At 43.7% G+C, this 70,529-nt stretch overlaps 2 protein-coding genes and 1 long non-coding RNA gene across 6 annotated transcripts; 1 reads left to right on the top strand and 2 right to left on the bottom strand.

The window, feature by feature from the left end:
- Window positions 1–11,141: 11,141 nt before the first annotated feature.
- On the top strand, window positions 11,142–48,290 carry STK26 (serine/threonine kinase 26). Its single transcript, XM_048318418.1, has 12 exons — window positions 11,142–11,402; window positions 11,508–11,632; window positions 26,296–26,526; window positions 38,948–39,004; window positions 40,676–40,784; window positions 40,877–41,034; window positions 43,497–43,682; window positions 44,334–44,482; window positions 45,120–45,213; window positions 45,691–45,753; window positions 45,844–45,980; window positions 46,388–48,290. Exons 2-12 carry the CDS (start codon window positions 11,591–11,593, stop codon window positions 46,410–46,412), a joined length of 1,251 nt encoding a protein of 416 aa, XP_048174375.1. The 5' UTR covers window positions 11,142–11,402; window positions 11,508–11,590; the 3' UTR covers window positions 46,413–48,290.
- Window positions 47,957–49,801, bottom strand: LOC125333002. Its single transcript, XR_007206712.1, has 2 exons — window positions 49,370–49,801; window positions 47,957–49,259 (listed from the first exon to the last, which is right to left on the bottom strand). It is a non-coding gene; the product is annotated as an uncharacterized LOC125333002 (long non-coding RNA).
- A 1,210-nt stretch (window positions 49,802–51,011) lies between these two features.
- Window positions 51,012–63,445, bottom strand: FRMD7 (FERM domain containing 7). Of its 4 annotated transcripts, XM_048319347.1 has the most exons (13): window positions 62,759–63,445; window positions 58,673–58,777; window positions 58,283–58,325; window positions 56,978–57,056; window positions 56,218–56,315; window positions 55,975–56,089; window positions 55,634–55,781; window positions 54,396–54,491; window positions 53,947–54,110; window positions 53,653–53,721; window positions 53,481–53,556; window positions 52,786–53,314; window positions 52,554–52,682 (listed from the first exon to the last, which is right to left on the bottom strand). In XM_048319347.1, the coding sequence occupies exons 1-13, from the start codon at window positions 62,813–62,815 to the stop codon at window positions 52,636–52,638; spliced, it is 1,626 nt and encodes a 541-aa protein (XP_048175304.1). In that variant the 5' UTR covers window positions 62,816–63,445; the 3' UTR covers window positions 52,554–52,635. The 4 variants fall into 4 exon arrangements, with proteins under 4 accessions (XP_048175301.1, XP_048175302.1, XP_048175303.1 ...); XM_048319344.1 differs by having other exon boundaries at window positions 51,012–53,314; XM_048319345.1 differs by having other exon boundaries at window positions 51,012–53,314; window positions 56,978–57,011.
- Window positions 63,446–70,529: the final 7,084 nt, after the last annotated feature.

The raw sequence follows: 70,529 nt of genomic DNA, 5'->3' as shown, positions 1-70,529 counted from the left end.
AATCCACAGGGGCGTAAGGCCCAGTATCTGGTGACTGGGCCTGTTTCTCAGGGCTTGGTGCTGCCTCTGAGCAGCTCATGGGCTCTGGGAATCAGCTCAAGCACAAACCTCTGCAGACTGGTACCATGTTGGGCCAGTCTTGGTGTGTTACTTGCCCTTTCTGACCTTACACTTGCAGATTGGTGACACATCTTGCCTCAAGAGCTGGCAGAGGATGAAGAGCACTTTGCAGGGTTTTCTCTCCTTGATGGCTGGATGTGGGGCAGGGGGGACATTTGAGGATGCTGGCTCACCCTGCCAGGCAGCACCCCATTGTCAGATGCATGGGGGCAGGCAGCATGGGCACACAGCAGTGACGGAGCTGAGACACAACATGCACCTTGTTCCACTCACAGGGCCCTCTAGCCCAGACTAATACCTCCTGCCACTGCAACATTTTTCTTGTTATTTAGCCTGTTTGTGAAAAATCACTTCACTTGTTTATTTGCTTGCTTTTGCTACACATGCCTATATGGCCTAGCCAAACAGTTCATCCTTTTGGCTTGTGCAAACCCTTTCAGGAGGCTGGCTTGTTCCTCTTACCTGAGTTGATGTTTAACCAAATCAAGCATTATTTTACAATCTTTCTGCATTGGCACTGTTGCCCTTGAGCCTTCCTTCTCCTCCCCGATGTTTTTGAAAAGTCTGTCAGCATCCTCCTTAGCTTTCCCTGCCATGAGCACAGGCATTTTATGGTGATGCTGTAGTTTAGGTCCATCCTGTTTGACTTGCACAAACTTCCAGATCACCTCTGGTCTTCTGTCCACGTTGTAGTATGGGTTGAAAGTAGAAAGTTCTGTTAGAGAACACTCCTGTCCATTCTATACATTTCACATATGATCCATAAGTTGTCACTGAAGCTTTAGAAACATAAAGTCTTGCTTTTCTTTGAGTGCAAAGAGGAGAGGACAGGTGCAGGAGAGAGGGAAGGGAAAGAGATTAGACGCCCTGTTGTGCTGCACAGGAACAATCAGACCAGCATAGTGCAAAACTATGGCATGTCAGATTTGCTCTCTCTGAACTGCAAAAAGAACAGCTCTTTCTGCAAGAATACAGATTTGCTGGGTTTTTTTCCTCCCTAGGGTTACAAAATCTGCTCCTGGGCCCCTAGGCAACAGTCTCTGCTGCAAAGGCAAAGCCTTGCTCTGGTGGGATGCTCTCACAGCAGGAGAGCTTTCAGAGAGTGCTGTAACCGTCCAAAGGAGGGGTGAGCCCACCTTTTCACAGCTTGGTTATGCATTTTATCCTGCCTGCTACAAATACAACTTCAGTCCATAAAATCGGTGTGTGAAATAAGGTTAGTCACAGGATTTCCTGGCAGCAGCTCATAAACAAGCTTTCTGCACTTCCCTCTTATGAAAGTTCATCTCTCCTCTGCTGTAGTGACTTCTTTGTTTCCCTCTTCTCCCATTTATCCCCTGACTCCCATTAGTATCTCAGTCAGTGTAGTAAACGTTTTGCCCCGTGGCAGCCCTCGTCAAACACAGCAGGAAGATCAGGCTCTGGAACACACTCTTGACACATCTCCTGGGGATGGATCCTTTCACACTTTCTGGTAGGTTATTTTGCTATCGTTCCTCACTCACACATTGAGCAAGGGGGAACGAATGACCCAAGTATTCAGCAGCTCCTTAGTAGTCAAAGGTAATAGGGTCTGTGAAGCTTCCTCTTCCCTTCATCCCTTTCTCCCTCATATCCTCCCCCTACTTTAACCTTTGTAGTGGCAGTTTCCTGGGCTGAATCTGCTGCTCAATATCTTGTAGTAGAGGGTGGTATTTAACTAGGTCTCACAATTATTTATCTCTGAAAAATGCGCCCACTTTCCTGGATGCAAAGCTGGCCAAGCACTAGCATACATGAAGGATTCACCACCCATTGTGTGTTTTATAGATGCAGCCTTCTAGCACACAGGTCACGCTGTGACCATCATAGCATTTACAGTCTCACCAGTAGCCTTGCTGGCCTTGATCCACATGTTTACATCTGACTTCCTCATCAGCACAAGTTGGACCAGATAGGGGACAGTTTCCAAAGCAGCCAGGGCAGATGTGTACTCATGAATCATCTGCTCTTTGGTTGCTCTTAGTTGGCAGAAAAGTGACTCTAGTGGAAATTTCTCTTCCTTGCTGCAGCCTCTGTCACTGAACACACTGCACTTAGATCCACACACTCACCATGCTGGTGCCTTGGTCTCACCCATTCACCCAGAGAAACCCTGGCCCTTGCTTGAAGTTTTCTTTTACCTATCAGGCTTTGCCTGTACCAGTCTGATTGCAGGTCTGGGACTAAGAACTGTCACCTTATCATCACCCCATTTGCTCCCTGGCTAGTCACAGCTGTGGTGGCAGCTGGGTTGGTTTTCAGCATTGCTTGAGGGCTCATTTCCTGGAAACAAGAATTGTGAAGCCAGGAAATTTTTCAGATCACTCTATTTACATACTCAAACAGAGATGAAGACCTAGCAGGATTTTCTGTTAGCCCTGTGTTTCCTTTTTGTCTCTGTCATCCTTTTACCCTGTCTTGGTGTAAAACTGACAAAGCTCTCAACTCCTCATCTCAGATTGCCCTCCCTCTCCCTCTTACTGTCCTTGCTGAAGTCTTGAGCATCTCCTGATTTTCTTCACTCAACAGGCGCCATCTGTGACATCTAGCAGTTCACACAAAGCTGCATGCTTCCTGTTCTTGAGTGACAGCTCAACCGGGACACAGATGTTGAGTCCCATTTCCCACAACCCGGTGGCTTTTAGACATTTTTCCAAGAGATTTGTTCCAGTCTCTCCTCTTGTTCAGGCTCCCTTTTAACAACCAACTCGACTGAGTATGTCTTTTATGAAAACAGAAATTTCCTTTTGAAGCTCTCAGTGAAGGCCATGTTTGTCCCTTAGTGCTCTGAGGGGAATTTGGGTAAATTGGACTGGAGACAAAGATAATCTCTGTTCCCTCTCCCAGGAAGGTATCAGATTCCTGCATTTCATGTGCATTTCTGCTCTAAGAAGCTGAGTAACAGTGGTATTATCAGACTGTCTCTTCCCATTGATTCCTGGCTCAACCACACCCAATTCACTCATTAAAAAGACCTCTTGCCATCATTACTAAGTTCCAACTGGGGGTTCAGGTGAGTCTCCATGACCCAAGCTGTGGTCTTTCCCCTGCTAAGACACCATCACTAGAGGATATACATGACAAATGCAGCACTTGGATACACTGGCTGTCACTGTCACTGCCTCGTTTGGACTCAGTTCAATGTTGGGTCACAGTGCTGCCTCTGCAGGGATATGGGAATGGAAAGCTAAACAGAGAGGTTTGCATCTAATGTCCCAATTTGTCCAGGTAGAACTTGTAGCTAGAGGCAAAGGCAATGGGTCTCTGCATATTCTGACCACTCCTCATGGAACTGAATGTAAACTGAGAGCCATCAAACACACATCTCCTTGAATGGCTTCCAGGGACAAATGCTTTTCCACAGCCACATCCCACTGCTTTCTTCCTCTGCCTACATTGGGGCAACTGAGAAGAAACTATAGGCTGGGGTAATGAGCACACGTCAGCCACATGCAAGGAACTGTAGCGCCACCACTTCTTCCTAGCTGCCAGCATTGCTGCAGGGACAGTGGATTTCTGAGCTGTGTTCCTCCAAGGGAACCATAAAGTTATTTCTAGCTTTGACCAAAGTTTTTCTCTTCTGAGTGCCCCCATCTGTGCTCCCCACTGTGCTGTGACCACTCCATCAGCCTGTTTTCAGCAGGTACTGATAGCTGTGATGTGCCAGGAGCCTTTGGAAGGCTGCCCGTGCATTTTGTGAGCCCTGTTGCCATGATACTGAACACAGAGCAGATGTTTATTTCAACAGAGATGGCTTTGATTCCTTTTCAACTTTTCTCTCAAGCTGCCATTGTGTGTGAATACTTCTTCCTGGGAGCCAACTGCACTGTCAGAGCCCAACAGGCAGGCTGTTGGGGAGGGGAACAAGGTTGAGAGGCAAGAGCAAAGCAAGCTGATGGCCCTGGCTTTTCAGGAAGGATAGCTGACGCTCTGGGGACAAGGACTGAAGATGTGTGTGCATCTGCATTCACGTGTCTGTGCACACGTGTGTGTGTGTGTGTGTGCACGCATACCTGTTTGTTTAGCTCTGTTTTGGTGCTGAAAGCCTGGCAAGGCTGGGGAAAAGCACTCTCCTTCTCACAGCTGGTGCTCCCTAGTACTTCATTCTCCTCTTTTCCCCTCCCAGTTGCCTCCATCAGATCATCACTGTCTTGCTGCAGATATGGACCAGTTTGGCTGGAGGCTGAGCTGAAGAGACCATCGTCTTGAGAGCAACAGAAACCAGGCACCAAAAAATATTGAAGAAGTGGTAGGAAAGGTAAGGAGGTCCCTTTAGTACAGTAATTCCACGTGAGAATTACCAAGAAGAGATATTACTTCTTTTTGAATTTTTTTTTGCCTTCTCCTTTGCCCTTTCCTTTCCTTCCTTTCTTTTTCTGATGGTATATTTTAAAAATTACCTCTTCTCTTTCCTCTCTCTTTTTTAACCCATTGTTCCGGTTTGGCCAAATTTAGAAATATATCCTCTGAGAGAAGGCACAACCACCCCTCCCCCCACCAGGTTCGGGAAAAAATAAATTTTCCTCGAAGGAAAGTGAAGGAGATAAAACTATTTATTTAACAAACACACAGGAAAAGGAAAATAATGCTAAATAATAAAATCTCTCGCTGTGGAGGAAAAACCGGGGAAAGTGCTAGAGTCCTCCCTTTGGTCTCCTCGGAGCTGGGGCTTGGCCCAGGGCCAGGCCCTCTGTGCCCGGTGGAAAGTCCTCCCGATGTGCTCTGATGTTAAAGCAACCAAGCAGTCCAGTAGAAAAGGGAGAAAATCCGAAATTCCAGGGAAGGAAAAATTCAACTCTCAGTCTCTCTCCGGAGAAAAAGCAGCTGAACCACTGGCCAAAAAAAAACTGTCCCAGGAGCAGCAAGCCGGGTGCTTCCTCCCTCCCCTGCCGCAGCTGGAAACAAATTGCTATCTGTGTGTGACCTTGAACAAGCTGCATACTGCTTTGAAAAAGTTTTGCTCAGTTTTTTCCTTCCCCCTCTTAGGCTCAGTTTAAAGGCATAGAAAGGCACAAAAATTGATTTCTGGGCATAGGCAGCGATATGGGATACACATCATAAGGTCACCCCAAGACACCCATCTTGTCTATCTTTCTCTCCACCCTTTTCTTAGTGCTGGCAGAGCAACCTGCCCTCACAAGTATCCTGCCCAGAGTTCTGCCCAGGGCTATCAGCCTCTTTGGAAGGGATGATTTGCTAGTGTAGGAATTCCACCAGAACCAGCTTCTTGTTGCTGTTCCCTTATATAGAAATGTTTTTAATTCTATAAATACTGTATGCATTTTACTAAAAAAAAAAAATTAGGGGAAAAAAAAGGTTGGACTGGCTATGTAAAGACACTGTGCTGTTGGGGCTGGTGTTCTGTTTGCCCACTGGCAGGGCCTCTCACTTCCTTCACCCTTTCCACTGTTGTGACCAAACTATTTTTGGTATTCCAAGAGCGCAAGCTTTGCTGAAATTCTGGTTTCCTGCTATGGGGGGAAATTAGAGCAGGGAAGAATTATTTAAAATTACAAAATATATTTGCAAACAGGGGGAAGAATGTATGAGAACAATCATTTGAGAACAATGTTCTCTGATATTAAACTAGTGAATTGGATATAATTACGTATAAATACATATATGTGTGTCTCCGTGTGTGTGTATTTAGAGATGTTTGGTTTATTTTAGAGATGGAAGTGTAAATAGAGTATATTTGTAATAAAGAGGTCAGAAACAAAACACTAGCCCCATCTCACTTACCTTGCAATCTTGGAAGCACAGGACTATCCTACAGAAGATCATCTTCTTTAAGCCAAATATTGTATTGAAATAAAAAGTTAACTGGCACAAGGATTTTTTGTGTTGAAGGTGGAAAGGTTGCCCTTGAACTTGTGAACAGTCCATTCAATTTATCATAAACCTTAAGAACATAGTGACTCAACATTCACCAGACTGGTACAATACACATGCACTATCAGCTTAGTACCCTCACAAAGACAACTCACTGATTTTTTTCCTGGTTATGGAAAATTAAAGATTATGTCAATGCAAAATTTGTGTGCTACAAACTCATCTAGTACCATGGGCACCGTGTCTACCGGTCCTGTTAACAAGTAGCTCTGCCTACCATTGCAAGGCAGTTCCTCCCATCTCAGCCGAGTACTTTGACCAAATTTTAACCCTCCAGGCTGAAACTTCCGCATGGAACAGGCCAATCATGCAAGGACAAAGCCCATCCATCACAGTAGCTCATCTCTGGCTGGAGCCAGTGGAAGGGGCTCAGGGAAGTAGCTAAGAATGGAGTGAGCAGGGGCAGTGCTTGCACTTGCCTGAAGGGATTTGCTGCACACCTACTTCCTCAACCAGAGGTGCTGGTTTTATAAACAGTATTTCACAATGTTAGGGTTTTTTTTTTCCTTCCATTAAACTGTCCAGTCATTTTTGGCCTGTAGCAAATAGTCCACCAGCTTAACTATACCCTGTGTGAAGAAGTGCATTCTTTTGTTTGTTTTGAACTTGGCATCTACTTGTTTGATTTAATGATCTTTAGTCCTTACATTGAAGGAGATGGTGAACCAGCATCCTTCACCCACCTTTTCCATCCTAGGCATTTACCTCAGCCTGATTATTTTCCTTAAAAGTACAGGAAGTGTCAATTAAAAAATAGTTCAGCCATTTCTAAGAGGAAGATTGCAAGAAGATGTATAATTTTGCCCTGCTAAGAAATATCATTTTGCTCCCTTGCTTCTGAGGGAGGATGTGGACTGTGGTGAAGGCATCATCCTTGTGTGAAGGATGTGCCATTGTTGTCTCTGGAGAAATTGGATGTTTTTGCTATATTACTTGAAAATCTCCATTTTTTAACACTTAGTTGGCACTGGCAGACTTGGGCAGCTGAATTATCTAAATAATCCATTTGTGCTGGAGGAGCCCTGTGCACCTGGTATCCTACAGAACAACTGAGCTGCCTCCTCTGGGGGAACCCAGAGCTACAGAGGCTGTGGGGAAGGTGGGATACTGAGAATACTAGAGAATGAGGGGAGACAGGATGTATTCTGGGTATGGGAATGAAGGTGGTGAGCAGAAGTGAATGTACTATGGTACTGATTCTAGTCCAGCTGTAAGGCTCTATAACTTTAAATTATTTATTGGATACAGAGATATCAAAGTTGTAATAAGGGATTGACAAAGACTGCATTTATCTCCCATGTTAGTGAGTATCAGCAGCTTCTAGTGGCAGTGCTGGAAATTCTGAAGGTCCTAAATAAGTTGCCTTGAAGACAAAGTGATTTCCCTAATGCCCGTGAAACAGAGACTGATTTATGTCAAAGAATTGAGAAATTATATCCTTACAAAAGCATTTTAATTCTTCCTTTTACATCCCTGATGTTCTCATTAATAAAATAAATGTGGTTCTTTTTTTTCCCCAATCCCAATCAACTTTTAACTTCCACAATATCTTTGGCAAGTTGTTTCAGATTTAAAAGCATGAAAGTCATTGGAAGTTACCATTTTGGGATGCTGTATTCCACTTTTATGGGATAACCCTTTAGCTGTGCTGCTTGTATTGAGAGAAAGGTGCCAGGCAGGACAATTGTGGGTACCTTTAAATGCATTGCATGGGATTGTCACCACAAGCCGAGGTCAGTGCAACACCAGCCAGTGGAACTTTGCAAAGGCACTGAAGGGTTTGGAATACCCAGATCCATCCTGATACATAGAAGCTGGGCATTATATTTTCTAGAGAGATGTGTGAGTTTGCATCAGCTCTGCTAGAACCAGATCAGACACCTGTTCCCTTCCTCCCCCCAGCACATCACTATGAGGAGTCCCTGGAGTCTGTAAAATGCAGTATTTTTCTGCTTAGCACTCTAAGTAATTTCATTTTATTCATTTATGTTTGAAAGTTTGAAAGACATTTCTACCACTTTTTGTGGTAGGTATAAAGCAACTAACGTGGTGCAGGTACTCTCCAAAAGCTCCATGGTTTTGATAGCTCCCTGCAGTCTTCTGATGTAAAAATAGTTTTATTTTCACACCAGCAACGCAAAAATAGTAGTTTAAAAACATGAAACAGTTGAAGGTCTGACTTGGGTCACATTGCCACTGTAAGGCCTTGAGAGCTGTCCTACGTGAATTATAGACACATTCTAGGTCTTGGAAAACAGCAGCACCAGGTATTTAAATGGCAAGCTGAGAGGGAGCAGGGAAGGTCTTTCATAGAGCAGTATCAGCAATTGACCACCTGTCTTTCTTAATGCACAAACTAGAATTTGCTAATTACAGAGGGGCATACAATATTACAGCCCTTTTCTTAGATGTTATGGTGCCAGTCTACCTCACTTCACAGCCTGGCTCAATTATTCAGTCATTGCATGACCAGCTGATTACTTAAGATTCCCTGACAGATTTTCCTCCCTGGCTTTGCTCACTATGTCATTCCTGGGCTTTCTGACCTGCCTTTTCACAGGATGTTTTTCTCTGTGTTTTTGTCACTGCAGTTCCTCTGGCCAACCAGCCGTGGGTGGGAGACAGTTACAGATATAATTACTGGGGAGAATACCTTATCACATGCTTCACAGTTGTCCTGCAAGAGCAGAAGCAGAACTCTCTTAAATAAATCTGTTACAGTCCCTTTCATGTTACATTAAGCTGCATGCAAGTCAGAAATGTATAAAAGGCCAAAAGTCTCAGTATATGGCCCCAAAATAGGAAGAATGCATTGGCAATTCGTATTCTCTGGTACAAAGTAAACAGGGAGAAAATATGTGAGGGAGAGTATAACTTCAAGACAAGGCTGAGACAAACAGCAGGAATCTGGAGAGAAAAATCAAGGTGATAGATGGATAGAAAGAGAAAAGCAAAGCCTCAGAACCAGAAGAGGAGCAGCAGGTCTGCAATGCAGCAGCAGTATGAAATAAAAATCCTCCTATTTTATTTGTCAGGATTTTTTCAGGGCTCATGTTCTAAAGATTATTAAAAGGTAGAAGGAGAAGTGATTTAAATATGTTTGAGCAGAATCAGAAGTACCATGAGTGAATATTCATTCACTTATTTGCTGAACCGCTGTACATAATTAAGAAAGCTTTTTGTCAGTAGAAATCCCCATTTCTTCCCAGAGGTTTATAATAGAAAACATGTTTGAATTTAAGTATATGGTATAAACTTTCAGAAAAGTTCACCTTAAACATTCCACACATTAAAATGAACTCCAGGCATTTTACTTAGATGTAAAACTAGCACACAGAAGCCTTTTAAAGTCATGCTATTTTTTTAAAAAAGGTGCAGAAGAAAGTAAATATTTTAGCAACAGTAAAGGCTTAACAAACTGGCAAGTTGGAAAAAAAATATTCCACCATAATCCACAAGCTCGTCCTTTACAAACATTACCATTTGTTTTTTGGTTTAAACCACAGTGAGTTAAGGATGGAAAGACTGCCTAACTTTGAAATTCTTGGCTTCAGCCTATTTTAACACAACCTTACCTTAAACAGAGGTGTTTTGTGTTCCTTGCCACAGTGCAACATTCTTCTGAGTCCTAAGGGAGGGAGACCGCCTGCTGTCACATCCTTTCTGAAGAGACCCACCCTCTCAGCAGGATAGCTCTGTTATGGCCAGCAATCCAACACCTCCAGCTTACCTTACTTTTTATTGGCTTTTAGACCTAGAAACCTATGAACTTGGGGGAAGTCCTTGCATACCCATGAAGATATTTGTGATGGATCCATGTGATTTCTATAGTCTTGCTCAGAGGGCTGCAGGGAAAACCAGTGCCATAAAAGATGTCAGTTTGAGCTTTGCTTGAGTAACTGGCAAAACTTTCCTGTACAGGAACATGAATCACACATGCGAATAGGTGACTCATGCATGAATGGGAAAAAGTCACTTCAAAACACTGTTATTTTCCCCTCTTCAGGCCCTGGTAGAATGTTGGGGGCAGCCCACCTCATCAGAAAAGCAGGTACTGGTGAGGGACAGAGGTGTCTGTTGGGAGAGCCCTGCAGCAGCCGGTGCAGGGTGGGGAGAGCTGGCCAAGGAGGGGGGAACACTACTGGTGAGCCAACCACCCTGAACTGGGAGCTGAACCTCCAAAGATGAACTGGGCCTGCCCTCAACACCTCCGCCAAAGCTGGCTGCCAGAAGCACCCCTGGAACAAGAAGACATCGCCACTTTTGTCACAAAAGCAAGTAAACCCCATCAAATATCCCCTCAGTTATTTGCACCCTGTTACTACCCTGTGTCTCCAGGGTGCAGGACACAGGGATACAGGGGTGATGGGGTGTTGGGGGCACCGGGGCCAGGGAGAAACTGCTGTGACTGTGCAGGAGGGACCCCATGATAGCGCCCTAGGGGTCGGCATTACCACTGGTGAGGCCACACCTAGAGTGCTGTGTCCAGTTCTGGGCCCTTCAATTCAGAAAGGACATTGAGGTGCTGGAGCAGGTACAGAGAAGAGCAACAGAACTGGTGAACCATCTAGAGCACAAGTCCGATGAGGAGCCCGTGAGGGAACTGGGGGTGTTTGGCCTGGAGAAAGGACACTCAGGGGGGACCTTATTGCTCTGTGCAACTCCCTGACAGGAAGGTGTAGCCTAGGTGGGTGTAGGGCTCTTCCCTCGGGGAACCAGCGACAGGACAAGGGGACAAAATCTTAGCTGCGCCAGGGGGGATTTAGGTTGGACATTAGAAATAATTTCTTCACAGAAGGGGTGATTAGACATTGGAACAGGCTGCCCAGGGAGGTGGTAGAGTCACCGTCCCGTAAAGGAAAGGTTGAACGTAGCATTCAGTGCCATGGTCGGGTCCACAAGGTGGTGTTGGGCCATAGGTTGAACTCGATGACCTCACAAGTCTTTTCCAACCTATTTGTTGGTGATTCTGTGACAGCGCGAGCCCCCACAACCCCAAGCCCAGGGAGTGCTGACGCTGAGCGATCTCCGTTATCCCTCCCTCCGCCGTGCCCAGGCCTGGCCCGCCCGAGGAGGCGGGCACTGTGACGCCGTGGCCGTGGGGCGGCTCCGCCCCGCGAGGCCGGAGCCGAGAAGGAAGCAGTTGCTGCACAGCAGCAGCCGCCTGCAGCCGGAGCCCGACATGGCGCTCTGAGCTAGCCCCGGCCGCGCCGAGAGCCGCCACCCCGGGGTCCCCGAGCAGCCGCCCCCGCGTCGGGACCGGGGAGCGGGGCATGGGTAGGGCCGCTGCGGGGAGCCCGGCGGGCAGGGGACAGTGGCGCTAGCGACCCCCGCCCGCCCTTCGCGCAGCGCAGCCCCGCGGCCGCGAGGTGAGGAGCCGGCGGCGGGCGGGGGCCGGCGGGCAGGGCGGGGAGGGAAGGAGGGAGCACGGCCCGCGCTGAAGCCGCCGCCTTCCCACCGCTTTGTCCTTCCAGGCCCCGCCGCCGCCGCCGCCCAAGAGAAAGAGGCCGAGATCGGGGAGCAGCGGGCGGCGCCCGCCCGGCCGCCGCAGCCCGCCATGGCCCACTCGCCCGTGGCGGTGCAAGTGCCCGGCATGCAGGTGAGCTTCGCGCCGGGCCCAAAATGGAGGCGACGGGCCCGGCCCCAGGCCCGGCTCCGGAAGCGGCGCTTGCGGCCCGCACCGGGCGGAGCCGCCGCCGAGGCACGGGGGGCTACGGGTGGGCGAAGCCGAGCGGTACCGCGAGGAGGTCGCGTTCGGCCTGGAGGGAGGCCGGACCGCTCGCCTCGCCGAGGGAGGCAAGGAGGGAAGCAGGGGCTGCTCCGAGGTAACGGGAGGCTTCGGGGGCCGCGTACCTGTACCCCGGCGGGGGAGAAGAGATTCTCCTCCCTCCCTGGCCCCTTTGTTCAGGGATGGCCGCGCCGCATCCAGGAGCACGTAAGAGCCTCTAAAACTGATTAAAGGCGAAGTGAAGTTAATCGCAGGGTGTGTGGGTGCGCTGTAAATGACATACCAGGCGCGCTGGCAGGCCGACCTGCTGCAGGACTTCCCCACCAACCTGCCGTTGGGCTTGTAGTGCAGCTTCCCGGAGAACCTTGGGATTCATCTGCCAGGTCTGGTGGGGACAGAGCGCTGGGGAACATCGTCTGTCAGCAACCTGCAGCTCTCCTCGCCTGGGAATGAGGCCTGGTGTCATTTTTGTCATTTGTCTTACCTGCTTAGAAAACAAACAAGTTGATGTGTTAATGGCTTCCATAGGAAAGGTGGAATACCTCTGACTCTTCATTCTACTCCACTAGACAATCTGATACAAGTTTGGCCAGAGATCTTTATCAACATAAAGGAGCTTAGAACCCATCTCATTTCACTGTTCATTTTTGCTTGTCAGATACTGGCAGCCCCTTCAGTGTTTCGAGCATTCTCTTAACTTCTGGGATAGTCATACCTGTATAACATTGGAGGTTTTTTCACTTCAGATAACACAGAAATATTTATTATACATCTCCATGTATGTGAGAGATACAGTAGAGAGTTCAGGAGGCTTCAGAACAGAAAGCTAACATATCTCATGGTCAGGTAACTTTTTGACTTCTAGAAAGTGTAGAATTGATGTATAAATGGTATTTGTATATTAATTTAGGCCAGTTACAGTGCTATGGTTTAGTTTAACTTTCTCATTTCTAATAATTTTTAGGCTTTCTGAAATCTGTTAAATTATGGTCTCTCACTGACTTTCTGTTTCTATAAGAGGACACAAGCCACATCTTCTCAGCCTACTTGTTCCATTGTGTCAGAGTAATGGTTGTATTAGAACATCCTAAAGAATTTTTGTGATAAAAGATTTAAAGGCTTTAGCTTGAGCCTCTTTATTTACATCCTCTGGGCTTTCTAGTGTGTTTGTATTTGGGAAACTTCTGTTTCAACATTCTAGTTTGACAATTTCCTATTTTTATATCTGCTTAATGTATTGCTGTCCTGTTTTCCATAACTGCTGTCACAAAAGGGCCTTGAAATTATTTAAGGTTCTGTTTTTCCATTGTTATACCAATAAACTTTATCTTGATAGTGTTCTTATCCCCACTAGTATTGTTATTAGTGTAACCCACAGCCCTTAACATATATCAGTGTGTTAAAAACATTTTTAAAAACTATGAGATAGGTACAGATGCATAGAATTAAACCACAATTTTTTCCTTGGTGACTTTTTTTTTAAATGAAGATGATTAGACAAGTCCTGAAACCCTTAGAATACAAAGAAATAGAATTTGGTGTGATATTAATCTGCTCATCCTTCTTCTAGAAGAGTCATAATACAGAGTGTTTTAATTTTAAAAAAACCCTAAAACTGATGCAACAACAGTGTGGCAGTCTGAGGCAGAAGAGTTCCTTCCTTTGGGTTTTTTTAACCTGTCTGGACTGTTCAGTTGGGATCATCTAAGTGATGGTAAAGGCATCCCTGCTTCTGCTCAGTGTTTAAATGTGTGGTGGTTGATTAAGAAGGAACAGGTTCTTCTGTGATGGAAGATCTAATAGTTATGTTAAAATTATGACTGTGGGAAAGTGCCTGTAATGTGAAACCTCTTGTTTTGTAATCTGTTGAGGGAAGGTTTTATTGAATATAACAGTTGGAAATGGAATTTGTCAGAGAATGTCACAAGTTTGAAGTTTTCAGCTTTATTGTCACCTTATGCTTTCCCTTACATTTCATTATACAAAAAGTATCAAGAAAAATCCAGAAATAAACATGTTATGTAATTTGCATACTCCAAAAACATGGCTTAATGAAGAGTCAGGTCCCCTTTAAAAAAACCTCAAATATGGAAAATTACAGAAAGTCACACAGAGTTATTTTGGTGGACTTGGAGCCCGACTTTATTCCCCTGGCAGCAGTGGCAGACCCAGAGGTAGTATTATCAGTTGCCCTTATGAGCAGTTACAGAGCCATTTGTTTATGTAGTGGTTACATTCTGTTTAACCTGTCTTGCGTCCCTAACAAAATGAAATTTTATACCTAACAATTCTTGCCTCTGCAAATAACTTCTTAAACACGTGCATTTTCCTTGCTCCTTTGGAAAGGCTTCACTTGATCCAGTTGTACAGTGTTAACTTACCCAGCTACTGAAATCAAAGTGCTCAGTGTATGTATAAAATGAGTGGTCTGAAGATGAACATGATACCCCAAGTTATGGCATTTTACACAGAATTCAAGATGAGATAGAAAATGGAAAGGATGGTGAGCACAGTTAAGGTGTCCTGGTTATAGGAAGCATAGTTTGCAGTGAGCTTGATTGTCAGGTTTGAGGTTTTATTCAGTAATGTCGCAGTAACTTTGTTCCTTGGGATAAAAATAAAACTTGCTCTTTGTCTGGAATGCTTTGGGGATCTCACAGGGAGAAACCTGTTCACCAGCACTATCTTCAAGGAATCCAGCTGAACTCCTACGGAACATTTCTGGATACAGCTTGTGAGAGAGATGTTGCTGTCTGTCTGTGTCTTTGCCAGCCCCGGTGCTGAAAACAGCTGGAGTGAAGGTGGTGTTGGACCCCGTATTATTAGTCCTACACAAGTGCTTTTATATTGCCCAGCAGGCAGAGTACATAGTTCAGACCGTTGTTTGTTTCAAGTGATCAGAACATTTCAAGTATGTCCGTCATTTCAGATTGATGTGTTTCTGATGAACTTATGTTCTTGGCAGCATCTCACACAATGCTCCAAAACTCTTTACAGATAAAAGAGGTTGGAAACTGTTCACCTGCAAGTGAGTAACAATTAACCTTCCTAAGTTGGATAGGGTGGCTACTTTTCAATATGTCAGCATTTAAATTTTGTAAACTAGTCTGTAAACTTGATGAAGCATCACTCAACTAATAAATGCCTTTTGTAGCTGGTAGAGTTTAAATGTATAAACTTGCCCTTTTCCTATTCTAATTTGTCATGCAAACCCTTAAGTCTGTGAAATATTAATTTATTAACTGATGGAAATGTTGTTTCTTCTCATTTGCATTTTTTGTTAGTATGTGTGTCTTTGGAACCTGGTTTGGGGGTTTATGTCCCGTTATCTCTGCTATCCTACTCATCTAAACACTTTCTGTTTCTTTTCTCATGGCTTTGTTTGTATCTCCTGATCCTGTATGACAGTAGTTTTGAGCACAGCCAGAAAGGTTGTTTAGACCTGCTCTCCATCTGTTTTTATTAGCATTCACTATCTTGCAATAAAGAGCCTAACTTCCTCTAAAAGTGGAGCAGCCAGGAGCACGTGACGTATCAGCCAGTGTACTCTTGATTCACAACTGAAGGATTGCTTGATGAAATGAAAACTTGGATGTCAAGGTGAGCTTTGCTCTCTGTGCTGCTGGTTAAGAGTGGCTGTAGGATGCTGCTCACTGAATGGCCTGAGCCTGGAAGCTGGAGAGTCCCTCCCTGCAGGCTGCTCAGGGGCAGATCAGTTACTGCCTAGTTGGATGGGTGGAGAAAGATTAAAGGATAGGTACCATTTAATTTTGTAAATGGTCTTTTTCATAGCCCTAGTAAAAACCCCACATTTTCTCTTAACTTAGTGCACATCTAGAAGTGTGTGGTACCTAAAGCTAGTCGGGAAGTGTGTCAGATTTCTAGTAAACCTTATGCATTGAAGTTAAAAAAATATGGCTTCTGTTAAAAGCAACCAGTCTGTTACTGTAAAATACTTAAATGTTTAGAAGGTGCATGTTAGAGGAACTTAAACCTTTGAAGAAAGATCCATTCAAAGTTCTTTTAATTTATTCCTCTGCTAGGACCTGAGCTGTATCCAGATGCTTCTGCAGTGAATTTGAAAAGGCTTTAAACTTTTATTATTTAGCAACATGTCTTACTGAAGGGAAACTGGAAAGTCTAGCACTCACGGGACACCGGGAGACTTCCCTCAGTGCCTAGAAAACTGGTTTCTTTTGATTAAGTTGATGTGGACTGTGATGTTTTTTCCAGTTTCAGTTCCTTGATTGGCACTTTGAGCCACAGTGCAGGTAGACTGCAGGAAGACAATATTTTAAGCCTTAAGGAGAGCATGCCTTATTGCTGCTTGAGGCAGATCTGCTTTAAAGTATTTGTGGAATTCAACACTGCAGTTGTTCCTTTCCTGGTTGTGTAGGACCTACAAGCTATATTGTATCTAGTAGTAGCTTGCTGAATCAGCTCAGGCTTTATTAGCTGAACGTGGTTCTTCCGTCTTATGCCTTGTGGTAAGTTACTCTGGTGACAGGAAAAGTAGGGCTCAGTCATCCTTGTACTGTCTTACTGCTGTCAAAGGAGTAGACAGAGCTCTGAAAAGTATTTGGAACATGGGAGCTGTGCAGGTATAATCATCTGGAATTCAGCCGATGCTTTTACCAGGGTTAAAAGCAAAAGTCCAGTGCTATAGTAGTATTTTTTGTGCATATTTTACAATTCTATAGACACATTATGTGCTTTGACTTGGAATTCAGAGGCAAATCAGCTGAAACTGGAGAGAGCACGTAAACCAACGCACCTTAATCTGTGTGCTGTTTTGTACCATCATACACTGTCAATGTTGAGCAGAGAATAATATTCCCCCAAAGATAAAAACATGACATCTGAAAAGAGAGTTCTGACTTCTAAAATTATAGAATTGTTATTTTATTCTGATTTTAACACTTAAAATATTTGCACTGACTGTTTTTGAACTCCAGTGTCTCAGCTGTACAGGTCCTGATGAAAGTTGTGTCTTGCTTTTCTCCTTTTTCTCCAAAAGGAGAATGTATAGCAAGCAATAGCTCAGGAATATACTGCAATTTTTTATTTAGGTGCTTGTTTTGAGAGGAGGAATGTTTCTTTATATACAGAAACTTGGTGGCACCCCAGGAAGAGTATATATGAGTGTGCCTCTGCAACAGCATTTGTCCTATGAGACCTGTGAAATGTATTAGTGAAGATAGGCAAGAGTAGTAGCCTCAGTTTTCAGTCACCTCTAAAAGTGAAAGGATGAATTTTAAAACCAGTAGTAAAAGTACCACTTGTTTGCTCTTTAAGTGACTGTCTTCAGATTTAGAAGTCATGAAATTTCATTTATTCTTAGGGACATTTCATCTTTCATTTATTCTTAAGGGACTGAATTTAATAACTGACAAAAGGGTTCAGGAATGGGTTTTGGGAAGATGAGGTTGGAGATGAACAGTACAAAGTTGGTTTTGAAATGCTTCTGTGACAAATATTTTTTGTCATGCTGTAGTGTCTGCTTGTATGTTGTCTTTGAAGAAATAAAGAGTTGGTGAGGTATCTATCATGTCAGGAGTCACTGTTCCAAATCCTGCTATTTCTTTCTTACAATAATTGGAAATCAAATTCCTTCCTAATACTGCCTCACTGGTATTCACTCTAAAGAACTGTCATTTGTTCTTTAAATTTAAACCTTCTTGCAGTTCTTCTGGAACATGTCTGTTCTGCTGATTAGATGAGGATCACTGAGCACACTCCTTAGCTCTGAAGGAGAAGCTTAAATCTCCTGGGAAGGGTGCCCACCTGGTGATACTGAAATCTCCTCTGCCAGAGAATTGGTAGCCAAATAAATTTGTCAAAAAGAACTGAATCAGAGAAACTATTAATACAGGTGCTGACAAGGTAGCAGTAGCTTGCTGGTCTCATTCTTCCTCATACTTTGTGCATGTGTTTTTGCAGGGATGGGCTATATTGATTAGGTCCATAGCTCGGGAAAGAGAATGGCTTCAACTTAGTTCCTTCTTCATAAGGAAAACTTTGAAGAGTTGCACAGAACTGCAGTTTTTGAAATTGTGTTGCTAATATCTGGATTTGAATGATCTTGATTGAGGCAGCATATCTGAAAAAGCTTTGTGACAAAGTCTGTCATGGTTCTGCATGAATTCTCTGGGCATTGATGAAGGAAAAATGAATGAGAAATGTGCAGAAATCTACAGGTTTCACACTTGAGCTTAGGAAGGGGAAGTCTGAGAGCCCAGAGTGGCTTCACTGTTTACATGAACCAGAATTCAAGAACCATGTGTTCAGTCCTGGAGAATGGTTTTTTTTCCTGTTTCCCCCTGCTCCCCATCTTTTGCAGGCTTTCCTCTCAGCGGAGTACTGTTACATGTTCCGAGCATCTGAATAATGTTGACTGGGGGAGGATCAGAGGGTGTGCATGCTTTGCAAGATGTCAAGTTGTGTTTCAATGGAAGCTTCTGTGTTGGGAGCTGAATGCAGAATAATAAAAACACTGTACAGCTTGAAGTGACCATGAGCATTGTAGCATGCCTAAATGTAAAACACAGTAAAAAAGATTGAATTTCTACTGATGTAGATCAGTTAAAAACATAGAGAATTATGAGGGGACCAAAATGTTCTTGCTGTTGATCTCTCACCTAGGAAAGTGTCATCTGGCAGCTGGTCATAGCAAGAACATTGTTACATTCCTGCACAGCTTTATTCTAGTCTAGCTGGCAAGAAGAATCTGATTCCTTTTTTTTTTTTTTACAGGGTGTTTCTTTTCCTCCCCTCCTCCTTCCCCTTTCATTTTATGTAATGAGATGCTTTGCCATGCTATGAATGAGCTGCAAAGTAATTGAAAAAGGAGTTTCCTGAAACTGGCAGGTTGGTTCTGGCAGCAGAGATGTCTTGCTTTCTTTGTAGCTCATTTTGGGGCTGTATTTCTGGTTTTTCATTGTCTGCTTTTTGTAACTTCAGGTCCAGTATCACTGATATGATCAAGGGCCAGTGTTCAAGAAGAGAGTACAGCTTTCAAGCTTGTGGTCCTCTAGCCTTGGGGAGAAGACAGAAACCTAGGATTCTAGTAGACTGGTGTGTTTGCCTTCCTTTCTCCAAATGGTCCCTCACCAAATTAAAGGAATGGCGATACCCTCTAAGAGTGGGGTCCCACTTAAGGTTTATTGCAGGCAGTCACTATGCCTGAAGACTTCAGTTACCTGTGGTAACTAAAGTTGTGGCCCTGCTCTTCAGCCCACCCACACTGTGGTTTGGAGCCATCCTTTTTCAACTAGCATGTTTGTGCCTCACTTTAATTTTGTTTAGACTGAAAATAAGTAATGACTTCTTCACTGGAGAGATTTAGCAAAAGTACTAACATGTGTTATACTTGAGGTCTTTTTACTACTTTTTAGTTTATGAACTGGCAAGTTTAAAACTTGGATTTTGTTGTTTAAAACCTTATCTTTGTTCTAGCTGGCTTATAGTATGATTTAATCTTATTTACAGGCAGAAAATCTGTGTATCAAGTCCTAACTTTACACAGAAGAAATGCTAAAATGGCTTCTAGAGTGAGAAGGCCTGTCAAATTTATGTAGGAGTTGCCACTTAGCTGTATTTAAATATTAGGAAAATTGTTGAAATGCTGTAATGATATAGTTTATTGCTGGCAGAGTTCTGACGTGGTTATTCCTTGAAATAGGTGTGGCAAAAATAAAAAAAAAAAAAGTTTGTGTACTGATAAGCAGGCTGGTGCTGAAAGGAAAGGCACACTGCTAAAAGTAGGCTGCAGCCCATAAATGGTTATTTTTCCATATTCCTGTTAGATGTGGCCTTTGAGATCTCTCTGCAGAGTGGGTTTTTCAAAGCAGTTCTTAAAATGGAGAGGTTACAAGTGCTCTTTAATGAGAAATTGCAGTAGTCCTTTATGTTCTGACTTCTAATTCGGGTTCGTTCATTGAGGTGGGTTAGTTACTCATTTAGCTGTCACTTATACTGTACTGTTCAACAGAGAAGATGAAACTTGTTGTGAAAGATCAGTTTGTTGAACTCTTAACAAATGCAGAGCAGAGTTAGTTGGAACACTGGGACATCACAGAACCTGTTGATTTCTTGAACTGATTTCTTTCTCCATTTCAGGATGTCCATACTTCTAGCTAGAAAACATTCTAGCCACTCACATCTTTCTCAAATCGAAGTAAAGACTCAATCATGTAATTTTTGTGTCCCTCCCCCTGCCTTAATTTCTCTGAATTTTTTAATAGGCTATGCTCCTCAGACATGTGAACAGACTGGAGATCATGCAACTATATGCAGTGGTTTGAGGACTTTTTAAAAATATGCTAGGTAGTTAAAAGGTATTGATACACAGAATAGAAATCAAGTGTGACTCCGTTTGAAGTGTAAGATGTCAGTTATAGAGAAACTCACTGTCATGAGAAATTTCTCATAGTTTCCTTTCCTCAGTGCAGAGTACTCTTTATAAATAATTGGTGTAAATTTTTTTAATTGCAAAGAGCTAATCTTTGGGACATATGGTATTAGTCTTTTTTTGTGCTTATTTATGCTTTTTCCTAAGCTGCTTTATGTTGTGTGAAAAAAAAGCTAAGAACAGAGGAAGTGAGTTCAGTGGTTTCCATTTTCAGCAGCTTGCATCTGCCACAGGTCAGAGATGGTTTGAATATGAAGGTAATTCTTTCCTTAAAAATCTGACAATAGGTGGATTTGAATGCTGATTTTAGAGTTTTGATAGTCATATACATTTTCAAGCAGCTCACCCTATGGCTAACTTGATAAAAACAAAGCCACTTATGTTTTTGCTTACTCTTCTTGCTTTTATATGAAGTTTTCCAGGTTCTCACTAAAAATGGCAGTGAGTCTTGGCCTTGTCAGATAAGAGAGATGTTTCATAAAGGGTGTAACAGAAGTCAGGTCCCTTTTAAGGACAGTGAAACCCAGATCTAGTTTTTACTACCCACTGAGTAGAAAAGCTTCTAGATAATGTAAAAGTTTGATAAAATCAAATTATTTTGTTGTTAAAATAATTTTCTCTGCATATGTATCATACAGTTCCAGTAAATATAATCAAATCCTGGTATCTGAGTCTTGAACAGGACTGCAGGGCAGCATTAGAGTTTATTTGCATGCCAGAGTAGCTGAAAACAGAAGTGTGTATGTGTTCAAGATGGAGAAAAAGAGATGTCTAGAGGTTCCACCCTTGTCTTGAATGTCAGCAGGTTCATTTTTTCTTATTCTTTGTAAGTAATAATGAATCTGCACCTGTGCCTTCATTAACTTCAAACTACTTAAATTTTTATGTATACACACACCCCCACCACCTATGGCACTGTTTCTGTGAGTAACTTTCCTTATGCAGGTAAAATATGAAAATATATGTAATTTATGTAAATAAATATTGTTATATGATTTAACATGCATGGTGTATAATGTGTGTGCATATATATATAATATCTGAAACTACATGCAGATACTCTATGGAAAGAGATAAGAAGAATGTATCTGTCGATTAAGACATTACTCTTAAGAATTTCTGTAGCCTATCAGGTTTGTCTTTCTTACTCCCTCTTAATTTTATTTTTGGGGGGTCTGAACAGAAGAAAAATTTAAGAGGTTCTTTATTATCTGAGAATATGTAAATGCCTGCAAATGGAGTTGCTTGAAAATACAGTCTTTTAAACACAGGTAAATCTGATGGCTTCCAAAGCTACCAGGACCTGTTAGGGTGCCATAGTAGTGGGTGCTCGAAAAACATGAGTAAACACTCTGTGGTCTTCTCTTACCAACCTTTTATAAAATCATTTGAACTAATTATTTTATCTTTATTTAATGCTTATTTGGGTAATGTCTCCCAGTGTAGGTGAGCTGTTCTGTAGCACTGCTACAATTCTAAGGGAACTTCTGTTCCAGATAAAGCCTGGGAGATGCTTGAAAGTCCTGTTAGTGTAACAGCATTTCTCAGGTTTTAGAAATACTGTTAAGACAAGAGGATGTATGTTCTCACGTTGACAGACTACTTAGAAGAAATCTCACAAGACTGTTAAAATACTTGCTTTAGGAATCCTAGAGGATGTTAGGTGATTGATTTTGTTAGAATCAAGGCATTAGTTCAGTCTGTCCAAGATTCTTTCAAGTTTTGCTTTTTCATTCAATTGTATTCAGTACCTTTGAATGAAGTTCATTAATATGCATTTTCAGAAGACCTTTTTCTGTCAAAGAGCTGTCCCGCACCAACAGATCCAGACAAAGCCTGACACACTGTTTCTTCTAATTTGGTCTATTAGATGTCTGTATAATCTTGGAAGTTACATATTCAGTATGTTTTAAGTTTCTTTTAAAGGAAGAATTCAGAATTTGAAGAACAGGTACATGACAGGGTCAGAAGCGGAAAGGTGAATCAGCAAGTCAGTGTTGTAGCAGAGCACAGCCAGGACATTGCTTCAGAAACACGTGTTTATTGGAATCAAAGGAAAGTGCTTATATAAGCCAGATTGGCACAATACTTGATGCAACATCTGGCAAAAATTACGTTTTAAAAAAAAAAAAGTATGCTGGCAAAAATTATGCTATAGTGTTTTTTATTTGGGGCTTCTGGGCGGGTGGTCAGACTGGATGACTTCCTCTCTTTGGAGCCAGATTGTGTGACTTTCTGTGTGCACATACATATGTGTATAAACAGATACAGTGATGGCACAAGGTTGGATAAGAGAGTTTTCCTGAAGCCTCCAGGCTGTGCGGTTGTACTGGGCTGGTGAAGTGGCATACTTGGAAGCAGTGCAGAGGGCTTGTCTTGTCACACTCATGCTGGTGCTTTTAGTCACACTGGTGAGAACGGAGCTGGCATGTGAATGTGCCTGTGCTTGTCATACTTGTTGCTGCTTTTGTCTATAGAACCAGGCTTAGGGAGGGGAAGAGCAAGACATTCTCTGCCTGATTTGTGCACTTACAAGGTGTTATCTTTGGAGAGGTGATGATGCAGTCCATATACTGTCTATTGTGTTGTTACCATCTGCTGCCCAACAGATAGGACTTCCCATGGAAACCAGTATTTATTTTTTAAAAAGTTATTCATGCAGGCATCTTTTAAAGCTTTTTTCCATTTCAGTGAAAGATCTGTGAAAAAACAAGGAATAACAATGGGTGGTTTTGCTCAGGAGTGTTAATAGTGTTAAAATTCTCAATTTGTACCATATTAGAAGCTTAGCTGACAGCTGTGTTGCAGAAATTTACTGGTATGTATTGAGGGTGTGTATACACACATATACGCTTCTGTTTATATAAAATACATCTTCATCCTTTTCTGTACATTTGTTTACAGAGCAGTCTTTTAAAGTTTTGTTTTGTTTTCATCAGTTATAGAAAAACATTCCTGTAGAACAATAGGCTGAAAGACAAGGAAATTAAGAAACGTAAAAGCAAATATGTTTCAAAATGCAGTCTTTGTACTATGGCCATGTTTTAAATTATGTAGTTTTACAAGTTTGAAGTCATTCCATAGGACATTATCTCAATATTAGCTGTAGTTGGTCAGAAATATTTGTCTTTATCCTGGAGTGTCCTACAGTGCTTTGTCAGCCTCGGTGAGTAGCAGAAGCTGTAAAGCTGACTTTGCTTGCTGTGAGTGGATTTTCTGAGAATAAAAAGATGTGACTGTTTCCTCAAGTAGTCTCTCACAGTTTGTTCTCCTCTGATGCCCCTCTGTTCCACCTCCTCCTCCCAGGGATGTACATGGGAGTTCTGCAGCATTGGGAAGTCCATCCATGACTGATCTCTCCCTGTACTCCAGCACTCACACATAATGGCATCAGGAGTTGTTGGAAGATGAAATAGCCTTTAAAGCTCTGATTCATCTGAAGTAGCTCGGGGGAGAAAATTTGTAGGCCTGGTTTGTTCTGTTGATGGTGGTTGAGTGGGTGTATAGGATGGAGTGATGCGCTTTTCTGCTGAGGAGCCCAGAGGAGTTTTCTGTTTAACCATGCAAAATCCAGGTGTTGCCCTTTGAGGTGATCAGACATTTGTAAAGGGCTGGATTAGCTGAATATGTCTGTGATTAAATTGCTTTTCTTTTATCTGACTGGAAGTGTTTAACAGGTTTAATCTAAAATCAACAACAGCTATTAGTATGAATGACTCCTGAAATCCCAGATTCCAAGTGTGTCTTAAATTGAAGCTAGTTTTTGTAAAGATGAGTATTTAAGCATCAATAAAAAGTTTTGCCAGTCATCTCTCTTAACTTGTTTCTTGGAAACTGTGTGTCTCTGTTCATTGTAAATGGAGAACTATCAGTTAATTATTTCTTATTGTAACTAATGCAGTTGAGAAACGATTCCTGGCTAGACGACAGTTTGGCATCTTACCTGGCAGCAGGGAAAGGCTGGGTGGCAGTCGCTGCTGCTTTTGCTACTACACCTGTCCCTACAAAAATTTTTTGGAGCACTCATGAAAATAGATTTTAAATCCAGATTTTTTTTTTTAAATGGTTTCTAGTCTTAGCAATGAAATGATGGCAGGAGCTAGTGCAGTAGTGTATGGCAATGTGTCTGTCTTTGGACAGTCTGAAGATTTACTGGTGTTCTGGGACCATTTTAACTAAAAGTTTTATGAGCACCTCAAGCCTTCAGTAATTTTCTTTCCCAATATAACAATATTAGTTCTCCCAGGTTTCAGGCCAAATAGGCCCCCCTTTTTTTTTTTTTAATTTGCTTTGGTTGTGTATTTGTTCATCTTTTGGGTCTTTCACTGTCTCTATCAACAGAAGAAAATACATTTTTTTTGTTTAACTATTTTTAGGAGTTGTTTGTTTTTAATGGAGCAGAGTAGCAATGAGCTCCTTGTAGACAAAGGGGAAATTCCTCATTCCTCTTGTAATGTGCTTCTCAGGAGCAGCAGTGTGTCTTGTCTGTTTGCAAAATCTAGAAATCTTACCTCCACAGATCAGTATGAATCTGCTGTACTAATTCATGTTCCCTCCTCTTGTGATAGCAGAAATAACAGCTTGGTATATGTGAGCAGTGAACTGATTCAGCTGAAAATAAACCTGGCAAATCATATAGTTAATTCTTAGCTAAATCTGTTTCCTGATTCTTTCACCTTATTGTTGAATACATTTTGGTTCTGGTCAAAGGGAAGAAGCAACAATAAGGGCCCAGGTGTAAGAAAATGGGACTGTCTTATTTTGGACTAGCTTAAAGTACTAAAATATCTTTTTTCCCAGTAAAGATTTTCTCATGAATTTTCAAGAACACCAATGTAAAGTTGTTTTCTGGAGTTTCATGTTGATACTTGAGTATTTGGTTATGTAGGGTAATCTGTGCTTTAGGTTAAATGTCTTCTTTCAAACCTGCCGCTTCTTTTGCTGGTTCTGACTTTTGGAATGTGAGAAAGATGCAGAGCAAAGCATCTCTTCCGTATTTTCAAAACTTCTTACTGAATTAGAGGGCTTTTTTCAGGCAGGGATGTTTCTTTATTCAGCTCTGATTTGTGCAGTCAGTTGCCCAGTTCTGATAGCAGTAAGGTGTTTAATTGTGTTGCTCTTCAAAACATGGGCTGTTCTGTTCTTTTGGTGTGTCTGTCTGACCTCTTCAGAATGTTTCTCAGTAAACTTTTGTACTCTGGTCTGAAGTTCTGTGTTCTTAAACTGTGGAGTGTGTCATCCTCATCCTTCAAAAGCCACTGCTCTGATGTTTGGATATGCAAGGTTCTCTAAGCAGCCACATGGCATGCTTTATCTTGAAGGGAAAATGAGAATTTGCTCCTTCTTTGTTGCCCTCCTGACTACTTGAGTGAAGCTAAGAAATTTAAAATACTTGTATAATAACCAGTCTGGTGATTTTAAGAGTAGTTACTCAGCAGAGATTGCAAACCAGTGGTGTCCTCAGCAGCGTTTTGCTTCTGTGTGCACGTATGGTGGTAGCAGTCAGTTCTGATCGGTGCCGTGGGTTCAGTACTCCATGACAGCCTTCTTATTTCTTTGCTGAACATCTTTCAGTTCCTTTGGCTCATCTTTCTGTCAGCACTTTTAACTGCCCCAAAGACACCTAGTCTTACCTGATCTTGGAATCTGCCATCCTCTTCCAACCACCCCTCACTGGGTTACGTGACAGGGAGCTGTGCCTTCCTCAGGCTCTTGGCCAGGTGGGAAGTCCAGCCTTTTCTGCCTGGGTGATGATGGTGGTCCTGTGCCAGTAATTGCATTCCCCAGTTTTCTGAATTACTGCACAGACAGGATTAATGTTAAGAACAGCTCTATTCTTTCATTTTAAAGGGTTGTTATGTGAGGAAGTGAAATGAGGTTTGTACCTGATTTCCTCCCTGGTAAGGCTCACTTACCTTAGACAGAATTGCATAATGTATGTTCTGTAACTAATAGCTGAATTAGAAGTTAGTGTGTGGGAAATAACTTTATCTAATGCAGCCATTCTGGTGATGGTAAATGTGGATGATGTGCTTCTTGGGAAGTAATGAGGGCTAATAACTTGGAAGTAACTTAGGCAACTCGTGTCTTTTTTCCCTTCCTTTTTTTTTTTTTCTTTTTCTAGAACCATAGAGCAGACCCAGAAGAACTATTCACAAAACTGGAACGCATTGGGAAAGGCTCCTTTGGTGAGGTCTTCAAAGGAATTGATAATCGGACACAGCAAGTGGTTGCCATAAAAATCATAGACCTTGAGGAAGCAGAAGATGAAATAGAAGATATACAGCAAGAGATAACTGTTTTAAGTCAGTGCGATAGTCCTTATGTAACAAAATACTATGGATCTTATTTAAAGGTAATGTATAGTATTTCACAAAGATTTGCTAGAATGCTGCTAGGAAAAACATCTAAAATTAAGGAAGATTTATCATGCCAACTTGGCATTTTTAGTAGGTTTTTATTTTTCTTTGAACAGAGTTTTCCACTTCATTTATCTCGTTTTGCTGCTTGCTCTTTGTGGCTGGGATTTGCACAAAATGGCTACAGAATGAACAGCGTTGATAAAGGATTGTTTTTGCCATTGCTTTCGGACCTTGGTTTTCTCTCTTCCCTCCACAATCCCTAGCATAATTTTGTGGCCTTTCTGAGCAAGAAAAATATACCTTTGTAGTTACAGAAACAAAAGTTGTTCCTGGTGTGGAAAGAAACCCTGCACCATGTAAAATGTGTTGGCAGTTATGCAGCTTAGTAGGCCTGAGACAAAGTAACACTGACATCAGCAGAGTTACGTAACCACTGTGTAAAATGTTATCTAAGGCATAACTTAGCAAACAAAAATGAAAACCTACAGAAGACCAAAATGTTGAGTCAGACTTTTCACCTTAGATAATGCTTAAGTGTTTTTCACTGCAGACGTATTTTAGGTGACTTTTAAAAAATCCCTAAAACTATTTGATAAAAGCTAAAGTTTTAATGATAGTTTGAAGTATATTAAGTGTCCGGGAGGGGTTATTTGCGTGTGTTTGGTTTTTTTGTTAGTTTTGGTATGTTTGCTTCAGTTTGGGAGGTTTTTCTGGTTGGTTTTGTTTTGTGGTGCTTGGTCTCCCTCTCAGCATTTCTGCTTTCTTAAGGTGTAGTGGGGTTTTCTATAGTTTAAAGACAGATTTCTGGTAAGTGTTCTCTGTGTCACACTTGTGCTTTATCTTTCAGTGATACGTAGAAGTATTTGCAGAATTTATTTAGTAATGTTCTTTGTAGATGTTTCTTTTTTCCTGTTTAAATTGCAAATATATTCAATTTTTTATATTTTTATAGTAAGTGGGCAAGTTATTTTTCCAATATATCAGGTATATTTAGTATACTCCAAATGCTACCTTCTCATTTTGGCTAATGCAAGACAGTTATAATGGCTTTGCTGTTCACTGAGAGTTCTTCATACGCAAGTAAACATACAAATTGCCATTGATATCCCCTTTTTGCTTCTCTTTATTGGGCTCAATCAGTGGGACTTTTGTGTTGTTTATTATTAAGTAATAAAGGTCTGAGAAGTAGGATTTACCTTCTGGCATCACACTATATTAGAACAAGCAGGTTCGTCTCAAGATAACTTTGAATTCAACTAGTAAGGTTCCCCTGGAGCAGTGCACAAATGGTACTGCAGATCCAGACGTGATCAGTAGTTTTTACAGTCCTTTATTTTCTGTGATGAGGTAAGTCCTAAATTCTATTCTCCTGAATATCTATCCTTTCAACTTTGTGCTGTAAAAGCCCAGTTGTTTGCCTTGAAGTACAAACAGGTCAAAGTAACTCTTGGAAAGTGTTTTTACTTGGAAGAGGCTGTCCTGGGTTGCAGTGTATTCTATTACCATCCTCATGAGCTGTTGAAATCGGGTGGGGCAGTGTTTCCTTGCCTCCTCCCCCCAGACTATCTTTCTGTTAATGGCCCATGAATGCCCTGCCGAATGACTCATAGGTAACTCCCTCTGGACCATCTTCTGTTAATGAGCCTAATCAACACTTGGCCTCATGACTCATTACCCCATTGTGAGATGCTCCACCCAGAGGGAGGAACCAACCATCCATCATGGATATAATAATCTGAGATGCTGAACACCAGAGGCAACCCTTCCACTGGCTTTCCAGAGGACAGGAGCTACACAGCCACCACTGGACCTTCTGAGGAAGAGCAGACCCTTTCCTACAGGATCACCGCTTCAGAGGACTGCAGCCACCATTCTACCAGACTGCTACCACCACCCTGACGAACAGGGAGTCAGGTTGTATCTTGACTCTGTCAGTTTGAACCAGTGTTTTCTTTTAGTTTTTTTCCTTTTATTTCCCTATTAAATTGTTATTCGGACTTGGTGCCTCCCACTGGTTTGTTTTCAAACTAGTACATGTTTTGGCACCCAGTGTGGGGCTTGCTCTGAGAGAAAGTCAGAACTACAGTTTTGTATTAACAGAAACCTATTCACCATGGTGCTGAGCTTGTCTATATGGATACTGTATCTTGCTCTCTATATTTTTCCTCACATGGGGAACTACCTGCCTGTTGTATTACTCCTGTTAAAACCAGGGAATAGTATGAGAATTGCTTTATTCGTTTATTATGTCTATAGCATAATAATAACCTGCAAGGCGATGAATACCATTCAGAATATATACTCAATTTTGTTTGGCTGTCCTAGTCTGGGTTCCTATGTCTGGGATCTCCTCAACAATCGCACCTAGCCCCTGGTGGGAGGAGTAGAGAGTGGTTTCTTCCAGCCTTTCAGGCCAGGCACAGCAGTTTTTGAAAATACTGAATTCCCTCTGGATGTCAAAGACGGCATAAACTTGCTGTCAGTTCTGCTTTGTCTTCTCTGTACAGCCTGCACCATGTACACCATGCTTAGAATCAGAGCTGTGGCACAGCATCCTCAGGATGAGGGAGGGAAAAAGAGCAGAGCAACAAACACTGTGTCTACACAGACTGTCACAGAGAATAAAGAAACCAAACTCAAAGCAACAGCGTCCATGTCTACGCAGACTGACACAGAGGAGAAAGGAACCAAACGCAAAGCAACAGTGTCCATCTCTACACAGACTGACACAGAGGAGAAAGAACCCAGATGCAAGACCACAGCGTCCATGTCCATGCAGACTGACACAGAGGAGAAAGAAACCAAAGGCGCTGTCAGCATCTCCACACAAACTGTCACTGAACCAGAACAGCCTAAACCAATTGCAGTTTCTCCCGTTCAGAAGAAGAAATCAAAAAGCAAATCAGTCCGCATAGTGACTGACAAGGATGCAGCAGGACCTTCGCGCCCAGCAGAAGAGGCAGAGCCAGAGATCATCACTCGGTTGCTGTCCCTGGGTGAGCTGCGCGACCTGCGAAGGGAATTCACCTGCCAGACAAATGAGTCCATCCTGACCTGGCTGCTCCGCATCTGGGACGCTGCAGCCAATGACACCATTCTGGATGGAAGTGAGGCCAGGCAGCTGGGATCTCTGTCCCTGGATGTGTTCATTGACCAGGGGATCGGGAGAACCCAAGAAGCTCTCAGCCTCTGGCGGCGACTGCTTACAAGTGTAAGGGACAGGTACCTTTGTAAAGAAGACCTCCAGGTGCACCAAGGAAAATGGAGCACAATGGAACAAGGTATCTGGTGCCTGAGGCAATTGTCTGTGCTGGAGATCATTTTCTCAGAAGACGAGAGATTTCCTAAGAGCCCAGATGGTGTCCAGTGCACATCAGGGATGTGGTTGAGGTTCGCACGCCTTGGACCAGAGATGTACTCCCGTTACCTGGCAACGCTGCAATGGAGGGAAGGCAAGGACAGGGTGGGCGTCTTGGTGAACAAACTAAGGATTTATGAGGACACCGTCACAGCCCCGTTTCGCACCCATGTCTCGTCCGTGGAAAGAAGGCTGGCTGAGCAAGTCCGGAGCTTGATTAAAGAAGGCCATCAGAAACTGGAAAAGGAACTGAAGGAAGAGATTTACCACATCTCCCCAGAGCCAACAAGAGTCTCTGCCATTAGGAGCAGGCATCCCCCAACCAGGGAGAGAGGATACACCCCACGAGGTAATCTCTGGTTTTTCCTTCAGGAACATGGAGAGGACATGAATAAGTGGCATGGAAAACCCACCTCCTCTTTAGCAGCCAGGGTACGTGAACTAAAAAGAGGGACAACTACCACAAGAAGCTCATCCAGAGTCAACGCTGCTCTGGTCTGTTGTGCACAGAACTCCAGATGGTATAGGAATAATAGTATGACTGATCCTCTTGAAGGGACCTCAGGAACATATTCACCAGAGGGAAGCAACGTGTACCATGACCAGGAGTAGAGGGGCCCTGCCTCTAGCGAGGTAGAGGAAAGGGATAATCGGATTTTTTGGACTGTGTGGATCTGATGGCCTGGCACATCTGACCCACAAAAATACACGGCTTTGGTTGACACCGGCGCTCAATGTAGTCTGATACCATCAAGGTATGTGGGAGCAGAACCAATTTCCATTTCTGGGGTGACAGGAGGATCCCAGCAGTTGACTGTACTGGAAGCTGAAGTGAGTTTAACTGGGAACGAGTGGCAGAAACACCCCACCCAGAGGCCCTGTGCATTCTTGGCATAGACTTATCTCAGAAATGGGTATTTCAAGGACCCAAAAGGACATCGTTGGGCTTTTGGGATAGCTGCTGTGGAGACAGAAGATACCAGACAACTGAGTACACTGCCTGGCCTTTCAGATGACCCCTCTGCCGTGGGACTGCTAAGAGTTGAAGAACAACAGGTGCCATTAGCCACAGCAACAGTACACCGTCGGCAATACCGCACCAACAAGAGACTCTGTGGTTCCCGTCCATGAGATGATTCGTAAACTGGAGAGCCAAGGGGTGGTCAGCAAGGCCCGTTCACCTTTCAACAGCCCTATATGGCCAGTGCGTAAGTCCAGCGGAGAATGGAGACTGACGGTGGATTACCATGGCCTGAATGAGGTCACGCCACCATTGAGCTCTGCTGTGCCGGACATGTTGGAACTTCAGTACGAGCTGCAGTCCAAAGCAGCGAAGTGGTACTCCACTATTGACATTGCCAATGCCTTCTTCTCCATTCCTTTGGCAGCAGAATGCAGGCCCCAGTTTGCTTTCACCTGGAGGGGCGTGCAATACACCTGGAACCGACTGCCCCAGGGGTGGAAGCACAGTCCCACCATTTGCCATGGACTGATCCAGACTGCACTGGAAAAGGGTGAGGCTCCAGAACATCTGCAATACATCGACGACATCATCGTGTGGGGAAACACAGCAAAGGAAGTATTTGAGAAAGGAGAGAAAATCATCCAGATTCTCCTGGAAGCTGGCTTTGCCATCAAAAGGAGCAAAGTCAAGGGACCTGCCCGAGAGATACAGTTCCTGGGAGTAAAGTGGCAAGATGGACAATGTCAGATTCCCACCGAGGTCATCAATAAGATCACAGCAATGTCTCCACCGACCAACAAGAAGGAAACACAAGCTTTCCTAGGCGCCATAGGTTTCTGGAGAATGCACATTCCCGAGTACAGCCAGTTTGTGAGCCCTCTCTACCTGGTTACCCAAAAGAAGAACGATTTCCACTGGGGCCCTGAACAGCAGCAAGCCTTCGCCCAGATCAAGCAGGAAATCGCTCACAATGTAGCCCTTGGCCCAGTCAGGACAGGACCAGAGGTGAAGAACGTGCTCTGCTCTGCAGCCAGGAGAAATGGTCTGTCCTGGAGCCTCTGGCAGAAGGTGCCTGGTGAGACTCGGGGTCGACCACTGGGATTCTGGAGCCGAAGCTACAGAGGATCTGAAGCCAACTACACTCCCACAGAGAAGGAAATCTTGGCCGCCTATGAAGGAGTTCAAGCTGCCTCAGAGGTAATCGGCACTGAAGCACAGTTGCTTCTCGCATCCCGACTATCGGTGCTGGGTTGGATGTTCAAGGGAAAGGTTCCATCCACGCATCACGCCACCAACACTACATGGAGCAAATGGATTGCTCTCATCACACAGCGTGCCTGTATTGGAAACCCAAATCGCCTTGGGATTCTGGAAATTATAACAAACTGGCTGGAAGGTGACACTTCTGGGTTATCTTCTGAAGAAGAGGAAGAGCAAGTGACTCGTGCTGAGGAAGCCCCACCATATAATGAGCTACCGGAGACTGAAAGACGTTATGCCCTCTTCACTGATGGTTCCTGCCGAATTGTAGGCGCTAACCGGAAGTGGAAAGCTGCAGTATGGAGTCCCACACGACGAGTTGCACAAGCTACCGAGGGACAAGGTGGATCAAGTCAGCAGAGCTTAAAGCCGTCCAGCTGGCTTTGGATATTGCTGAACGAGAGAAGTGGCCGAGGCTCTGTCTCTACACCGACTCGTGGATGGTAGCTAGTGCTCTGTGGGGATGGCTGGATCGCTGGAGAAAGGCCAACTGGCAGCGCAGAGGGAAACCCATCTGGGCTGCTGAGATTTGGCAGGACATCGCCACCCGAGTAGAGAAGCTGACCGTGAAGGTTCGACACGTGGATGCGCACGTACCCAGGAGTCGGGCTAATGAAGAACATCGCAACAACGAGCAGGTGGACCGAGCTGCCAAGGTGAAAGTATCACAGGTGGATCTGGACTGGCAGCACAAGGGAGAGTTATTCCTAGCTCGTTGGGCCCATGATGCCTCTGGTCGTCAGGGGAGAGATGCAACATACCGTGCCCGTGACCGAGGGGTGGACCTTACTATGGACAGCATCTCACAGGTCATCCACAGCTGTGAGACCTGTGCTGCAATCAAGCAGGCCAAGCGGGTGAAGCCTCCGTAATACGGTGGACGATGGTCAAAGTACAGGTATGGGGAAGCCTGGCAAGTTGACTACATTACCCTTCCCCAAACCCGCCAAGGCAAGCGCTACATGTTGACCATGGTTGAAGCAACCACTGGATGGCTGGAGACCTACCCTGTGCCTCATCCTACAGCCTAGAACACCATCCTGGGCCTGGAAAAGCAAGTCCTGTGGAGACATGGCACCCCTGACAGGATTGAGTCAGACAACGGGACTCATTTTAAGAACAGCCTCATCACCACCTGGGCTAGAGAACACGGTATTGAATGGATATATCCTATCCCTTATCATGCACCGGCTACTGGAAAAGTTGAACGCTGCAATGGACTACTTAAAACCACCCTAAAGGCACTTGGTGGGGGGGACCTTAAAAAATTGGGACCTGAAGTTAGGAAAGGCCACATGGATGGTCAATACCCAAGGGTGCATCAATCGAGCTGGCCCTGCCGAATCTGAACCCTTGCACACAGAGAATGGAGATAGAGTTCCTGTGGTACACCTGAGAGGTATTTTAGGAAAGACTGTTTGGATTAATCCCACCTCAGGCAAAGGCAAACCCATCCGTGGGATTGTCTTTGCTCAAGGACCTGGTTACACTTGGTGGGTAATGCAGAAAGATGGGGAAAGCCATTGTGTACCACAAGGAGACCTAATCTTAGGTGAGAACTGTGTGTAGGGTTTCATTGTATATATATTTGTGTGTGTGTAGAGTTTAAGGAAGGTATTGATTTGGGATGAAGTAGATGGTAATAGAATAAGGGGTGGATAATGTCCTGGGTTGCAGTGTATTCTATCACCATCCTCATGAGCTGTTGAAATCGGGTGGGGCAGTGTTTCCTTGCCTCCTCCCCCCAGACTATCTTTCTGTTAATGGCCCATGAATGCCCTGCCGAATGACTCATAGATGACTCCCTCCAGACTATCTTCTGTTAACGAGCCTAATCAACACTTGGCCTCATGACTCATTACCCCATTGTGAGATGCTCCACCCAGAGGGAGGAACCAACCATCCATCATGGATATAATAATCTGAGATGCTGAACACCAGAGGCAACCCTTCCACTGGCTTTCCAGAGGACAGGAGCTACACAGCCACCACTGGACCTTCTGAGGAAGAGCAGACCCTTTCCTACAGGATCACCGCTTCAGAGGACTGCAGCCACCATTCTACCAGACTGCTACCACCACCCTGACGAACAGGGAGTCAGGTTGTATCTTGACTCTGTCAGTTTGAACCAGTGTTTTCTTTTTTTCCTTTTCTTTTATTTCCCTGTTAAATTGTTATTCGGACTTGGTGCCTCCCACTGGTTTGTTTTCAAACTAGTACAGAGGCTTTGCTTGGAAAAGTGTTTTGTGAAATCTCAGCATTAAAGAGTGATTTCAGCAGCTATAAATGGAGGAATTAAGCTGTGTGAGGATTTGTTTTGTTTCTTCTTTGTTTTCTGGGGGGTGGGGAGTGGAAAAAGCTTTGTAAGTTATGGATTGACTAGGGAAAGAAAATAGTCTTTTCATTATTTGCAGCAATATAGATGTGGAAAGTAAAGTCTAGTTATTCTATCAGTGCTAAATAACTTTTGAATTTTGCTTAGGTTTTTTTATTTTTTAAAAATTCGTGGTGAGTGTAGAATCATGTTAATGCTGCAGTACTCTCCTCACCACTCTGTGGGTTCTTTCCATTTCTATTCTAAATGGATAAATTCTGAAAGATTAATGCTGATCTCTTGTTTACTTTTCATGCTTGTAAAGTTTTTGGGGAGGGAAAATTTCCATGCATGGAGATTGGGGAGGTGTTTGTGGAATTTTGGTTACTTTCCCATTCCTTTAAGAAATTCCTCTTAAAAAAACCCAACCAACCAACCAAACACAAACAAACCCTAAAAAGTTGTTCACAGGAATGTTTTTCATCCCAGAGTATCATGGTAGGTAATTCTGCTTCTTGCTGTTCCCCAAGTAAATGAATAAAAATGTCCACAAATAAATGAGTACCTTTAATTCTGTAATTAAAAGTAAATAAAGCAACTTTTAAAGTAGTATCTTCTGCCTAAATTGTTCTTAGATTAGATTAATCCCTGGTTGCTAGTTCAGGATCTTTCAGCTTGAGACTGAGACTCCTCAGGGGAAAGAGGGTATTGGTTTTGTTCACTGTGCAAAGAATCTTTTATTCTGCCTTTTCATTTTTGTAATAACAGGTATTTTGAGAGTTGTGTCTGTCTCCTTTTTTGTTTTTCACTTAATTGCTCTAGCTGTTAACTTTTTATTAGCTATTTCTTTGAGAGTGGCAGTCAGCCTAACTATTAAGCTAAGTGCAGTACTTCATTCAGGATTTCATCTTCCTGTACATTGTAAATATCTCTTTGAAACAATGAAATGGGTACAGTTATGTACCAAATGACTGTATAATTAAAAATTAAAGAATATTGAGGTTAAATTCTGAAAATTAAGACATCTTATTTTTTACAAAGCTGAGTCCTAGGCTGCAGAGATCAGAAGCCGTTTGCCATGGATATAACTGGTGTGAAGTTCATATTTACAGTGGTCCCATATGTTTGTTGCTGGATACTTCTGTTTATGTATAAAGATCACTGAAAAATTCCTAGAAATAACTTTTAAGATAATGGTTAAAAAGAGCATAAGGTAAATAGAAGGTATTTAAAAATTTAAGATACCTGTTTTTTTTCCTTTGCATCTTTATTTACAGGGAAACAAAACAGTTGAGCCAGTGTGCTGTGTTTCAGATCATGCTTATGGACTAGAAATAGTTTATTAAAGTGTATTAATCATGCATGGAGCTCTCTCTGAAGCTGTAGAAATGCCATTAGAAATGTTTGTAATTTTCCACTGTTCAAAGAGACTTAGTGTTTTCCTGACTAAATACCAAAGTAAACCCTCAATGCAAAGGCATTCAGCTTGCCTACAGCGCTTACTGATGTTTATCTAGTTCAGTAATCTAGATCTGTCTTAAATCTTTAAATTTTACTAGTTTTTACTTTGAAGAAATCACAGCTGAGACCATGTGTTGGCTTCAAGTTTAGCATGTAAGTGTCGGTTCATCCAACTGAACTGTAGTGGAACATCTTCTGTTGTAACTTACTCTGGTTTTCTAATCAATTTCAACTAATCTTTGAGTAAGCAGATTGTTCTTGTCATCATTTTGAGTTTTCCCTCCAGCAAGATAGTTGATAGCTAAAAGTTGTTACGGCTAAAACATGAAAGAAGAGATGTAGTTGTGAGGGGGTTCTAATTGCAAACATTTCAGATGAGAGATTTTATTTTTTTTTACACTCTGTTCTACATAGTCTGTATCTTGACAATTTCTTTGCACTTCAGGATGCAAAGGCAGCCTTGTGGCTGTTGGAGATGGTGGAGTGGCCCAGTCACAGGGAGCCTGGGGCTTGCCAGCTGCGTGCAGGCTCTCTGAGATGCCCCTGCTGCTGAAAGGCAGAAGGGAGGAGTGTCTCTTTCAATTACTTGATTTACTAACTTGTAACTTAGTCAGCTCAGCTGATGCTGTGTAAGTTACTCTCACATTCTGCAGCCTAGCTGTTCATTAGCTACAGCTTGTATATCCAACTTGTAAATGTGATTTTTAAAAGTGTGGACAGTCCCTTAATAGTTTCCTACCAGTGCAATGTTACTTGTCTGTTATCAGGTATTTTAATCTATAAAACCTCATCATTGGTACAAGATGGCGAGGTCTGCTTCCCTGAGGTTCTTGTAATAAAGTTGATGCCAGTTTTCAGTTACTGTGACACAAAAAGGTACAAAACCCCCATATCATGGTAATGTGGGATATCTTGAAGTTCAAATGGGAGTTTCCCATTGAATTAACCTTAAAGCTTAGGCATTAGTAATTTTTTCCTAAATTTTTGTTGCATGTCTGGCAAGATCAGTAGTGTTTTCTAAACATGCGGGTAGGTGGTGTGCAAACATATATACAGTCAAAGAATGCACCTTAATAAACACATTTGCGTACAATAATAAAATGTGTTACCTTTATATCATGCCTTTCACTAATGTGTGTAGAATCATATAAGCTTCAGCTGTATTGCAGCTTTTGTGGCTGTAAGATAATTTAAGTCCTGATAGAGGTATTTGTTCATATTTTTAGAAGGTCAGGATCTAAATTTGTCTCCTCATCCCCTATTGCACTTTGACTGCGATTAACATCTCAATAAATAAACCATTGGGTGTGGAGGGTACCCTGGATAAGTTAGGCTGGATAGCTGAAGTGAGTGTTTTCCTCCAGCTTAATGGCTTGTCAAAATGCGTTACTCCCCTACCAGTTCAAGCAAGAAAAAGATTAAAAGTTACTGTAGTTCTGGCATGTTCTGGTTACACAAATTTGGTAAGCTTGATGAAGTGCTTCAGCTGGATTTCCCAACGGTACCATAGAGATAAATCTCTTGATGACTGGAATTCCGTGATTGTTTTCCTTATTTGTGTCATTTAGACCAAGGTTTTCAATATCTAGCCTTGTAGCTATTACAGCCACCTGAGCTTGCTCTTTTCTTCTGCAGTTAAAACAAACCTGAAGTTACTGTCAGCTTTTCGGATTCGAATATGGAGAAATCCTCCTGTAGCATCCAAAGACTTCCATCAGAATTGTGCAGCACTTTGTGCAGCAAAGCTTTGTGACAATCTAAAGATAGTGGTTGTTCTGCCCTGTCTATTTATACTTGGCTGACAGAAAATAGCTAGGAAAAAGGTTATTCATGCCTGGCTAGAAAATGTCCACACCAAGTTACAGTGGATAGTAGCAATTTCTTTGAGACATTATTTGAGAAACAGTACTTATTCATTTTCACCCTGTACTGTTTTCAAGTAATAGTCAAGTCCTCCAAACATGTCTGGTAACCACAATGTTTGCCTTGAACAGGAGTTCCTTGCAGGTCTTCTGAGCTGACAAAGTTGGGCTTTATAAAAACTGCTAAAATTAGCCAGCCCTTCCCTGCTGAGATCATAATATTGGAATAGACTCTCATAAATTATGTGGTTTTTAAATTCAGTGTAAATCTAACAGAGCACACTTTGTTAGGATGATTGGATGTGGTGTTTTCAGAAATTGCACCTTTATTTGCTTGCTGAGTTTTCTTGAGGTTTCCATCCCTGGGCAGGCCATAGGGTGGGAAAGTATACAATGAAGAATGCAAGAGGCTTTAAAGAGTACTCCTGCCCTGAGCTTGTGCTCTGCTGTGAGGAACTAGCACTGGTAAGTATTTGCTGGAAACTTACACAGTGTGTGTGATACTTCACCAGCTGTGGTCCAATTGAGTATTTTTAATTACTGGGTTTTATTTTAAATAAAGAAATACATTTATTCACAGAATTTTCTGAAATAGTAGCCCATAGATTCATATTTGAGTTTTGCCTAGAATGTGAGGGGACTCTGGCAGGCAAGTAGTCTGTAGATTTGCTACCAGTGTTTCCAGTTTTGTTTCTATGAACCAGCCACCTTTTGCAGTGACAAGCTGAGGACAAAGTCATCATCTAGAAATCAGTGTTAGAAGAATTTGTCAGTTCTGGAGGTTGATACATCTCCACAGAGGAAGTGCAGAAACTCAGGTATTTGCAAGGTCCACTTTAAATAATTACTTGTATTTAATTAAAACTTAAACCACCACCTAATCACTTTTTTCCCCTGTAAGTTCTGTTCCTTTAAGTGAAATCATTTTAGATACTATTTAGCAGAAATTGGTTAGTAGTAATGGTGTTTTTTCATTGCTTTTTAAATACAGAAGTCAAACATATTAATTAATATTTTAGACTTCACAGGAGCTGTGTGATCATTCTACAAGAAGTAATTGCATACAACTAGGTGATCAACAAGACTCTGTATTTGCCTTCTTCTAAGAGTGTGCTGGTAGTCTATTGAAATATATAAAATATATATATATAATTTTTTATGGCAGCCTTCAACTTCTCTCATGCCTTCTTTACAGGGCACAAAACTATGGATAATAATGGAATACTTGGGTGGCGGGTCAGCTTTGGATCTTGTAAGTATATATATATTTTTTTTTGCAATATAAGTATCAGTGAACTTTATTTCATTGTGTTTTTATATCACTTTATAAAAATAAGTACCTGGAGGCAGCTGATACTACATCAGTGCTATGTGGTAATGCTCCAAAAAGTGTGAATTTGAATGGTAGTTCTGTCACACTGAATTCATGTTAATTTTTCTATTTTACTTTTTGTCTCTAAGCATTAGGAAGCATCCATTTGTTCTCAGTCAAATGAAGCAATGGTTTCTTTTAGTTTGAGAAGTTCTTTTCTTGCTGTATGTGGTGGGGGTTTGGGTTTGGGGTCCTCTGTCTATCACTTCCCACCTCCTCCAAGTAGAATTCATTACGCTTAGGTAAAAAATGTTTCCTTTAGGTTTGGATCTCAGGAATGAATGAAGAGTGTGTCCACAGCCACAGTTAATTTTAACTGGTTAAAATGTGTTGGGTTTTCCATGTTCAGGTATTTTCAGTTAAGCATGAAAGTGCCTTTTACTTCAGGTAGTGTTGGCATTCATGGAGGGTGTAGCCTGGAGAGTGCACAAGTGCAGTCCACTGAGTGTGGATGTGGTTTCCCCATGGTTTCGGTGCAGCTCTGCCTCAGTAACGCTACAGACCCACCCTTTCCTGTAAGATAATATAGCTCAGTCTTTGTGTGATTCAGAAGGGAAAATATCATGTCTTCACTATTATCAAATGGTGATAATTATGTATTTGCTAACTGGGGTCCTGTCTGCGAGAGTTGAAGTATGTGCTTGACTTCACAACTCTATTTAAAATTCTTTATGAAATTACATCGCATCAACTCATCAAAAGCATAGTAATTAGGTGTAGCATGTGGTAGTTTGTAGCTCTAGAACTTGGCCCTGAGCGGGCTGTGAGGTATTCTTTGACACTTTTGAGTAATTGATCGTATTCTGTGGAGTGTCAGAAACAGGGAAATAGTTTTTACTTGTGCCAGTTTAAATCACTGAACCTGTAAAAGAATAAAATCTTAGAAGAGTAAAATTTAAGTTTTGCCTCATTTGCCTCACTTTGCCTGACCATAATTTCATGGTGTTTTGGTGCTGTGTCGTTGGTATTTTTTTAATCACTCACCTTAATTTCTTCTGTTTTATTTGCGTAGCTTTCAAATGTGCAAAGCTTACACTTAATCCATACTACCAGCTTTATAGTGGCATGTTAGGTTCTTGATACAAAAGCAGACATGGAATCAAAAATGCTGGGACAAGTAAAAACTGCATCATTAAATTTAAAACCCACAGTCAACAGATTAATCTGTTTTGAAATAAACTGTTTTCTTAATTTACTTAATCTAAATTACAAAATTCAGTCTGCCATGTTTGCTGCCTGTAGGGACATACAACTTTGTGGAAAGTTAGTTATTGCTTGTCTTGTGCTTTGAATGCTGAGGGGAACACAGTGTATGTTCGAGGAGTAACAGCATTTTCAGTGTATTGGCACTGATGTGGAGGAGATGTGAAGGTGATCATTCCAGTGGCACCTATTTCAATTAAAATAATTACATATTGCATTGAATATTTCATTAATTTTGTTAGTTCTTTACTTTAAAAACATGTTTCAATTTTAAGATTTAATTTAGTCAAAGCAAGGCAAAAATTAGATACAAGACTAAAATGATTTTAATGCATCTTTTTTCTGAAGCTGCGAGCAGGCCCATTTGATGAGTTCCAGATTGCTACTATGCTAAAGGAAATCTTGAAAGGCCTTGACTACCTACACTCAGAGAAGAAAATTCACAGGGACATAAAAGGTGTGCAACATTTCAAGTGTTTCTTTGTTAAAGCCTTTAAAAACTGTAAAACAGTGTTCTAATTTTGTTATCATGTTATTTCCCCTTGCCAGCTGCCAATGTCTTGTTATCAGAGCAAGGTGATGTTAAGCTTGCTGATTTTGGAGTTGCTGGGCAGCTAACAGACACACAAATTAAGAGAAATACCTTTGTTGGAACCCCGTTTTGGATGGCCCCTGAAGTTATTCAGCAGTCAGCATATGATTCAAAAGTAAGTACGAGAGTAGAACATACTTTTTTTGTATCTGGTTATCCAACAGCATTTATTTTAATTTTTTGCTTTTAGCTCTATCAGTATGGAGGGGGAGGGGGGAAGTAGATTTGAAATTACAGGATTTCAAATAATAAAATTAAAAGTAGGATTAAATTGGTTTTATACAGTCATTACATGTCATTGTACTCAGGTGCAAAGTCACCAAGTAAAATGGTGATGTCGTGTGTCTCTTTCAGAGCAGCTCCCTGGATGTAGGGTGGTTGGTTGATTTGGTTTCAATTCGATGTTTTGCATTTAATTCAAACAGTAATAAAGTATTCACAAAATAAAATGCCACCAGGACATGGCAGTTTATTTAAAGCCAAGATGGCAGCCGAAATGTTAATTTCTTCTCAGATTTTAATACACAGCTCTGGGTATAATTTCTCAAATAGTATTTCTGAGGATCCATGTAATGCTGAAAATTTTAGCACAGGTCTTGAGAAGGTAAAGAGTAACTTGGTGGCTGTGGCTTTGGTACCTTGTGCCTTTCTTTGTCGTGAGAGCTCTTGATGGATGACTAATTGCGAAGGAGAGTTTTCCTATGTGAACTAGCAGTGGAAAAGCAGAGTTCTTCCATGTTTTTCTGAGAGTTGAGAACTGGTGCTGGAAATGACAATAAGGAGGTAACAGTCCCCTCTTCTGTGTGTCAAACCACAAGATGTCCTAGAACATGTGGCTGGTGAAATGGCAGTATGTTTCAGTCTGGCATTGGACTTTACACACTCTGTAGACAAAACCTTAAATAGGAGCAAGAGAATAAAAATCTGGTATGTGTGAAGTAATACTTTCTTACTGCTTTTTCTCAAATAGTAAACATGAAACTGTACTTATGTGATGTGCATATAAAGAAAAAACTGTTGGATATCTGAAGTGTCCTGAAAACATTCACACTCCAAAAGACTTTCCTGGGATCATTCAGACTTGAAGGAATTTGTGTACTTGTCACAACGCTTCTTGCTGATAAGTTGGAATTCTCCTCTTTAGGGTTCCCGTGGTCCCGCTGTAATGTGTTTTGTAGGACATTTTGGAAAAGCCCTCTACCCTGCTTTAAAAATATGTGTTGGCCAGCCAGATGGGGAAGAATTCCTCTTCTGCTTGCCCTGTGTATACATCAGCTTTATCACCCCTTCATTTTTATTTTCCCAGCAACCTAATCTTTTGTCTTCCATATCTCCTCAGTATGTTGCAAGAGCAATGTCTTCCCCCTTTTTTTCCATGCCAGTAGTCTGATGGGAGAGCACAGAAGATACAAGCCTTTGGTAGGAGAGATGAAGAATTTGGATAGGATACACTTAAATTTCTAGACTAATACTGATGACTGTTTTGGTATCTGTACTGAATTTTAATCTTTCTTCTTTCTACTCCAAAATAATGGGAAATAAACTAGAAATTCATACATTTTAGTAGTGTCAGAGATTTGTAAGCCCCATCTCTTCTTTCAAATAATTTTGCTCCAATACACAGTTATTGGTTATGTATTTCAGTAATAAACAGTGAGTTAGTTTAATTCTTTGCTATAAAGTACAGCTATTTTAGGTCTTGTGAACAGAAGAGGAGTATTGGAGAGATGCAAATTGTAATCCTTGTTTACTCTATGGGCAGTTTTGGTTTATGATTCTGTGCCAAGTGTAGTCAACTACTGCCAAACACTTTTTAGTGAGAAACACCTTTAGTGATCTAAATAGCTATTGTAGCTCATCTAAAAAGATGCAAGTAATAATATATTTCTTTTGGGAAAAAAAATCAAAATCAGAAAAGAATTTTAGAATAGTAGTATTTTATGTATCATATCAAAATATCATACTACGTTTTGATACAAAGAATTTGTTTATAATGCTTGCTTTTAGCTAAAATAAATGGTACTTCATTATTCTTCTGTGACTTACATTGTGAACTTGGTGTTTCAAGTCTAACTAGTTGTCAATAATTCTCCAGCTAAATTCATCAAGCAGTCAGTTAGGAAAGAAATTAAGTGATCCCCTGCTGGATTTGATTCAGCTTTCTGCCTTGTTCCTTTAGAGTGAGCTGTCAAACAAGGTTGGATACCTAAACAAACTCTGAATTAGACATAGGAAATTTGTGGTAGTTTGTTGCTAATATATAGAAAAAATCAAAGGAAGATCAATATTTCTGAAGCTTTTCCAAAAGTGTGTAAATTTAGGTAGCCGTTTAATTTGCTGGCAGTGTTAGAATACCAGCTGCAACAAAAGTGATGATCTAGATGTTTGTTATTAAAGAATTAAGTCAGCCAGGTCTTCGTGAGTCAAGATTTCCTGAAGTGTTAGAAAGGAATGTTTGCATTATGTACTTAGATCAACATTAATTTTGTTATATAGGTGCATTATATGTGAATATTTCAGTTACTTAGTTATGACAGCCCATAATTTTGTACTAACAGTCCCTTTTCCCTCTCTCAGGCTGACATCTGGTCACTGGGCATCACTGCAATTGAACTGGCCAAGGGGGAGCCTCCCAACTCAGATATGCATCCAATGAGAGTTCTGTTCCTCATTCCGAAAAACAATCCTCCCACTTTATTAGGAGACTTCAGTAAACCTTTTAAAGAATTCATTGATGCATGTCTGAATAAGGACCCAACATTTGTGAGTAGATAAATGTGTGTGTGTGTGTGTGTGTGTGTGTAAAGATGTTTCAGTTTTGTTTGCTGCTCTCCTGTGCTTGTGAAATATTTTGCTGGTGTTGTGCATCATCAGTGATTGAAGTAATTTTAGAGACTATAACCTATAAACTATAACTATAAATTTAGAGACCACTGTAAATTTTAGTGATGCTTTTTAATATCTATTTCTATCCTAGTTTGTTTTGTTTAAAATACTCGAAGGAGGGAGACTGCTGAAAGAAATTACAGTGGCAGAGGCAGATTCCTAAAATGCACTCTAAACTAGGATAATATCAGAAGAGAAGTTTGAACAGCGGAGAAAATCATTTGAAATCCTTTTTTCCAGCACAACTTTTGCTGTCTGAATTCAGCTTACAAGGAAATGTTGCTTTGGAGAGTTTTCATTAGTCATTTTCCTGGGTGTGGCCTTCTAACATAGAAGGATAAGCTGTGTAGTCTATGGATGACTTGATTGTATTTTTAGCGTGGTCGTAAACGTGGATTACTGGCTTTTCTGACTTCCTGTTTATACAAGTTAGCTCTAGAAGTCTGTTGTATTTCTAAATCTCCCCTATTAGCATTTAAAATCATGAAATGTTAGCATAACATTAAATATTTAAAGTGTTTCTTGCAGCGCCCCACTGCAAAAGAACTTCTGAAGCACAAATTCATTATGAAAAATGCCAAGAAGACTTCCTATCTGACAGAACTGATTGATAGGTTTAAGAGATGGAAAGCAGAAGGACATAGTAGTGACGAAAGTGATTCCGATGGTTCAGATTCGTAAGTTTATATTCAGTTAAGGTTTTTTTGTTTAGATAATGTTCTTTAAGTAGGTTTGCTGCAACTTTTCTGTGTAATAACACCATTTCTGTACACCTGTCTCTGTTCCTTTTTTTTACTGTCTTCTTCTAAAAAAAACCTCTTGTATGATCCTAAAGATTAACACATAAGTCAAGCCGTGTGCTTGTTACCTCTTTAAACTTTCTCTCTGAAATCAATTTCAGTTCTGTTTAAGTGCTATTTATTTCCTAGTCTGAGGCTAGTGGTTGTACCAAAACCACTGAATCACAATTAGAGACATTGCAGAGCAAGGTTGAGGTGCATGAAGAAGTTTGCACAATGCCTGTGGAACAACATGATTTCTGTAAGTCTCTTGCTTTTCTGGCTATCAGATAACTCTTTCAAATGGTATGCCATGGGAGAAGGTAAGCCATGTGGGTAGATAACATCTTCTGTTTGCCTTGATCACATTTCAATTTATTCAGCCTCTTTTAAAGTTCAGTTAATGTTTCAATACATGTTTTTCTTCTTATTTTAAGGAATATGGAACTAATCCTGTTATGTATTTGGGTTACCTGTGCTTGCTTGGTGTCATGTTATGGCTAGTATTATGTACATCATCTCCTTTTTTCTTCAGGGAGTCCAGCAACAAAGAAAATAATTCTCACCCTGAGTGGAGCTTTACTACCGTTCGGAAGAAGCCGGATGCAAAGAAGCTCCAGAATGGGACGGTAAGTACAGACAGGGGAGTTGTTCTTTCTAACTGCTGGTTCTGAAGCCTATTTAAGGAAAATAGTGATAAAACTTAGTAACTTCACTTTCCATTAGAACTGACTGGTATTTTTGCAGTTCAAGAGATAATGCATGTTAGTGATATTTCCTCTGCCGTGTCAGCCTCAAATGCAAAATATACTGCAGATGAACTGTAGATCCATTCATAGAGATGGGAATTTTAAAGACTCTTACTAGTGAGGAAAAACTGAACTGTTTTTCTGATGCTGTATGACATTGTTTGAGATGTGTCATCAGGCATCTATTTCAACATCTTGTAACATTTGTTGATGTACTGTGCCTTTGTGGGTTTTGTAATGTATTTTAAGCACTTTGTTAAATTTAACTCAACTTCCAAAATCACATGTGCTGTGTTAGAGGCAGTGTGTATGTTGTATGGGAATATGCTGATGTAATCCTTATTTGTTAACTTCTAGGATCAGGATCTTGTTAAAACCCTGAGTTGTTTAACTATGATAATCACACCTGTGTTTGCTGAGGTAAGTGTTGGTGTAAAAATCTTCTTTGAAAGTATTAGCCAAATGTCTAACAACTTTCCTGACTTTTATCTTTTTTGGTTTGCTCCTCAGCTCAAGCAGCAGGACACAAATAATGCTAACAGAAAGAAAGCAATTGAGGAACTTGAGAAAAGCATCAATGTGGCAGAAGCAACGTGTCCAGGGATCACAGATAAGATGGTGAAGAAACTTATGGAGAAATTTCAGAAGTAAGTAGTTCAGTGATAAGGGAAAGATCTGCTGTGTCCAGTGCTTTAAACCTTTAGCTTTGTAGTTATAGGTAACACTTCTGTTTGAGACTTAAACTAATAGTGACTATTTACTGTATCTGGTCTTGAAGTGCTGCAGCTTTACTGTAGTTGCTATATCTTGCTGCTTTAATTTAGCCTGCAGGTTTCTCTTAAGCATATTTACAGGCAGTAGGGGAGACAGAATCCTTTTCTTACCTCTTTTAGGAATGTTCTCTTGAGAATGTCCCTTCTGGTGGGTTTTTTCCTATGAACCATTGAGATGAAGGCACATACTAGTTTAGTGATGCAGAAGTATTTATGTGCTGTTTGCCTAACTGAAACAATATAATTAACAATTTTTTTTTACTTGCATTTTTTATCTGTAGATTTTCTGTTAATGACTCATCCTAAGAAACTTCACACAATTGACTGCTGTATCGTATGGACCCAGTGAAACCCACCAAAACTACTTCAGGCTTGGCAGTGCTTAGCTCATGAGCTCCTTGTGCCTTTTGGATCTTTGCAACATATTGATGGTGATTGAGGATTTGAAAGAACCTACTCAACTATTCTGTGGCAGTGCACATGGTTTTATATTTTCAGGAAATTATTTTGTAAAGAACAACTTTTAATATTGTAGTTTCACCCGTTTAATCTGATAAATGTTGAGGTGCAGTTTTGCTTTTAGAAATAACCATTACTTCAGTTAATAGAATGTTCAAGTACAGTATGTTTTGATGCTATTTTGTTCCTGTACGTGGAGTTGTACAGCTCTTTTATATTCATGAGTTAAACTTTTGTAAATCACTAACAAGCTTCAGAGAAAAATAGCTTTTTCACAAGCGTATTCAAAACATGTAGTGGCAAGGGTATTGCTGTAGCACCTGCTTCAACCAGCATGAAAAACAAACCTGCAAGAGTATCTCTTTTAATTCTGATTTGGTACAGTATTTTAGGCAGCTCTATGATTAAATATATTTGAGAGCAATATGTCAATAGTTTGCAGGTGATATGTAGCAACAGGTCTATCCTGATGTACAGTCTGTGTATTACCTTTTAGAACAGGTTTTGAAGTAGTAACTCAATCTTATATCATCATGGTAGGAAAATTTAGAGCAATACAGTTGAGGGGGTGGGGCTTTTGGCAATAATGGACAAAACCTGAAGTCCAATTTAACTTAATTTTTTTCCTCTGAGTATACATGCCTGGGTGGAAGGGAGCCAGAGAAGCCGAGCGTCACATGTTACATACCTCACACGCAGGTATCGGTGTAACACCAGCGTTCTGTTGTGGTGGTGTTGTTTCTCCTGTAATATATTTATACACATTTTTGTTCTGAGATACATTAAATACCATGCATCAACATAATTTGTTTATAATTCTCTGAAAGTGTATTTTAAATATGTATTTACCAGTTAATATGCAAATACCTGAGTTATAGATATTCTTTCACAAAAAGGTAGTACTGTGCAGTACGGAGTGATTTTTTTCATAAAAAGTAGGTAAGACTATAAAGTTGCTTTCAGTTATATATTTATGGTACTGCTAGATGGGTAATCTCTTCTGTTGTTTTGTTTTGATTTGGTTTTTTCCCTTTTTCAACCCAGTATGTATATTATGCTGAAGTTTTGAACTGGGGTTGTTTTTCAGTATTTAGCTGTGGAACTGTTGGTGTAAATTTATTTTTGATAAAGGCTGAGTGTGTTTATTTTATGGTTCAGACCTGCACATTTTGTTTTTGCACAAAAGTAATTTTAATAAATCTGAAATTTATCTGCCAAATATTGAAAAAGTAATGGTGTGCAAGTAAATACTGCATTTTTCCTCAAATGTTGCCATTACATCATTTTTATATAAAGGACACTCGTGAGAGATGGTGGTTAGATATGCCAAGGACAATTATTTTCAATGGTGCCTACACTGTAAAAAAATTACTTTTAACTCCTTGTTTTAATTTTAAAAAAAAGTTTCTGTTTAAAACTTTCATCTGCTATATAACTGAAATTCAATTAGAATTTATATCTGAGAAAAAAGCCTGGAAATAGTTTTTGAAAACAATAATGTTATGGATTAAATAAATATTTTTATAAATGTAAAAGCAGCAAAAGTTGTAAATACAGTTGATCTGAAGATTTACAAAATAACTGCATCACAGAAACAAATTGTAGTGCTCCTCTAGCTTCTGTAGTTGTTAGTCTTGTAAATCTGTTTATAGATGAGGCTCATTTCAATGTTTTTGGGGGTTTTAAATGGTTTAAAAATAAATATTTAAGTTCCGCAAACTTTCATGAGCTTGTTCTGTTGTGCATCATTTTTTTCTGGATTTCAACAGCTGTGCAGAGGTGTGGATGTGTCTGTCACAGACTTGTGTTCTGAGAAGGGTGTTCCCTGCGTGGGTGCTTTGCAAAGCTCTGGGTGTCCCACGCGGTCCTTGTGCAGAGGACACCTGCCAGCTGCTATGCCCCAGGGAATGGATGGAGCAGTCCTGGGGTTCTGTTTGGTTCCTTTTCTAGAGGGGAGACCCCAGGATGTGTGAGCTCAGACAGGTATGTCCAGCAGTGCCACCACGGCAGCAATGTCACAGCTCTGACTGCCTTTGGCCTCGGCATGGGGCTGTGAAGGGTCACAAAGGCCTGTGCCACAGCTCCCTCAACTTTGACCTCGGCACCCTCAACACAAATCTCACTTGAGGGAGCTCCATATAAATTTTTCAGAATTAAAAACATGTTTTTACTTCCATGTCACTTCCCTTAAGGTGTTCTTTTTCTGTGAGAGTCTGAGGGAAGAGCTGATGGGAATTCCTCCTGAGTTTCTAACTGGTGGCTCTACCCTGTTGACACGGGATCTTTAATCTGTGCAACTCCATTAATAATTCTGAGTAGGTGGGATTAGCAAATGACACAGGAAATTGGAACGTGACATGTTTGAGATACAACTGTTATTAGTTGCTGAACTATGGTGCCTTTTCTTTTCCTGTGGAATGAGTGGGATGTATACCTACCTCGTGGGACAGCATGGGAAAAACTCACCCACATGTGTGCAAAACAGACTCACTCTCATGGAGCACAGTCCATTCAAGAAGGTTTTTTTCACTGTGCTGCATATGCCTGAAGTCTCTGTGCCTCGTAAGTTTATAATTAGCTCCTAAGAAGGGATGTCTGTATTGCTGGTTCCAGAGAAGAGCTGTCTTTTACCCAGGTGTTAATTATTGATGAACTGTGTAACTTAATCAGCAGTATTCTGTTGCTGGCAGATACCTAATGGAAAGATAGATCAAAATATTAATACAGGATCCATCTTCTTGCTCGTTTGGTTTGCCAGGCTTCCTGCTGTAGATTGAGAAGAATTGTTGCTGAAGTAATCTTACCAAAGTAGTCTGAATTTCAGAATAGAGAAATGTGTTTGTTCTTGGGTAGATGAGTCCTTTATCAATGCAACCATTCTTTAAGCCCTTGGTCTCTGACCCCTCTATTCATTTCTGTGCAGTCAGTGTAGTGTCATCACACCTGCTGTTGCCTTGGAATGTCGACAGCTGAGTAGGAGAATGTGTAGGTTTTCATGTGTTTGCACAAAGTTTAGCAATTGTTAAAAGTCTGATTTTTATCACACTGTTTTATGACTTAACACTGGAATAAAATTATTTTCCTCTTTGAAAAGTTTTAGTGGTATGTATGTTGGCTTATTTCATAGCTTTATCTATTTTGTCTAAACCTTTATCTGTTTTATATAAACCAGTTACTTCTCTCTGAATGCACTGAGTAGCTTAATGTTTTCACACTGTGACACTGCTGTGCCTTCTCCCCTTCAATAATCCTTTGTGCAAGGACTATAACAGTTTACATTTTCCAGGTACTGCTGTTTGTCTTTTACCACCAGCAAACCAGATCTTTCCACATCCTCTCTCCATCCTTCTTTTTTCTTCCCTAGGGAAACACAGTCGCTTCAACAGGTGCTTATCTTGGGGGTGAATAGGGCTGAGGAGGGACCGAGGGGAAAGACTTGGTCAAGGGTTGTTTCCGTTGTTCCTTGACAAGTAAGCCACTGCTTACTGGGATTGTTCCTTAATTTTAGTCAGTCCCAAGAAAGTGGCTTACACAATGAATTCAGCTCGGAGGTCAATTTGTGTCTCTTACTGACAAGCTGCTTTGTGCTCTGCTATTGTTGACCATGTGTAGGAGGTGCTGAGGCACAGTGCTCATGCTGTGCCCCAGTGCTCCCTAGTCCATGGAAAAACCGAAAAATAGTTCCCAAGTCCTTGTTTCTTCCTCTCGATGCTGTTTTCCCAGCATAGTCTTGAAGACCAGACCTGGCAGTTCCTGAAGATTTGGGCAGGGTGTTTGTACAATTTCTCATGGTGGGAAGATGTCTGCTCTGGGACATGCTCAAGGTAAAGCTGACCTGGGCCAGCCCTCACCTGTGTATCCACATGCTTTGAGGAGCTAACAGGGATTGTGGGATAGATCCCAGGGCTGTGTGCAGCCTGTGTTTGAAATACTGCTGGTTTTTTAACCCTCTACCAAATTGTGCCCACAGACTGCCATTCTTAAATGTTGTAATGAATGGTGATTCAAAGCTCTTTCCAAGGTACAGAGCTTTGGGAATGGGGAAGAAACAACCCTCTAGCCAGAAAGATTATCCCTTTTTTCAATAGAACATCTGCCAGAGCAGCATGAGGGATCACTGCAGGTCATAGCTTCAGCACAGGGTAACTAGGAGAAAAACCTTAAAATGTACTCACTTGTTGGGCTAATGCATTTCTTTGGGCAACCAACCAAGAATGTGGCCGTTTCCAGCAGCGTTCAGGGATCTCCACAAGTCTCCCCAGTTGCTGGGACAGCACAGGCACAGAGGGAGCTAGGAAGCAGAGCAAGAGAGGGAAACCAGCGCCTTGGAGCACTGAGGGCTGCCCAGGAACTGGGGAGCGCAGGGCAAGGTGTGCTGTGGGTGTGCCTGCAGGACTGGGGAGTGCAGATTTCACAGGGCAGAATGAGGAACTGAAAACTCCTGTGTGAACAACTGTTTTTTATTGTCCACCTTCTAAAACAAAGGACAGCAGAGTGCGCAGGACCCATAAGCCCGCTTCTTTTTGCATTTTAATCTATTTTTTTTGTCCCAGCTTCCTTGTTTCTGAAATCTTTCTAGCAGGGCTGCAGTGGTTTCTCCACCGTGGATTTTCTTGGCTGTCCCGCTGCTTACAGTCATGTCCTACAAAGACTTACAGGGTTGTTCTTAAAGAAAATTATCAAGATCCTCCCATAAAATCTTAGGGAGGTGTCATCATTCTCAAAATTTCTCAGTAGATTTAATGTAGGTTTAGGGTAATAGTAAGTTTTTGTAATAAAAGTATTTCCAAGAAGGTGCCTGTTCCTTTCCTACCTGCTCCTGATATCTTTATCCTGATATCTTTCTCCTGCTGCTTAACTGAGGACTGATTTGGGGCAGTAAAGGACCCCAAAAAACCCCCTTATGCATCTCTCTCCCTCAAATTTAAGCAGAGCACTGGGGTACTGGGGCTGTCACAGTGCTGCCAGGAGCTGATGGCTGATGGGCTTAAGCAAAGCACAGCTCTACAGTATGAACCCACTTCTCAGTGCTCACCATGGGGTGCTTCTAAAAGCTTGACAAGTGCTGCTCAGATGTTTGTGGGGAGGATAATCCATTAAACTGTCCAGGGAGAAGACAGCCACACAGCCTTGTCTTTGAGTACCAGGTGCCCCCTGCAGCACTGGAGGGAGGTGAGGCAAGTGGAGGAGATGGGCTCTGTGCTGGGGTTTTTTCCCTGTCCACATGGCATCAGCTCTAGGAGCAGCCTCTCATGAACATCCTGCTCCTCTCCAAAAAGGCCTGAAACACCCTCCCTCCAGTGTGCTTCCCTGGAGCTGGGAAAAGCAGCAGCTGAAACTATTCTGTGAGAAGTCTCTTTTTCTCCCTCCCCCTCAAAGAAGACTCCAGCAGCTGAGCTCCAAGCATCATCTTGGGCAGGACATAAGGGCTTAGCAGGGCTTTAGGCAATCCCTGGCCTCTGTGGCTGAAGCAAGACTCCCCCTCTCAAAGTGTGGTGGCAGAGGCAAACCACCTTCCAAGTGTGGTACAGGGGTTGAATACTTCTGAACACACCCTGATGTCCATTAACACATCCTCTATAGCTAAGAGCACTCACACAACACAATCCCATCAATGTTTCATAAGCTGTAAGCAGACCCACAAACAGTGTCACCATTCTTTGACCCTGGGTCAGCACCAGCCACCTTTGCTCCTTCTGTCTGGTGTCAGGCATCTAGGTGAAATACTTGGAGGCCCCTCTGGAAACCCTCTCTTCAGCAGTGCTGGTGGCAAAGGACACCTCCTCATCCTCCTCATCCAGTTGGAGACTGCCCGAGGAGAGCCGCACGCGGGCCATGGGTGAGCGCAGCACGCGGCCATACAGGGAGCAGTAGTCAGTGGCCAGCAGGTCCGAGTCAGAGTCACTGGACTCAGTGCTGCTGCCCAGGTAGCGCTCAGTGGAGTGCCGTGGCCGTGGAGCCAGCCCTTGCTGGGCTGGGACATGCCAATAAACACCCCCTTTCCGGCTGCTCAGTGCGGGGCACGGCCCCAGGGGCCTGAACTCGGAGCCATAGGTGAAGCAGATGGTTTTCATGTCTGACTGGCTCCAAGACCGCTTGGGAGGCTGCTCCTGAAGGCTGTAATCGAAGGAGTGAGCCAGTGACCTGTTCTTCCCCATCATGCTTGTGCCCATAGCTGTGCCTATAGCCTCACAATGGAACTGCCCAGCCTGGGTCTCACCTGGGCTCTGTCGAGGGGGTTTTGCTGCTACGGGGTTGCCTGCACCAGCCTGTCCTGCTGTGTCCTCACCAGAAGCTGGTACAGGGCATGGAGACTGCAGGGCCCTGTCCAGATAAAAGAGCACTGGCGGGGCCGGGGCCACCATGGGTAGGGGACAGGGTGTATCCATGTACACCAGTGGCCGGGTGCTCACCTCCCGCATGTTGCCCACAGAGGTGCTTTTACTGTTCCCAGTGAACTGGTGGTGGGGCCGAAAGGATGTCAAGGGATTCCTGGCTCCGAAGAAGTCGATGGGCTCCCATGCCCGCTCCATCTCCAGCTCAGCGTAGAGCAGGGGGAAAGCAGACGAGCTTTTGGAGTGGGGCAGGAAAGTGGGGGATGCTTCAGTCTTGGAGTGCTCCAGCTCAGTGGCAAACCTCACCTCCATGGTGGAGCTCCGACGCTGGCTGTCCAGGGTGGGCTCAGAGGCATGCACTCCATTGGCGTGGTACGAGCCCCGGCTGCCATAGGCCAGGCGCAGCTCCTCCACCTGGGCGGGGCACAGAGGGGTGGGTGTCAGATGGGTGCCCAGAGCAGGATGGGAAGAGAGCACCCAGAGCTGAGGGTCTGGCTTGGCCTGCAGCTGAGCTCCTCCAGCTGGGGCAGCAATGCCAAGACCTTAGCACGGAAATATTGTTGATGCCATGGAGACTTACCTGCTTTGATACATCTGTCAGAAGGTCTGGGGAGGAGCGGCACTGCCTCTCATCGTAGCGGGATGTGCAGTGCTTCCTGCAGTACAAGAGCATGGGTGGATGTATGGCCAGGAGGGTCCTTCCCCTCTTCCCAGTCCCCTCAGGCACTGCCCCCACTCCATGCCCCCAGTACCTCTCAAAGGGCAGGCTCTTTATCTTAGCCTTCCTCCCGTGCTCCAGCAGCTGCCGCTGAGTCCTCCCACTGCAGCATGGAGGGAGAAATGTGAGCAGCACTATCAGCCCCAGCCCTGGGTAGGCCTTGTGCCCCACATGAGGGGATGCAGCAGGACTGAGGCAGGGGTGTCTCCAGGAGAAGTAGCTGTTATCACCCCCTCGGATTCAGCCAGGGCTAACATAAAGGGGAGGCTCAGAGACATCCCCAGACCCTTCCTGGCTCCAGCAATTCGGTTTTCCCCTGGGAATTTACCTGTAGCGGAAGCTGGAGCCTTTGCTGCACAGAAGGGCTTTGGGCTTTGACTTGGGCTCTTCAGAGAGCCTGAAGAAGGCATGGTACTCCACACATGTCTTCCAGAAGGCCTTGCAGGTGTCCCGGCTCGCCATAGTGAACTCCAGTGTGTCCTTGCACAGCGCCTGTGTGCCAGAGACAGGACAGCCGGTGTCAGGGGCACGGGACAAGCTCTGCCATTTGCCCTCCTGAACCCCTAAAGGGTCATGTGGGCTGTCAGTGGCTCCAGGCAGTGCACTGTCACATCGCTGGGGACACAGGACTAGCACATGTCACACTCAAGGAGAAGGAGCATCACCCATGAGCAGCAGGAATGGATTTTATGCAAAATTTGGGACTTTGTGTGGCTGACCTTCCATCCACAGCTGTCTGCTCCTGAGCCCAGCAGCTGCCTGTGGCGTGGTACTTACAGAGATGTTTGCATGGAGCTTGATCAGAAAATGCTTCCTCTTGAAACTCAGTTTGCGAATTTTGGACCAGTTGAAGGTGTTGATCTTTGTATTGCCCTGCAAGAACAAACACAGCAGTTATAGCTGGATGGAGCAACCTATAAATACAGAAATGCAGTGGGCCAAGGCCTGAGCTCACAGGACACTGCATGAGACTCCAATGCAGCTCTTGGACCTGCTGGGGTCTGGGGAAAGGGTGTTGGGATTTGGTGTTGACCACCTCATCAGCTGGCTCTACAAGTAGAAATTGAGGTTCAGGGCTTAACTCTGCCTGCTGAAGCTCTTTGCAAAACTCCAGGATGCTAAGACAAACCTCAGAGAGGTCAAGGCAGGGAGTCCTATCTGTGCCAGCTCAAATGTCATGGCAGAATCACCCCTCCAAAGAAATAAGATTCTCCCCTCCCTTGCTGGGAAGTGTAGCAGTGCTCAGCTCACCCCCACACCTTTAGACCTGCTTTAAGCAGGCTGCAAGCACACTTTATCCTGTTACCATTTTGCAATAAGTTAGATGCAGCTACAAAACACTGTCATGGGAGAACCGGGATAAATTGTGTTACTCCACTCTGTGGCACCAGGACTCTCTCAGCTTTCTGGGAGAGCCCAGATTTTAATGGACTCACAAATGCTCTAAGCATGCGTGAGGGGCATTTATGGCTCTGAAAAAATAACCGGGTCTGGCAGCACTAATTACAAACAGCAGACCCACAGCTAGGTTTTATGTTTGGTTTATTTTTCTTTTTGCTGTGACAAGATGTTCCCAGGTTGAAATCAGCTGGTGTAGGAGCAGAGCACTGCCTCGTGCTGGCTATGAGGAAGTCTGTATTTACTGTGCAGTTCGGCTGTGATTACAGCGTGACGTAATGGCACAGACGTGGGAGGCTATTTTTGCTGGAAGATTCCACGGTGAACACATGTGACAGAGCCATGGAACATGTGCTCACACGGCCACCACTCTCATGGGACAAGGGCCAGCAGAGCTGGGGAAGGTTCAGTGACACACAGTGGGTGCTGGGGGACAGTGGGGCTGAGCCCCACAGCCACATCCCAGAGCATCAACTTCACCCCCGAGGTCTGTGGAACACATGCCCTCTTGTAGGATTTGAGAGAGTCTGGAACACTCTAAGCGGAGAAGGGTCACCTCCAGCTGGAGAGGCCACCCCGCCTGGGTGCTGGCAGCCACCCCTGAACCCCGGGGTCACCTGCAACACCAGCACTCCCATGTGTGTCACAGCCAGGTTGATCTGTGTCCCCTCGCCGTCACTGGCGGGGTGCGGGCGGATTCCGTACATCTCCAGCTTCCTGGCCACGTCCAGCAGCTGAATGTCCGACTCGGCAGGCGTCTTCCCTCTGGAGACATGAACGCACAGGAAGCAACATGAGTGAGAAGGCAGATGCTGAAATGGGCTGAAAAAAATGCCATTTTGTATGTGCTGGCATCACACCCACCCCACTGCCCGCCTTGCCTGCTGATGGGAACATCCTGTCAGCAGACTCCATCAGGGGATTTGTGTGAATGGCAGTGGTATAGAGCAGCCCTTACCTGTGTCTCCGGTGGTAGTGCATGATCTTGTTGTCTAGGTACTCCTGGTTGGGCAGGTACCTGTGTGTGGCCAGGTGCTGCTGGTCTGTCTCCTCATGGAAGTCACCCACCTCGGCTTTGGGGACACAGGGAGAGCATGGATTAGACTGTGAGGGGTCAGTGCAGTGGGAACCCCTGGCTACACAGCCAAAGCCTGTCCCCAGGGAAGGGGCACTGTCCCTGCAGGCACTTGCTTGCCCTTACACTGCAACAGGTGGGAGATGATCAGCGCCGTGCTCTTGTCACTACAGGGCAGCCGCCCCTGTGCCAGGTCCTTCTTGATCTGGAGGGTGAAGAGGTACCTGTAGAGAGGGACAGGAGCATGCCCTGGGGGGAACTGGGTGCTGGGCTGAACCACGAGGGCCATGCCTGTTCCCATGTCTCAACCCATGGGATACGCGTCCACAGGGTCACAGGAGGAGCATGCAGCCCCTGCAGAAGGCTGCAGCTGGGCACCACCATGACCAGTACATCCCTGTACATTGAAATGTTCATTAGTAGATTTCAGAATTAACATTCCTTTCTGTTTTGGAGGGCATTTGCCTCTCTTTGGGCTGACGTTCTGCAGAAGCACTGTCTTGGTTTTATTCTTAGTCCCTGTTTGCAATGCTTTCTCTAAAATTGTAAGAGCTAACAATGTAATTTTTAAAAATAAAACTGAAGTTGTTCTTTCAGAACACAGGTTGAGGCAGGAGCTGGACTGAGCAGTCAGACTCTGTGCCCAACTGCTAAAGCATTTGGCAGTAAACAAATTGCAGCCTCATAAGACAGCTGATCTTTCAAGTGGACTGTGTTTAAAAACAGAGGATCAAGAAAAGATATCCTCTGGTTTTGTTCTGTAAACAGTATACTTAGGATACTTAGGATAATCACTGCTCACAGACAGGCTGCGGTGGATAAAGAATTAACACACTGCAAAAACACAGAACTGTGTGGTAAGAAAGTAATAAAACAAGTGCTGTACCTGGTCAGTTCTTCTCTCAGGTGGCCAGGGTCCACTGGGAAAAATTTCACCATAAATTTGAAAAGAACCTCCTTAGGATCTTAAAACACAACATCTTCATAAGTTTTCTTTTACATGTCTATTGAGAACATTTACAACTCTCTTTACACATGCTGCCTCCTTACAGAGTAAATTAATCTGGACCCTTACAAACTTACAGACTGCCCCCCATCCCCAAAACCAGCCTGCCCAGGCCCCCAGTATTACCAGTGGACGAAAATAGGGATTTCTATATCTAAAGAGTACTAAAGAGAAAATGCCCCAGCAATTCTTTAAATTGCAAAAATGCCTGTTGGGAGGGGGTTTCCATGAAATGGTGCCAGGGAGCATGGCCAGAGCCTTGGTGTAATTGCCATCACTGAGGCTGTGTGTTAAACTCAGCCCTCCAAACACTTGAGGTGCAACAGCTCCCATAGGAGGCTGCTTGGGCAAAGGTTTTTTGTGGGATGAGTGAGAAAAAGCAGCCAAGCCCAAGGCAAAGTGCGTGGAGGGAGGGAGGCAATTATGCAAGCACTGACTGCCACAAAACACCCAGAAGGCACATGGTAAAGGAAATAGGTGCCTGAAATAATTCCAATTGTGGTGCACCCAGAAAGAGAAGGCTCCTTATCAGGCTTTCCTCTTTCAGGGAAATTCATGCAAACACTGTTCTGCAGCCTCCCCATGGCAAAGACTGGGTTCATGGCCTCAAGCTCTCAGTCACCTCCCAGCCATTGTGTACTTGGGGAAAATATTACAGGGATGGAAAGAGGCCTGTGCTGAAAGGGGCACTATGTTAACACTGGTCAAGGCCATGGTAGAGGAGGTCAGGAATTCAGGTCAGGCTCTGCAGCATCTCTGTGGGGCTGGGGAGGAGTGGCAGAGCCTGCAGGGCACAGGGGGGACCCTGCCTTATGCAGGTGCCTGGGCTGCTCTGAGCTGCAAAGGGAAAAGGAGGGCATGCAGGAGCAGCGCCTGTCACACTGCCAGCATGGCCATGCAGGCACTCAGCCACCCCTGCTCCTCTGCCAAGCTGTCAGGTTATGAACAGCTCCAGCCTAAAAGGGTGCAGATACCAGATTGCAAAGGCAGTGGTATTTCCATGGGATTTTGTATGGACTGAGGTGTCCTTGCAAACAGTCCTGCCCAGCCTCACCCTCTAAAATGAGCTCAGGTAAGTGCTGGAAGCTAGAGATCCTGTCCCCAAGCAACAACATTGCATGAATGTGTCTGTGCTAGACTGTCACTGGTAGTGATTTAGAAGAATTCTATTCTTGAAATACTTACTTTTGACTTGCTTTGTTATGGGTTTTAGTGGTTCCAACCAGACCTGAAATGAAGCAGTGAAGAGCTGGGTGAATAAACAGCACAACCGATGGGGAATAAAAGTCGCAGCACCATGGTGGAATGCAAAATGAAACTGTTGGCCAGCTTGGCTGCTGTGACAAGTGTCCTGCTGGGCAGCCACACAGGGATGGCTATGGATAGACCCCATGAGCTGTAGATATCACTGGGGCTTGTGATGCCCCTCCTAACTCCCATCTTCAAGGTTTTTCTGCCATCATACCAAAACTTTCTATTTAAGTTCTCCATTTGGAATTTCAGGGAGGTGCTAACAATCCCCCAGCCATGCAGGCGATGGCTGCTCCGGGGCCCTGCACTGCTGGCTGCACTCACCTGGTTCCCAGCCTGGCTGTGAAACTCCAGCCCGAAGTACTCCCTCTCTGCAAGGTTGAGGTGGCTGCAGGTGAGGTTGAAGAGCGCTTTCCCACAGGATTTTTGCTGGCAAACAAACACAGCACAGAAGCAACAGGTTAGGCAATGCTGATAGCAGCCATGATGGGATTTCAGAGAGACAGGGAGAAGCTTCAGCTCCCTGCCTTCAAACCCCTTTCCTGACCATGTAGCAGCAATACCTTACTCAATAAATGCTGTTGTCTTCAGCATGTACAATAGGACAACTGCATGCTGTGTTCCCTGCTTTTGGAAATCAGATTCCTTCCCATCACTTCTCTCCCTTATTAACGTAAACCAGAAAGGAAAGCAAGAGAAAAGAAACCTTGTTTTGACTCACTGTTTGCAACTATCACTGTCTGGGCAGTTCTGTCCCTGGCAAACCAGTGAGTGATCCCCAGGACCAGCACCTGCCTGAACCAGGGACAGCCGTGGCAAACGTGCTTAATTAAGAGCCAACAGGAGCAGACCTCAAACATGTGCAGTGAGTCCGTGTGCCCCAACAACCGGGGATGAGCTACTATTATGGTTAATGGTGATTAACAGCAACAGGACCAGAAATCCTGTGCCATGGGCTCTGAGTCATCCGTGAGTTTTAGCAATATGAATTAAGTGGCACTACATGCTGATAAGGGAGGCCAGGATGTAGTTATTCCCAGTAAACAGAAGCACTTGGAGGGTGTTTTCTTGACTTGTTGCCGTGCTGTATGACACAGCTGGAGAACAAACCAGGAGACCCCTGACTCTGGAAAATGCTCCAGACAGCACCAAAAATTAAGATGGCAGTGACCCACCCCATCAAAACCCTGATATGCCTTCATCAGTTTGTCAAAAGCAGACCAAAAAGAAGTATGGGTTATTGCAAAAGCAAGCTGAAGCAGAGAGGCCAGGTTAGACAGCTGCTAAATTATGGCATTTTGGGTGATGGAGGGGAAGAGAGGCTGCAGCTCCCTGTGGCAGTGGCTGTTCCCAGCAAGGACTGGAGGGACCTGGCTTCTGGTGGTGATGTGCACTAATAACCACCTTTCAGGGCTTCTTCTGGCATGAAATTGCAGTCTCTGTGCTGAAAGGCTGCAGAAAGGTGATAGCGTAATAACAGTACTCGTTCTGCAGCACTCCTGGTTCTCCTCAAAATTACTGGATCACAAGGGTAATTAAAACAACTATAAATGTTTATTTCCAAGCTAGCATTTTCTAGCATGAAAGGCCTTGGCCTTTGTCAGGCAGCCAGGAAGGACAAGCACTACTGGGTTTTTACCTACCATATGTCTGCTGGGAGCAACCCACTCTGCTCCAAGCCCACCACTACCCAGGGCAAGCACCATGGGACAGGAACAGTCCCAAACCCAGGAAAACCTGCTCACTGGGAGACACAGCCCTGCTGCTGCAGGGGCTGCTTTAGAAGCAGCCTTTCTCTTGTAGAGGGTTGCTTGCAGGTGTCCTGTCCCGGATTTTGGGGTGCTGAGGCCAGTGCTGCCTCAAGCACTGGGGTACAGTGATGCTCAGCAGCATCAGCCGTGCATTGCACCAAGTGAGAGAGGTGGGTGCTGTGCTGGAGGAGCACAGTGCAAGGCAGAAGCATGACGTGTGGAGCTGTTCGTCCCATGTCCAAGCCTACATGTGCCTCAGAGAATGATGCAGGACCAGGTGAGCAACCACAGGCAGAAACCTCAGAGTAGAAGGTGAAAATGAGAGGCTGCACCGGCTCCTCCTCTCCTCGGTGAAAGCATCTGGGACTGTGAGCAGAATCAGAAAGCCAGAGGCACTTCCAGAGGTAGATAGCGACATGGGACACACACACGACCCTGTGCCCAGAGGGACTCTGGCAGCACCTGCAGTCCAACGGCAAAGCCCCTATCTGTAGCGTTCCCCATAGGACAGGCTGCTACACCCAGGTCTGTAGTTTAAGAGTGAGCAACAGCTCGTGGGATTTGGTGTGATCTTTTCCCACCACCCTGGGAGATGCCTGCCCTAACAGGTGTGCTGCAGCCAGCACATGGTGTCACGCACCAAAAGCCCTAAGGCTCCCTGTGCCCTCGCTCCTCTGCTACCAGCCCCACACACCTCCTTGTCAAGGAATTTCCAGCTTTACAAGGGACACATGACCACAGGAGACTCTGTCCTTCACTCAGCCTCAGCAACTGGTTTTTCTGGGCTTGTTTGGTTTGCCTAGCAGCATCCCAGGCTCAGCCATGGGGTGCTCAGCAGGGAGGACACAGTGGGGACGTTCAGAGATCTGCCAAGCCCCTTCCTTCCCCTGCCCTGGGGGCTCAGACCTGTCATCCTGGGAACCAACTCCAGTGCTCAGCTGAAAGAAATCCTGGAAACTCAGCAGTCCCAACTGTCAGCAAGGATGCAGATGAAGGCAGAAGCCTTCCTGGGTCAGCATCCAGCACCAGGAGAGGAACTTGTTCTCATGCAAAGCAGCCTGGAAATGAGACCTTGTTGCACATGCCAGCAGCTGTGACACCCATGTGAGGCAGGTAGAGATGTTTACACTGAGCATGAGGTGCAGGGGGAATCAGGCCTGCTGTGTTTTCTCTCTTTTGTCCTTTTCCCTCTCATTATACTGAAGTACTCCACATTCAAAAGAGCTTTCTAAAGTCAGAAGGGGTTTAGGAAGAGTTGCTTAAAATATCTGCTCAAAACTTAGCCCAAAGCAGTCCTTTTGTACTGGAGAAGTCGCTAATTCAGCTATTCATTTGTTGTACCCACACAGCAGCAAATGCATGAAATGCCTAAAAGGGGTTTCCAATACCATTGCATGCTAAAAAAGGAAATGACCAGGAGTTCCTCTAATGGAAGCGATTTGCTGCACTAACATGTTGTGCAGAGCTATAGTGCTGTGTTTCAAGCAAATAAGAAAACAGAGATGGAAAAAAATGCAGCAACATTGTACCAGCAGCATCTTTTAAATTGTGTCTCACTATGACCTGATCTAATCAATGGGGGGAGGAGGGGAAGGCATTTTAAATTGACTAGTCTCATTTTTAAGCTGTCTCCTGGACTAGGATAGATTAATTAAACTAAATCAAACAATTTCCATACTGTATCAAGGGATGGAATTGCTTTATAATCCACTTTTTTGCAAAATACTATCACAAAGAAATGGAGCTGTACATCCAAGAGAGCAGTTTTCAGGCTGTGCTATAAACCAGAGAACAAGGACCATATCAGAAAAGCAACAAAACTTGACAAAAAGCCTGTTTTGTATTAAACACTCTGGTCCCACAGGAGATGCAGGTAAGTACTAGAATAAATCTACTTGAATTAGCTAATTCAATTAGCTACTGTGATTATCAAACCCTAACCAACAGTAAATGTCCAATCACACTTGTAAAAAGATGCTTCCAACACACAGTCAAGACATATCTGCTTTTAGTTATATCTATACACATATGCATAAATCTAACACCATAGGTATTAATACCTAACATTCTAAACCCAGTTCAGAGCTACCATTTGTTAAATGTGAATTATTATTCACAGTGTGTTGTAGGACACTGCCATGCAGAAAATAAGATACAGCTGAGGATTTTTCCTCAGCTATTCACAAAACCACACAGTTTTCTTTTTCAACTGAATGCCCAGGAAGAGATGTGTGCAGATGTTTCTTGCCAGGGATAGCTTGGACAAATATGCTATTTTTATTCTGTTCCCAGACTTTACTTTCTTGCTGAATGTTTACCCTGGCAACCAGACAAATGAGAGAACTCAACACTTGTCAAGACCATCACTTCATATTAACTGATTTACTAAAGATGACACCAGATAAGTAAAAGCCATTCCTCCTTCTTCATAAATAATTCCAATAACAGAGGAGCGTAGGAGTGTGTTGATACCAAAAAACCACTTACCAATTAGTACTATAACCTTTCATTTTGAATTTGAGATTGGTTTTCTCGTTTGTTTGCTGGTGTTTTTTTAAAGCTGAAAACCAGAAGCTATAAGAGACCATGCAATTATTGAGAGCAGCAATGACTTATTAATTAACACCAAAAAACCAGTAAGAATATGATACCCACTTACATCAACTACAAAGATCTTCTGTGAATCATCCAGGAACTGAACTTTCAGGTGCAGCATCCTCGAGCATGCAGCTGGGTGTGTGGCAGGGACGGCAGTTCTAGCGGTGTGCGCCAGGAGCTGGGAAGGAAGCCCTGACTGCTCTTGCACACATAATTCCCTCTCAGCTGGATGGAGAAGGCTGCAGTCACAGATGTGGAGCAGATGCTGGAGCAGACAAGCTGACTGCCTAAAAACTAATTCAAAAATACCGCAACAAACCAATACCTACCTTGGTTTAAATGTCACCACTGCAATAAAGGATGTTTTCTGCCTGTGAATTATGGGTGTACTAATTAGGGGGAAGATTGGCAGTAATGGGGCTGAGATAAACACTGGGCTGGGATAAACAGCTGGTAGTGAGCAATGCAAGGGCAAAGCAACCCATGCTTGGTACCACAGGGTTAGGGGAGAAGAGCTGAGCATCTCTCCTGCCAAAGTCACCCAGCAGTGAGTGTCACCTTTGCTCTGCTCTAGTTAAGGCGCACTGGGAGAGCAGCTGGCTGGCAGCTGTCCTGGCTCCATGGGGTGGGCAGATCGTGTCCTGTCCACTGAGTGATGTGTCAGTGGGCTGATGTACTTCACCAGAGAGTGGAAAATATTTCCAACTGGACTCAAAACCAGTTGTGAGTCCTTCCTGGAGAGGCAGAGGATAACCTGCTCCTAATTCCCAGCTCACATCCTGGTTGAGCAGCTTAGTGAAGTCTCATAAGCCTTTGAGACAACCTGGTTCCCAATTCAAATCTGAAAAGCCCATGTCCCCACTCATCAGCTCGTCCTCGGGGTGCCAGAGCCAGCCACCCACCCTCAGACCCCCAGGCTCAGCCCAGGCTGCTGTGGGCAGCCTCGCTTCATGTGGTGGTGAGAACATTTGTGCTGCTTCTCTGCCCCAGGTGCTGCAGGGCCACGATGAGCTGTCTGACCCCCCTGGCTCCTCTCACCCATCAGAGACCCCCTCACTGAGCTTCTGGGTGAAAGCAGCCTTTGGGCAGCAGCCCCCATTTTCAGAAAGAAATGCACTGAGCCGTGCCAAAGGCAGGCACTGGACTGTCATAGGGGATCATTATTGTTGCTGCTGGAAAAAGTCACAACCACACATGATCCTGTGGGACCCAGAGTGATAGAAACACAGCTTGGCAAATCAAAAAAGCTGCATTTAGAGCTCCCTTGCCTGCTTCTGCTGAAACTTCCACTGTAAGTCACTCCAGACCATTCGCCATGGCCTCTCTTACACTTCCCTAATATTCCTGGGGTTGTCAGGACAGACACTGTCAGGGCAACATAATACCTTGTCATCTCCGGTGCAGAGAAAACAAACATAGAGGTTTTATCCACAGAAAAAATGTATAAGTCTTCTGCTAACCAGGACAAAAAGGAGCCTGAAAGTCAAAGCCAACCTGCTGTTCCCTGCAAAGCTGCTCCACAAAGCAGATGAGTCCATCAAGCTCCACTGCCAGGATGGGATGGCTATGGCCCACATGCCAGCACCATGTCAAGGACCAAATTTCCAGCGCTGCACGTGGCCCTGGGGTCTGAGCTCTTTGTGTCAGGAGAAGGGCAGCATCACATACAAACCATCCGGGGGGCTGTGAGTGTACTTTCCCTCTGCAGTTTAAAATGTTTGTGCTGTCAAACATTGACAGGCACCAAGGAGAAGAGCAGCTCTCCTGAGTGGCTCTCACATCACAGGCACAGCTCCGCACTGGGAGCACAGCAGGGACACTGGACTGGCAGAAGGGATGTATGGGGGTGCAATAGAGGACCCCCCAAAGCCCAGAAGAAGCCAAGTCTCTCTGCTACAGGCTTTCCTGGCATGCCAGGGGTGCTGACCCTGGATTCCACAGATGCTGTTAGAAGCTGGGCACTGGCCAGTCAGGTTGTGGGTGGCAAAAACCAGTTTATTTCACTACCTTGCTATGAAGGAATAAGGCTGTGTTGGGTTAAACAGGACCTCTGGCCACCTAATAAAGCTATCCATGGACACAGCATGGAGACAGCAGCAGCAAACAGGATCAAACTACATAAACAAGAACTTTTTGGCATAGGATACTAAAGGACAGCAAGAAGACATGTGGAACAAGCAAGGTTTCCTTGGGGCATGAAGATTGTTGCTGTCCGAGCAGAGGAGAAACCTATTTTACCCCCATCTATCTCCTTCTGGAGGTGACTTGGGGGCCAGCCAGAACAGCACACAAGGGGAGCACCAGGAGTAATTCCAGCTCCTGGCCTGAGCCAGTGCCAAAGTCCAGCCTGGTATGTATGTCCTCCTTATCTGCAGGGGCAGGGAATAATGTGAAAACAGTGCAGGAAAGCACAGAACCCATGAAGGGCAAGCGCAACCATAGTGGCAGGTGGGGAGAGGATCCCAAGCAGCAGCACCAGAGCATGGTGGGGCCTGAGCAGCAGCATGTTGGAGTGAGTTCTGCTTCAGGGCAGCTTGCTCAGCCAGCTCAGCCATTGTTTTTAAATACTCTGGACCTTGCTATCACCATCCTGCATTGCACCAGCTCTCCCAGGAAGGACTTTCTTCCACCGAGGGCATCTGACCCCGTATTAGGCCGGATGCATTGGCTCAGGGTCTTCTTGAGCCTCTCATATACCCTGCAGCTGGCTGGGATGGACTGAGCAGAGCAAGAAATAAGAACTTTCCTTCCTCCCAAACCGTATTGCCCCTTTTTCCAAGGAGAATACTCACATCGACGTTTGGGGATTTCTCCTTTGATCCCTATTGGTGTTGGGGTGAGGGCAGCCCACAGGACACGGCAGAGAGCTGAGTACTGTAGCTACACCCTGCGGAGCCTCCCAGAATGGTGAGCCATTGTCACTGGGCAGAGAGTGAACGAGTTCAGCTGCTGTTCTGGCTTGGGCCTGGGGATGGGTAAGGAAATGCCCCAAACATCCCCACTGCCTCCCCAGAGAGGAGCAGGCTGTGAGAGAAGAAGCTCTGGGAGAGAAGGGACGTAACATGCTACCCCAGCATCACTGCAGCTCTGTGCACTGCTGTCCCTTGGGCTTTGCCATGTTTATCTTTAAATTGGGTTTAGAGGAAAGGAAATGAAAACGGATAGATAAAGTCATTGAATAGAGATCTGCCAGGGGATTTTAAACTGTCCAAGAGGCAAGAACCCACACCCAGCTCGTTGCTGAGCAGAGAGAAGTGCACACTCAAAATGCCAGACAGGACTTGCCCAGGTAGACTTTAGTCACCTGTGATCTTTCATACACTCACATTTCACCTCCTCTTCCTCAACTGGAGCTGCCAGGAGAACATCCACGTTCCCTCCTCACCCAGCCATAACTCCCCCAACTGCAGGGGCAGGGAGCAACCCACCTCTTGGCTGCATCACTGAGAGCAGGCTCTGGCACAGCCAAAGTCCTTCTAAACAGCTCCAGGCTCCCACAGGATATCCCACCTGGTTAATGAATCCAAGGCATGGCACCGACACTGTAAACAGGAACATTTCTTTCCAGAATAGGGTACCTTCCACATTCCTGCTGCCACTCCAGGAGGAATGTCTTCACTCTCAGCTGAGGTCCCAGCTTAAGAACAATTGGTTTAAACTTTTTATGAAATATACCCCTAAAAAAGTATTTTCAAAAAACAAAGCCTGAAAAAATTGAGTTTGTTTAGCTAAAAAGAGAAGAAAGGAACAACAATCACCTGATTGACGCAGGGCCACTCCAGAAGAATGGATCAGCTGTGTTCCCAAGCTAAAGAGAAAATGAAGATTTGCTGGAAATTGCAGGGAGGATGTGAGTTAGGTCCTAGGAAAGACCCTTAAACTGTGAGGCAGAAAAATACCGGAGCAAGCTGGAAAAACTAGGGTTGTGCCTGTTAGGGACAGTCCAGGGACATGGTCCTTCCTTTAAACCTTTAACAATGATCATTGTTTTACATTTACTCCACAAATCACATTATATCTTCAGCATATCTCAACAGTTAGAGCTGACTCGCCATGTCCTGCCCTTCTAAAAACTTCTGCCCCAAAATTATTTCTTGACTATAATAAACAATGATACATTTACATTTTCATCAAATTTTGCTTGCCAACTATCTGACATCACTGTGCTGAAACTCATTACTCATAAGTAATCGCTGGGAAAACGGAAATAATTGCATTTTTTTATTTTGTGTTTTGGTGGGTTTCACCCATTAGCGTCCTACTGGAGGATAAGACTTCTCTGAGCAGCATTTCGGTATCAGAAGGTGACATTATGCAGCAGCGTTTTCCTCTCAGGTTTGTCCCAGTCCCACCCAAGGCAAAATTAATGCAAAATTAATCTCATGCCCAAGAAATCATAGAATAAAAGTAAATCTTATTCTTGTGATTATATTTTTATTTCAGCTTCAGCAGCTAAGGTAAGTGGCTCTTTTTACCTACCTGCAATAACAGAGTAGGAAATCCCAAATAACCTCGATTATGCACTAGACGCCAAGCATAACTGCAATTCCAGACACCTGAGACAAATTAACCCTAAGTGGAACCCTTTGAAGTCCCAAAGCCCTGAAATAAAAATTTATTTCCATTTCTGTTCTGTTTTCAACCTGCACCGCACAGTGTTTGACTCCCAGGGCTGGAGCACCGCCACACTCTGAGCCATACCACCCCAGGACAAGCCACTTGTTGTTTCCACGCTCCCTCCCGTGGTGTTGATGGTGCCCCACAACAAACACAGGACAGGACTCGGTGTGCAGGGATAAGCAGGTCAGTCCAGCATTCACACATTCCAGCGTGCATCCATGGGCATTGCTGACTTTTCCTCCTTTTTCAGATTTTACATGCTATGTAAAAACTATTTTCAGGACTGCAGAAGGCAGCTTGCTGTAAGTAAATACAAATGACAACACAAGCTGTAGAAGAAACTAAATACCACCCTGACTCTGGTGATATCCAGAGATATCCACTTTATCTCATTTTTGATGTGCCAGTTGCACTCTGTTGTTGGCAGAGCTGTATAAAAAGCACCCTGTGATGTCTAATTCAAACAGGTCAAAGACATGAGAAGGCAATTTACGCAGCAAGAGAAAGCCCTCATAAATGTATTGAATCAAAGGTGCACTGATGCCTCCAAGGGACTTGGGCATCGCACAGCATTCAGTGATTTCCAGCGGGGGCGATGCACCTCACCACGCCTGTGTAGCAGTGCATAGCACTGGGCTGGTACCTTTATTTTTTGCTGTCCTTTATTTTTTCACACATCGCTGAGTCACTTGCTAAGAACTAGGAAGGATCCTAAGCCAACAGCTTTGTCTGCGGAAGATGCCAAATTGAGTCTGCAATGCCAGGTGAAGAGGCTGAATCCTAGTGGAAAGGATAGAGTTCTAAGGAACTATACTGCTTATTTTCATGACAGATGTGGTTTCCCTCTTGGTTCAAGACAAATAACTCTGGTTGAGTAAGCCTTGATTACATCTAGACAAAGAAACACACATGTTCTCCAGGTACCTCCAAGGCCAATGGGTCAGACCCATTCCACCATATGGATCTTGATCCTGAGTTTTATTAACACTTCCCTCCCAGGTAGCCCCTCAACCCCCACTCCTTTTTGTCCTTTTGTTCTTCCTCAAAATATTCTTATCACACTTCAGTCCCACCAGGGTGCATCAAATTCCAGGAATATAGCTCACAGCAGAGGGAAAGGCATGTTAAAGCCACTCTTCACAGCAGGCAGTGTGGAAGACAATAGAGCAGTATCCACCTGAAGCTGGGAGTTTGGTACTTTTGTAGTGATCAAAGGTGATCCCCACTTCATGGCTCCTCTTCCAGGGCCTTCTGGCAGGTAGTGGCAGCTACAAGACACACATATTTCCAAAACCAGGAAACATTACTACATTATGACTGTCCCAAGGTCTCAGGGGTACATTCACAAAATCTTTCTAGCTTATTAAACTGGGCCCCTTGATGGAGCCATTTGGATGGCCTGTGATCCTGTGCTGACAACGACTTTACAGGACAGACAGCTGAAAGGAAAGGAAGGCAGCTGGACACCCAATCACTTCTAACCACAGCCTGACACTGGGCAGGCCCTGCAGCTAAAATCTTTCTTCTAACCTATTAAAACATCTGTATTACTGAGATTAGACCTAGAGCATTTAGCAAGGCTGTGCTAATTCCTGGAACAATGAATGGAAAATAATGACAGAATCAGAAATGTGACTGTGGTCACAGAGATATGGCTTTGCAAGGGACTTTAGAGATCCCATGTGACAGCCCAACACACGAAGGCAGGAGCTACATACGCCTCACACACTCCTTCCTCCAGCAGTGGTTATCCAATACCATCTTTGAAAATCCTTCACAATCCCACATAGCTGCAACTTGCTCCAGCAGTTACCTGTGCTCTGTGAGCAGCTTTCTCTCTTTTCCAACATAAATCAGCTTTGCTGAAAATTCAGTTAATTCCTTCTTGTTTCCCCGCAGGAGCCAGGCTGTCAGTGATTACACAATCATTATTAATTTGAAGAAAAAGGGTCAAAGATCTATCCCAGCAGTAGGATGAATCCCATGCTGATGATTGATCATCCTATCTCCCAGTTCCCAAAAAAACAAGTAACCCTTAAGGAATGCCACAAACAGCGAGTGTATTTTCTCTTTTCTGGGCTGACCAAATAATTTAAACCTAATGTCAAGGTAGATCTTCTAAGGACATAAAACTGTATGAACTAGTCAGCTTAGCAGCAGGAAAAAAGAAACAATTTCTGGAAGAGCCAGAAATTTCCCAGAAAGCTGATTGTTTGCTTTACTGAGTTGCAGTCGTAATCAATTAAACCTTTCCGTAGAAGCATGAGTCTTAAGACTGAACAAGTTACACTGTAGTTTCACAAATGTATGAAATACTAATCCTTTTCATAAGTCTGAGAATTTTTCAACTTTGTTATTTAAGTTCTAGTCCACTTATTTATTTACATGCAAGAAGTCAGATTTCAAAATTATTGTACAACGCTGGTGCATCTGATTCCAAGCAAGTCCAAGCACCTCAACATCTCTAATACACCCTTCCCCATAGGCCCCAGGAGGGAAGTGCTACAGTTAGAATTTTTCTTCCCAGGCAAGAACAATTGAGGTCACCCAGTGACTGGCAGTCTTGTGGAGTCTCAAATCCCACGCAAGCCTTATTACTAGAAATATGCTTAAGAGGAAGTAAGGCACTGCTAGAGAGCTGTCACAGCACACACAGACTGAGCCAACAGAACACCAAGGAGCACAGACATGCCACAAACCAAACAAACAGCAAAGCCCCTCCTTTGAGTGAGTATTTTACAGGTTCCGGCAACATAAGAGACTCTTTCCCATCAATTATTGCAGTTATTGCTCCAGACCTTTTGGAGGGACTTGAAGAAAACCTCAGGTTTGATAGAGAGCACCAAAGGCAAGTAAGTTGATTCCAATACTAAATACACTGTTTCCACAGAGAACAAATTTCATCCCTTACAATCCTGCAATCAGCACTGTTACTGCTAGCCAAGCTCAATGCTGCCCTTGGCAGCACCAACAAACTACTACCAGTGGGACATCACCTCTGAATTAAACGCTGTGCTGTTTTACAACTCAGAGTCCTTCTTCTCTGCTCCTCGCAGCTGTATTGACCAGACAGAGATAAAAGCGGCTACATAAAAAACCCGAAACCCACATTATTTCACTTTCAGAGCGCAGAACATCGGCCCACGTCATCTCCTGACAGAGCCTGCCCGCAGCTCTAGGAGCTGTTCGCACTTCAGCCAGAGAGCGAGCGG

Source organism: Corvus hawaiiensis, chromosome 14 (assembly GCF_020740725.1).
Source record: "Corvus hawaiiensis isolate bCorHaw1 chromosome 14, bCorHaw1.pri.cur, whole genome shotgun sequence".
NCBI lineage: Eukaryota > Metazoa > Chordata > Aves > Passeriformes > Corvidae > Corvus > Corvus hawaiiensis.
The sequence above is the reverse complement of the archived record's forward strand: the minus strand, read 5'-3'. Positions and strand labels throughout refer to the sequence as shown.

Excerpts from the sequence above, each read along its gene's own strand:
- STK26 (XM_048318418.1), top strand. The coding sequence starts at position 11,591 with ATGGCCCACTCGCCCGTGGCGGTGCAAGTGCCCGGCATGCAG. Across the intron at positions 40,785-40,876 it reads AATTCACAGGGACATAAAAG|CTGCCAATGTCTTGTTATCA; the intron begins GTGTGCAACATT and ends TCCCCTTGCCAG. Across the intron at positions 43,683-44,333 it reads TGAATAAGGACCCAACATTT|CGCCCCACTGCAAAAGAACT; the intron begins GTGAGTAGATAA and ends TGTTTCTTGCAG.
- FRMD7 (XM_048319344.1), bottom strand. The coding sequence starts at position 62,815 with ATGCTGCACCTGAAAGTTCAGTTCCTGGATGATTCACAGAAGATCTTT. Across the intron at positions 58,778-62,758 it reads AGAAGATCTTTGTAGTTGAT|CAAAAATCCTGTGGGAAAGC; the intron begins GTAAGTGGGTAT and ends TTTGTTTGCCAG. Across the intron at positions 57,057-58,282 it reads CATAACAAAGCAAGTCAAAA|ATCCTAAGGAGGTTCTTTTC; the intron begins GTAAGTATTTCA and ends TTGTGTTTTAAG.